Source organism: Tripterygium wilfordii, chromosome 11, assembly GCF_013401445.1.
Source record: "Tripterygium wilfordii isolate XIE 37 chromosome 11, ASM1340144v1, whole genome shotgun sequence".
NCBI classification, from domain to species: Eukaryota; Viridiplantae; Streptophyta; class Magnoliopsida; order Celastrales; family Celastraceae; genus Tripterygium; species Tripterygium wilfordii.
In genome coordinates, this window is record NC_052242.1 from 9,524,153 (window position 1) to 9,596,241 (window position 72,089).

Below are 72,089 nucleotides of genomic sequence, written 5' to 3' on the forward strand. Positions count from 1 at the left end.
ACCACACGGTCACTCTCTCTGTCTATTGCTAGGTCTCTCGGTCTCTCGGTCACTCGCCCATGCACTCACGGTCTCTTGGTCATTCTCTCGTCACCAACATAATCTCAGTATCTCGATCACCCACACACTCTTTTTGGAAAGATAATGTTTTTTTGGTTAATTGCTGCCATCGATTGTGGTAATCTTTGTTTTGGGTATAAATTTTTGGAAGCATACCTAATTGTGGCACCTTTGTTTTCTTTTTTGATGCCTAATTGTGGCACCGTTGTTCTGTTTTTTGCGAACTATTTGTGGCATATTTGTGCTGTTTTTTTGATACCCAATTGTCCTGGTGAAGCTTGTTCTTTTATATGCCAAGAATTACTGTCTCTAGTTACAGTTTACCCAATTCTCATCCTGTATCATATATTGTCAATTTCGTCTTCCTTGCAGCCCCATAAATTGTCATCCTGTATCATATATTTTTGATATCCTGTAGCATATATTGTCAATTAGAAATTATTAAGTGTTGGTTGAATTCAAGAATAGCTTCACACAATTATGGCACCTTTGTTCTATTTTTTGATACCTACTTATTGTCTATAATATTTTGTTGTTTGATGGTTACCGAATATTGCCATAAACTATTAGTCTAATGGATTGAGGTTTTTTTTTTTTTTGGTAAGCATGGATTGAGGTTAGCGAGTAAACAATATTGTTTTCCTATAACTATTGTTCATGCTTGTATGGTTTTCATTATGAAATATTGTTGTTCTTGGGCTGTGATCATTCTTAAATTATAGATGGCTAGTGATCAATCGACCCATCATGGCCACACTACATCTGGTCTACGTCGTGTCCATCACCGAGGTGGACTTAGCAAAGGGGGTGTCCCTCATACCATAGCCTCCTCGCCCTCCTCCGTGAATGCTCTTCAACCCAACATTCTGTCTTATGAAACTTTATCATCTCCCAATAACTTCACCTCTGAAATGTTGACGCGATCTCCACCTCCACCTCCACCTAGCCCCCATATACCACATGCACCCACCCCACATCCACCTAGCCCCCATATACCAAATGCACCTACCCCGCAGAGCTCTCAACCGGACACAAAAGGTGCCAATGGCTCATCATCACAGTATTTTGAGGTTGAGCCTCCTACAAAAGGGCCCATATGGATACGACCTCTTTCAAAATCTCTGTAAGCATAATTTTACTTACTGTTATTTTAGAGTATATATTAATTACTCAAACATTTACTCCACTAAGCCAATGTTCTTATTATTTAATTTATAGTTTTGATCCTTTTGATGTTACTCAAACAATAACCACGATCATTAAGAGCAAGTATGAACGTGCCGCTATAAAATGGAGTGATTTTTCTACTGAAGAAAAGGAAGTTTATTTCAAGGAGTTCAAGGTAAGTATAAAGTATAATTTGATAGTTTTCTCCTTCAAAATATTTTACTAACAAGTGCTGCATATTGCTATTACTTTGTATATATTGCAGAGTAAATTCAAATAGGAACATGCTCATGATGTTACAATAAAGAAACTTTGGAATACGAAGAGTGCAGAATTATTTCGGGGCATGATGCATAGGGTACGAGAAAACCCCACCAAAGCTAAATGGATCCCAATAGACGTCCTTGCTGAACTTGGTCGAATATGGGGTGGACCAGAGTACACAAAGAAAAGAGAACAAGGAAAAAAAAATAGAGCATCCGAAGATAGTTGTTCTCATACTGGTGGCTCTATCCCCCACTCGGAGTACTGTAAGAGAATGGTAAATTTTGAGTAAATTAAACAATTTCAATTTTTAATATAGTTTAAAATCTAAACATCATACATTTGTAATTTTAATTGCAGAGGGTGGAACTTGGCCGGGAACCCACCAAGGCAAAGGTTTTTGTTCGTACTCATCATAAAAAGAGTACGCAACAATTAGTCAATAGCTGAGCATCTACTACATATGTACGTATGTTTTTTCTTTCTATATTGATTAGTTGGAATTGCTTTCTATGCTATTATAGTAAGTGATTTACAATACAACTCTATGGGGGACACTGTTCACATGTTCAGGTATGCTTTGCTTTGCGAATTGGTTTTGTAATTGTGGGCTCCTGTAAATAGTGGTGTCGCCTAGCAGTTTTTGGCTTGTATCTTCGTTTACTCCTGCAACTAAAATAGATTGAAGCCTAGTTAAACATCTTCCAACTATAATATCTCTATTTTCTTATAAAATGTCTTATTTTGTGAATATGAATGTCTCATTTGGTGTGAATGAGGGCTGCTTTAGGAGGAAACCAGTAGAAGTTAGCCAGCTAGCTAAAGGATCATATGTTGAGTTTTCTTACATACTTTGGGTAACTAATGCAACTTAATGGTGTAGTAGTGCATGTGTAAGTTCTTTAACATTGACCTAATTTGGTGTGGCATGTTAATTTCAATGTAGTTGCAAGTAGTCTCTAACTATGTCTGTTTAAAAGAGTTAAATCATTTAAAGAACCGTTAGTTATGTGGAGTAAAAATCTTATAGGAACTTGAATTTGGCAATCAAGAATAAGAAAAAATAAAGAGTAGCATTATTTTGATTTTGTATATGTTGGCTTATCTATGTTTTTTCTTATCAAATGTCTTATTTGTCTTATTAGTACTCATTAGCATTGATATCTTTTTTTACAGGAAAAATTTAACAAGCTGAAGGAGGACATGCTGACACAGCGATCAGCCTCCTCCACTAGTGAGTCACCTCTTGAGCCGTTGGACGAGGATCCTTTATTCCTTACGGCGGCTGGTGGGAAGAATAAGAAAAATCGCGTCTATGGGCTTGGATCTGAGGCAAGCTTTTTGCCTAGTTCTTCATCTTGCTCCAGTGGACATTCCAGATTGTATACTCAGGCAGAGTTGGAGCAAGAGTTAGAGGAGCGCATGGCTCGGATGAACTCTGAGTTATTGGATGAGGTCGGTGACTTACGACAGCGGATGCAGGATCAAGAGCGGATGGTGCAGCAATTATTTTCTCAGATGCAGATGCGATCCCCCAGAAACAACCCTGAAAATGATCGTGCTTCACATGGACACCTTTCTGATGAAGATTAGAGTGTATTTCATAAAAATATTGAAACACTTATGTATAATATTAATTTTTATTATATGCTATTTCTTGAACATTTTGATAAAATATTTTTAATGAAATTATTAAATTGATAATTGTAGTTAAATTATAATAATATCAAAATTTAAAAAATAATTAGCGACGGAATATTCCGTCGTAAATATTTAAAATTTTGTTTTTTACCCATCAATTAGTGACGGAATCTTCCGTCGCTAATTTCGTTGCAAATTAATACCGTTGCTAAAAGTTCGTCACTAGCCCGTCGCTAATTTCCGTTGCAAATAATCCGTCGCACTTTTCCATCGCTAATTTTTGCAACGATTGTTTTTGCAACGGAAAAAATTCCGTTGCAAATTCCGTTGCAAAAAGTATTAGCGACGGAATTTTGATGTTTTGCGACGGAAACGTTCGTCGCAAAAAACCTATTTTCTTGTAGTGATACCCAAGTTCAAGTTTGGAAACCAACTTCTTGGCTTGATAAAAAGTTGCAGGCATCCTATTATCTGCTAGTATCATCTCTTTCATAAGGTGAACGATATCATCGAAATAACCCTATGAAAAATTGTAGTCAGTTTTAATGCTTTGCGCCTTGGAATTAGGTGGTTCTGTTAAAGATATTACCTCAGATTCTGTAAAATAAGGAGATTGAACAGCAAATTGAAACCGATGACTTGAGTCACGAACTAGGTCGCTCTCTTTAAGACGATTCGTGGCTCTGCCTCTTGTGTGCAAGCAATAACTCGGCTATGTCGTCCCCAGGATAAAACAAACCCATAATACTCTCTCTGTTTCAGTGATCTTTGCACACTTAGAACATTGTTCTAATTTTGCAGTGTTTTATATTTGTCTTTCTTTCACAAAAAAAAATATATATATATATAAACCAGAATTTTCTCCATTGTTATATATCCAAAAAAAAAAACTTTGGGATCTTTTTCCAATAAATCAAGGAAACATGATTACGTTCATCATTAAGGAGATAATCAAGGAAAAACATGTTTCAGTTATTGAAAAAATAAAATTAAAAAAAAATTAAGAAAAAAAATAACACAAGTTAGAAGATTATATCAAAGACCCCAAAAGCCCGAAGGCCCAAGACACATCTTTGACCTATGTATTATATATTGTAAGTAGTAGGACTTGAACTTGGGTGGTACTTAAGGTAGTCCAAAACCTTTACCATTCTACTACCCTTCAATCTTTCTACATACAACACATAAAAATTTCTTTTAAATATACTAAGAACATCAACATGTTCCGACACGAATTGTTGGTTGTATTTATCTTGGTGTAGTAGTGATATCTAGGTTGAAAACTTTTTTTATATAAGTGCATCCTCATATCAGCCAATCCCTGATATTTTGTGCATTTGCAGCTAACACATGACACCTTATTGTTTTATGTATTTTGAAATTCTAAACTACTTTCACAAGTATAAGCAATGAATTCCTCAACTCCTTCAAGAACTCTTCAGTAATTCCAACTCGATTGGATCCAACTCTATTGTACATTTACGTACGAGACCCAGGCACTTTCATGATGAAGTAGCAAACCAAATGTGAATGGGAGAAGTAGAAAAGGGTAGCAAAGAAGATGAAGTAGAGAAATGAGAGCATAAACGAGAGAAGGGAGCAAATGTGAATGGAGGTAAGAAGAAAGCTTGATATTATACTAAAAAAATATTCTCAGGTTAATCTAAGTTGATTTACACTCCTAGGCATATTAGTTTTTCACATTCTAAAATGAAGCCTCGAACAAAAATATGTACAAAGAAAGAGATACAATATTCATGAAATAAATTCTTATATAGTTCCAAAAAATCATTTATGGATAAAGTAATTGTACACATATGCAAGCTACAATAGACTGTTTAAACAAGCAACTGACTATTTTTTTGATTGGAAAAATTACAAACAGCTAATCACATTTTTTTTGGCTTGGGAAAATTACAAACAGCTAAAAACATATTGGGTGTCACAGTTTATATTATTATGTCCGTTTGAATTGTTTTTTGTGACTATTGGTCAAAAGGCACATCAAATAAATTTTATTGGTTTTGGCCATGTTGAGGGTATAGTATGGTGAATAAAAAAAGGATTTTAAATAATTTGTCCTTAATTGAATAAATTTTATCCATTTATGTGTCCTATGAGTTAAAAAAAAACTTAGAATAAGATCTATTGAAATAAGAGTTTGATTTGAGGTTTCTACTACTAATTAACCCATAAATATAAATTACTTTTTGAATTAATAATTACCCTCAACAAACCGCACATGTGCTATATGCTCCACCTTATCACTTTCTGACCTCAACAATATATATATATATATATATATATATGTTATTTTATTTATCCACCTCAACAAAATATATATATATATATATATATTTTTTTTATATTGTGGATAAATAAAATAACATATGTTTGTTCAACTTGATAGGTGACATACAGAGGAATGACTTCCCAAAGATAATTTGGAGAGGAGTCAAACTAGGAAGTCAATCCTAGGAAAAGGGGACGTGGAATTCCTAACAGTCATGGAATCCCAACCCAATAACTATGCATGATCTGAGGAAGTAACTACCTACCTAAACTCAACCCAATGAGAGAAGAAAACCTCACATAGAATCCTCCTAGCATCAACCCATGACGATTAAAATTCAAACCAAGGAATTGTCATATCACAACAAATCCCAACAATGATATCGAACCAATATTTTATCTCAACAGACTAATCAATTGAGATATGAAAATCCCAACAACTACGACCCACAACACTATAAAAGGAGAATGGTCAGACTCATTCCAAGTATGCTCTCATCCTACACAATTCGAAATTTACTCTAAGATTATTAGAACTCCCTGAGTTTGACACTGACATGAAAGTCGGAGTGTCCCCAGACCAAAAAGGGTCGCCCTCTCCCTTGTTCTTGCAGGATTATGTGCAACAATCTTACGTACTTGCTTTTCAATCATAGATGCAATGGGTCCACAGCAAATGTGTGATCCCCACTTTTGTTTTGCTTTATTACAACCATTGGATTTCGAGTGGGTAAAATTGATGCGCATGTGAAAATTATTCATATATATATATATATATATATATATATATATATATATATATACACGTTACAAAGGAGTCGACAAATACGGTGATAACAAGTGCCAGTGCCATCATTTGGCAATCCATTGATAAATAAACAAAAGTTACAGATGAGCAAAGGACTTTATACAAACATACATCTATCAATAGTTCCCTAACATATATATATATTTCAGAATATATATATTCCTCATATACTTATATATAATAGTTTCATAAAAGAAACAAAATGATGGTACAGACACTTTCAAACTCCTTGCTTGATCCCTCTCTTGATCCAGCCGGTCTGTCTGCCTTTGCTTTCAGTACAATTCTTGATCATTTTAGCTTCTCTTCTTGCACTTCTCAACTGCTCTTGGAGCTGCAAAAATTACCATAATCAACCATCAATCCTCCTCTAATCTTGATAAGTAATTAGTTTGATTAACATATAATAAACTTAATTGAATTAATTAGTAACTAACCAAGTCCGATTGCCTCAGATCCCTTCATTATTCGAAGGCGCTTGCACGAATCGACAAACATCCTGCCAAAATCAAACAAATTGTCTTGATTTAGGGTTTTTTTTGGGTTCTAAACTTCTACTAATATATATATATATTACTTATAATAGAATTGAAGGAATATGTAGAAAGAAAATTATAAGACTACTTACTCCCATGGTACATCTCCAACAAGCATCCAATCTCCATCTTTGTCCTCATAAGTAGGCACATAGTCAGACCCATTCAACAGATCTATCAATTTGCTCTCATTCAAAAAATCCTTCACTCCTTGTGATCCACAATTACCTTTGAATTTAAATGATCATGTATAAGTATTTTTAATCTGGTCCATTGTAGCAGTTAATTAATTAACAAGTCATGTATGAAATTGAATAGGGTATATATAAGTATATATATCTATTACCAATGGTGAAGGAGGTGAACATTTTGGGTAGGGCAACATATAGGTCTTGGTAGCTCTTGTATGATTTGAGATCCACCTTACGTAGATACGGTGCATCATCCATGCTAACCTTCACAAGTGTTGCTGCCGCTTTCTCACTCTCATCACTGCTGTTCTTTTGGACGGCCATGATGTTCTTCCGGAACGATCGGACGGGTGGCCAACCCACAACTTGTGTCCTGAAAATTCACAATTAATTCTCATTATACTCAATTATTAAATAAATAAATAAATAAAAAGGTTGGGGGAGGGCAAAAAGAAGAAGAAAAAAAAAAGGAGCTTTAATTTTTTAAAAAATTTATATTAATTATTTATTCATATTTGGAAATGTTAGGGACATGTTAGCTGGTGGACATGTTAGGCTTTTGAGAAAAGTATTAAAAGATTCCACATGCTTTGTTTTGTTTTGTTTTTTTTGTCTTTCCCACTAACAACCAAAGCCTCAATAAAACATCTAATAAATAAAGTGAATTTTCTAAGCATATCTCCCAAAAATAATGCACCACACGCATCCTTTCATGAAATATTCCACCATAACTATAATAATAGAGGAGATAGAAAAAAAAACAATTAAATATAAATCAATTAATTAATCAAAAATAATCTAAATTATCCCTAAATTAGTCTCACCTTAAGTAGGAAAAAGGAAACCTAACTTATTAGGATCTAACATATATTGATTCAACTAAATAGATCCGAGTGAATAGAAACACGTACAAAAAATCACAAGACCCATGTACTATTTTTTAGTATGGAATGGGGATAGATCTTACTGAAGATCGAACAATGAGAACCCCCACATGCATACAACTGTGGCCGAGGCTGATAACAAACTGATCAGCTATCCAAGTTTGGTTAATTGGTTCTATCCTAATTGATTAGCACCCAAGACGCATGAGGAGAGATTTTCGTGCATAAAACTAAACTAAACTAAACTTACTTGGCCGGGGGCTTTGCCAGATCATTTGAGCGAGCAGGAACGACATGTTTATCCTTGGATTGCGCAGACGAGGAGAGATTAAGCTTCAAATCGACAGTCTCCGAGAAGCCTCTCTTGCCAAAACCATTACCATTTTTGGTAGCTTCACTAGAATCAACATGATTTCCATTAATCCCACCAGGCAATCCAAGACGGAGCTCTGTGTCCTCAAAATTAATCACCCTATACTTGTCACTCTCTCCTGCGACCTCCATAGATCCCCTTAAAACTAAATTGCTCTCTCACTTCTCAAACCCTAATTAAGAAATCCCGATCTTCTCTGTCTGTGTTTTCTATTGTAGGTTAAGAGAGTGCTTGTTGAGTTGCAAATGCGAGAAAGTGTATTAAGAAGTCCCAAATGTGACGATATATGGGGTTGGCATATGGTTTTTTTGGGCGGTTGAGATGGTGACACGTGGATGATGTTGCTAGATGGATTTCTAGGGGTTGTCGGAGGAGTGATGTCATGGATGATGTCATAGGATGAATGATTGTGGTGAGCAGCAGACAAGTTGCATCTCATGGCCCCACCAATAGCCAGTAATGGCTGGCTGTTTAACCATAAATAATGAAAATATGATTAAGGTGGTTTTTGGTATGTTGTGGTGTTTCGGTTTTGGGTACACAAAACCAATAGTTGCTTAGCTTAATTTTTAATTCTAAAAAGTTCTATTGGGAATCTTGTAAAAAAACTCTTGATTTTGGGTGCTTTCAAATTTTTATTTTTTCACTACACGGAAATTCGTCGTGGTTATTCTTATATGAATTTAAATCAATTTGTGTTTGATCAATTAAGTACGTCCAAAATCTAATTCGAACTAGGGTTCGGACAAGAAATATTTCGTAAATACGTGTTGTTGTCCGACCCAAAATCAATCCTGAAACCGATTTTTTACGACCCCTAAATTCACATACTGGTTCGGTAGAAATTGAGCCCACGACTTCATAAGAGAAAAAAAGACTCCTTAATTCGTAACCGTTAGATTAGGAGTTCATTTTTTTCTCAATTTATGGGTATTATTTCTTGATCCAATAAATTTTTTTTTTTGAGGAAATGATCCAATAAAATATTATTTGAACTAATATTCTAAATTTGACATTAAAGCAATAATATTATACTAAATATAACATTAGCTACACACTTCTAACAATAAATTCACATGTGGACGACCGAAGTTTTTGCAGGAGTGTGTAAACATAACCTTGAAATCTTGGTTTGTTCATGGACCTTAATTTTATTTTATTATTTATAGAGAACGTTATAATTTAGATTAAACAAATTAATGGGAAGTCAAATTGTGTTACACATGATACTGCCTACAAACAATTATATTTTGACTTTCAACAACAATAAATCATATGCGTGTATGCATTGTACCTAACAAAAAAGAAAATATTGGACAGGATAGATGGGGTAGAGTGTAAAGGGATAGTCCATACTTAAATCAAGCCGAGTCGAGTTTAAATTTATTTGTTAATAAATAAATTGAAACAAGTCTTTTATAAATCTTCGGGCTAAACAAACCCCTTTGTTTTACGTTTTCTACTAAACAAATCCTTCGCACTATATTTCGTTATAATGACTCGATCTAATTGGCTTTGGCGTGCCATTAAATATATGACAGATTTTTTAAAATTATTTTCTTGAACTTATCATTTTACTTCACACAAGGGTTCAATTAAGCCCCTATACTTTGAAAAAGTAGGTCAAACGAGTCCCGATTCAAAATAATGGCAAAAAAAAATGCCAATCGAATGACTATTTCATTGGACAGTGCAAATCAGGACTAAATATATAAGAACTGGTATCAAATACTTCCTGTAACAACCAAATGTTCAAAAAAGTTTGAGAAAATGATAGTATCATAGGATCCTCATAGAGAACTTCTCCATATGCTGATGGAATAACACTTGTCTAATACAAATGGTTTAGCTCAGTATACTTTTTAAAAAATAACAATAATAAAGAGTGCACAACCTAATCAATACTCACGAGTCTAAACACCCATTGATAAGTGTGTGTGTATGTATATATGAACTGTTAAAGACGAAGTATTTAACTTGGTAATATAACAGATGTGAAGAGTGCAGCAAAAAATGGAGAATATTGGAGCATATGCACGATCATATAAAGTAGGAGTTCGGGGTACCAACAGTGTTTATTGTAGACAGTGTTTCATCACAACATTCAATCTGTTTTTCAAATTTAAAAAACAATATAGGTCTCACATGATTCAACACCTCAGACGATGATGCTTGAAACTGTAGGGCAATTGTAAATGTCCCGATTAGATAAAGTAGAGGGATTTGTTTTACTCGAAAAATTATACAGGAACTTGTTTGAACTTTTTTTAAAGTATAACAACTTTGTCAATACCAATCCCTAAATTTAATGTCATGTAATATTGTAAAATTTTTGTACCTTAATCAATTCGAGCTTGCAAGAAATCAATCATGATGATGAGTTGATCAACATGGATCTTTGGCGACAATGTCTCCTCCTTCTTGGCCAAGGCTATGCCTTGGCTACAATAATAAAATAGAGACATGTTTATTCTCTTTTATTTAACTTTTTTGAGTGGTTATTTATATTTTTCAACAACGAAAAATAAAACTTGTTACAAATTAATCACTGAAAATTCATTTCTTACAGTATCATCATCCAATATTTCAAAATAAGACAAAGCAATCACCTGAACATATTTCATACAGTTCCGAACAAATTTCACACTGATGCGTCAATAAATCAACAATAAATAGTCAAAATATGCTTCATGTAGATTTTGACAACTAATTGTTGACTATATGCTACATCAGCGAGACTCCTGATCGAAACTGTGTGAAATCTGACCCGATCACTCAGTTGTCTCATCTTGAAACATTGGGAGATGACTCTGTAACAAATGAATTTTTGATGACTAACTCGGAACAAGCCCTATTTTTTAGTGCTGAAAAACAAAATTGACCCTTTTTTTAGATATTAATTTATGTATTTAAGATTTATCTTTTGATCTTATCTCAATTGATTGGACTAAACCCACTATAAATTTTGACTTTGAGTTTAATTTGAAGCTCGCACTCTTAATCTATCCTTAATTGTGGATTGTATTTTTTTTTTGCTCAATTTAATAAAAATTCATTCTCAACCTATGTGTATATACATACATACATGCCATGGCCAGCAAAATGCTGATCCGAATTAAATGAGTTTGGCCGGACATGAAAAGCAACCGGGACAAGGGCTTGGCATCTACCACCAAACAAACAAAAGATAGAAAGGCCCACGCCAGCCAATCCACCACCACTGTCAAATGTCTCCGTGCGGGGCTGGGCCCCAAAACGAAAGCCCACTGTCACCATCACCCAGACACCCGCACTTATTATTGTCAACATTTACAAGACATCACACGTGTGACTTTTACAAGGTCGACAGCGACGGGGTGTTTATCCAACTTTCTGTTTCACATCTCCAACACAGATATGCTCAAATTCCTTTTTCTTTTCAAAAATATTAAGGATACCAATAAATGAGATTTCAATCATCCCAATAATTAATCTTGATCATTGATTGATATAAGTATAGCAATCTACAAAATCTGATGCACATCAATCAAGAGATATGATTATTTATTGGGATGATTGGAATCTCATTTACTGAGATCCCTATCACTTCTGTTTTCTTTTTAGAGCAATCACAGTGGGTTATTTTTAATGGTGCAACAAAAATCAATACTAAGTCCCATATTTATTACATAAAAAGTAAAGTTAAACACGTCTTCCAATGTAGTTAAATCATCAAAACACGCATCTTAATACAATCACATCAATAAAACACAAATTGATATATATTATTCCTTTTCACCCAACATGGAAATCAACAATATTTCATATCTCCATGTTATCCATAATAAAATTACATGAAAAGACAAAATCTCAATACAACTACATCAATAAAGTATGTCTTTCAATTAATCACATCAACAAAATATAAATTTCCATACATTTTTATTGGACAAATAAAAAACACCCAGTTGCTCTTCTGAGCTTTTGTGATTGCGTGAAACATGAGGATTTTTTTCTACCACCCTTTTCCATAGAATTCATAAATAATAAAATAAAGAGCAAAAAAATAAAATAAAACAAAGAGAGGAAATATATATCTATATAATTCTTGACTTAGTAGTTTTCACACTTCTGTTTGAGTTTTCCCTTTTTAAGACGTTAAAAAAATGGGTTAATTATACTTTAGATAAGGTTTGTTATGAATTAGTACAAGATGACTTTTTTCCTACCACCCTTTCTCACACGATTCATAAATAATAAAATAAAGAGAGAATATATAACTTGCGCACTTCTATCTTAATCGTCGGATCTATAGGACGGCTGAGATTAAAAAAATTTTGGGAACCAAAATTTGACCCGTTTTCTTCCCTAACCAGATTCAATCTCACGATCTCAATTCTTCCATCTCACGTCACTCCCGATTTCACCTCCAAACATCAACGAACATCAAGTTTCATCGCTTTCAGGCATACATCTATGAATATATTTAAGCGATTTCAAGCATTCATCTCCCTCCCGTTTCAGCACTTTCGGCCAAACATCAAGAGTTTGAAATCGTCTTCCTTCAAGAACTCTAGCTTCGGGCTCTTTGCCCATGCTCTTGTTTTTTTTTTTTAATTGCGAAAGATTGGTAATCTAGCTAAGAGATGGGGAAATATATACATAAACAATGTAAAGCCATTTGAAAGTCAATTACGTTGATGCAGTATGCTTGACTTGTAGTTTAGTTTGTACTGTGAAGTTATTGAGATACCTTAAAGAAGATGTTTTTAAATTATATTAGTGTTCACCACTTAATCAACAAAGTCTTTGTTATTATGTTGAATATCTGTGAAACAATTGGGTTCATCTTCTTATGGTTCGATCTCCGTATTCAATTGTAGTTGTTATTTTTGGAGTCATTTAGGCACTGTTCACAAGTGATTTTGCTTTTCCAGTTATGGATGGCATAAGTGCAAGATATAATTCATCATCTGAAGTAGATATGGGTTCTTCTTCTTTCAGCAATATAAGTTACATTCCACCAGTTATCTGATGAGGAAGAAGCAAATCAGAGAAGATGTAAAATTGTGTGGAAGAAGATGTGAGATCGTGGGACTGAATCGGGTTAGGGTAGAAAACGGGTTAAATTTTGGGAACCAAAATTTTTTTAATCTCAGCCATTCACTATTGATTTAAAACATGCAGGACCCAAAATAGTGGGTCCCATTAATCATTACACTTAAATCAATGGTTAAAAAGTTGTACTTATTTTATGTCCTTACTTTGTATACTTATAGGAGAATTCTTGATATATATAATTCTTGACTTAGTAGTTTTCACCCGACTTTTCTACTTCTATTTGAGTTTTCCCAACTTTTAAGACATATATAAAAAAAATGGGTTGATTATACTTTAGGTAAGGTTTGTTATGAATTAGTTATTGAAAGAAATTTTTGATAGAGTCACCATCAATTGTTTAAAAAATGTAGATTTTTTTTATTCAAAGTTGTAAAATCAAAATTCTATTAGGTTTTTGAGTTAGAATCCAAAACGAATTTGGATTTCCTTCTCTTCTTCGCCCGAGGATATAGGCAAGTTGTGCCGAACCTCATTAAATCTTGTGTCTTCTTTCTCTATTTTGTTTCCGCATATGTTTTCTATATTTAAAATTTTGTCGTCGAATTTACATCAAATTGGTATTGGAGTAAGGTTCAATGGCTCTTGCAAAATTCGAGATAGAAAATTTTAATGGAGATAATAGTTTCAATTTGTGGTGTATCAAGATACATGTACTTTTGCCACAACAAGGTTTGGTGAAGATTTTGAATGTAGAAGATGCAGCCAAATTACCCTAAAAAAGGAAACAAAGGTGGAAGAGAATGCGCATCTCTTGTGAATGCAGGTCTTTTGAGCCATTCACCCTTAATGGTTCCACCAACAGCGAGGTCTGTGCCTCTTGGAGAGTATCTAGAGGTGAAGAGGAGGTTTGGTGATGCGATGTTCTATGCTGGATGATGAAGATGAATGAGTGTCATATAAGCAGTTGTATAAGCATTTGTTGATCAGAATTTGTTGACTTAATGTCAAATAAGCAAGACGCTTGACCAAGACGGTATGAAATCTGTACATGGTGAGTGTTTTGTCTCATTTTGAAATATTGGATGATGACTCTATAACAAAATTTCTTTCAAAAATTAATTCATAACAAACACAATCTTTTGATGTTGTAAAGTATAATTAAAAAAAAAAACTGACAGCATTAAAACAATAAAAAAAAGGTATTGAAGCTAATTAAATTATTATCTAATGATTAGAGTATACTCAATTAATCTTTTTGGGAACCAATCCAATCTCACTTTGTTTCAATAATAATAATTGAACCAAATCTAATTAGGTGAGTGTTCAAATCCCATAAATTAGGGTGTTTGATTTTTTTTTTCTTTCTTTTTCTTTGGGGGTGTTAGGTTTAACAGGGAAAGACATGTACACAATGACATGATATGATAAGTTCGACATTACATTTATGAGTGTAGTACAATGTGTATATGATGAGAATCCCATAGATTCTCATCAGTATACCACAACATTATAATTAATTAACCTCGTTAACATCAATTTCCCTCTTAACATATGTTTTCTTGTCTTAGTCCTGTCATAATAAAACTTGCCAATCAAAACCCAAACGTAACTTTGTAACTAAAACAAATACTTTGATTTCAATTGCTATCCTTAGTTCCCTAGGCTCGGCCTAGGTTTGGTCCCACCACTAAATGACCTTTCATTACCTTGTAATTTAGGGTTTGTAATCCCTCGTTGTGCATATTAAATCACCATCATAACAATTTTTAGAAAGTGTTATTTATTATCAATCTCTTTGGGTCTAGGCTCATTACTTTGGACCTTTCGGCCCATGGACCCCAATCAGGATTGTGACCACATGAGTCTAAATACCTATTCTAGGACTAGGTCTCTATCATAAAAAACCCATTTACAAGCCCATTGCCAGTGATGAAACAAGTATTAAATTTTCATACTATGTCGTGATGACGGTTGAAATTCTCTTAAAAGAGCCATGCATCATAGTTTCTGATGGAGTTCGTTTGAGAAACACGGATGGACAATTATCTCACATAGGTTGTGAAATTTTATACACTTACTATGATAGATTCTTTAGTCAAGGCAGTAGGTTATTGGAACTGTACACTCTAATCTATTCTACTAGGTCTAATCAAAACTTAGATAAGCATAACTTGCGAAATCCGTGACAGTCCAGCATAAGATCACAAAAGAACCATTAGAATGACTGAATAGTTGAGATTGTGATTATACTCGATTACTAGTAGTTTGATTGAAAATGTATTTATTTTATTAAAATAATTACATTAGATTTGAGCATGCATTTGATGGACTATTACATCATGTTGTTGCATGTGTATTATTCTTGGATTATCATATTTGTTACGTTCTTGTTGTCATTGGATTCTTATTATTTTCTTTCCGACACATGTCAGTAGTTTTCTATACCTTACTTGGCGTTCGTCCACTTTTTCTCTTTTCTTGTTTATGCTTTATCTTTGTTTCAAGTGAGCAATTTGACGAGTAGCTATCAAACAAGTGATGCGGGCGTAGTCCATTTGTTTGCACTCTGATATACTAGTAGTTTGCACCAGGGACGTAGCTAGGATTTGGGGTGAGGAGGGGTACCACGGGGGTTCGGGGGTAGTGTCCCCGAAATTTTTTTTAGGTTATTTATATGTCTTTTGTTAAAATTTAGTCAAGTAAATATAATTTGATATGCAATAGTAAAATCTATACACATTTTATATTCCAAAATGACCCATTCATAAACTTACATAATCTAGGTGGCAAACCAATAGACATGTCACATACATTAAAAAAACAAACAAACTTTATTAAAGAAGCCACATAGGCATGTCATATGTTTATGAATGTGTAGTGCTTCCGTTTTATATTATTACGAGAACAAGCAAAATTAAAAAATATATATATTTTATAATCACTAGTTTTAATGATCTTGAGTTACCATAGTTCACTCAACATAGAACAATTAATTCAGTCATCCTTTCAAGAGAATATATTATAAACAGAAAACTATTAGAAATATGACTCTCAAACTTCAACTATATAAACATCCCAAAGTCCAAACCTATATACTCCATTTTGTTTATTCTATTCAATTCAAATTCAGTTCTTTTTTTTTATTAATTTAAAATGTATTTCTATTTTAGAATATTAGTATTCTATAAGTAAGTTATATAAGATATAATAAATGAAAAATCAAATTTTATTACCCACTTAAAAAAATTTTTGTGGATAAAGAGATAATGATTTAAAATACAAAATAATTTTAAAAAGAAAGAGAACGGGGCTGCAAACCAGTTTGGAACTCATGTATAATAAAGAGAGAATTATTTAAAATAAAGAAAAATAGAGACTAATGAGGTTGCAGCTCATGAGTTTCGAGCTTGGGCACTATGGTGAAAGCTTAGACACCATTTCCACCAGACGAACAGGAATTTAGTACTAAACTTACACAAATATATATACATAGTAAAAAAAATTTGAAAATCCAGGGGGGCACATGCCCCCCTGGGAACCTTGGTAGCTCCGTCCCTAGCTTGCACTATAAGAAAATGAGCCTTTACCTGCGGAACTATACCTGTGTTTTGGACAAGCACAGGTATCAATCTATTTTGCTTGCGGTTTTGTAAATGGTTAGTGTACTACTTAGTTAAAGCTGTGGTTTTACAAGACCGCAGCTATAATATTTAATTTAGTTTATTTATGTTGTTGTACCTATTCTGAATAGGTAGTAATGTATTAGCTTTAATAGAATATTACGGATTGCATTTTTCGTTTGGGTGCTTAGTCAAAGTTGTGATGTTTATGCATTTTGACATCCAGTTGTAAGGATTATACATGTTGTCTTGTTTCAAAATCTTATACGCTTTGGAGAAATTTTATGTACCGCTTTTTTGGCACTTTTTCATGTTCTCTTTAGAACTTTTGTGTTTGGAGATTTGTTTGACAGGTTGGCCATTGCTATGCAATGTTGTACCACGTCCTTCGTTTAATTCTGATGTATTTCTATCATTTCTTTGTGTCCGTTATCCCTATAAAAATTAGGGCGTGACATAGCTTGTGTTAGTGTCGATGCAATTTTTACACTGAAGGAAAAAGCAATGTAGAAAGAAAGAAAAAATAAGAAAGACACAAGAATATACGTGGTTTGACAACTTGCCTAGTCCACGGACGTCTGATCTTTTATTAAAGAAATGAGTGTGTGTCAAATTTCTGAATGATACATATATTTATAATGCTCCGGAGGTTATATGTGGTTAGGCAAGTTAGGTGCGGTTGATTTGCCTCTCATGATAACCTCCTGCAATAACTTATGTTGTCTGAACCGCTACTTCCTTCACAAATGGACCAGAGCAGTTGGAAACTTGAAACTGTAGAACTGTCTTATCCGTTTAACTCATATGAAAAAATAACCTCCTATATGTATCTTCAATGTGTACATATCTTAAATATTTTCCTCCATAAATACCCCTATCCTTTTAATTTACCCTAAGAATATTAGGATAAATCTAAAGGCTTTCTATTCTCAAAAAAACATTCTCATGGTAGCACCCCTTTCGGGGTCGCACCTCCTTCGGGGAATTTATCCTAAGAATATTACAATAAATCTAAAGGCCTTTATTATCAAAAAAATTCTCCTGGTAGCACCCATTTCGATGCCGCACCCCCTTTGGGGAATTTACCCTAAGAATATTAGGATAAATCTAAAGCATTTTTTTAAAAATTTTTTTGAAAAGAATTTGCAGTTGCATCATGCAGCCTAGGGGCAGCATATGCAGCCCCCCATCAAGAGCTGCTCCCCTTTGGGGGAAAGCAGCCCCCTCAGAAGCTACACCCCTTTCGGGGGCAAATAGCCTCCTTTGGGGGCGTGTACCCCCCTTCGGACCTTGGCCCTCACCCCCTCGGGCATTCCCCTTTCGAACGTAGCAGCCCATTCAGAAGATCATAGTCCCCTTTGCCAAGCATCAGGTTGTAGGCCTAGGAGACCACCGTTAGTTTCCCTTTCGTAGCTTCTTTGAAATATTTCTGAATTTTCCATCGGTGCTCGAAGGAACACCTCTAACCCTTATAGAGTTTGACTTGTACCTTTTTTGATTCGCAGGTTTTGCTATGGGAAAGCCTAAGGAGTTGATTTCTTCTTCTGAAAATTTAGTAGCCTATAAGAAAATTTATGATATTTATCCCTACTCTCTATATATTGGTCATTCCCCGGTTGCCATTGAGAAGCTTTGCTCCACTACTTCCGATAAGGATAGAGTATTTTTCATGAGACTTACCAGAGGAGACGATTTTGGCTTACATATACTTCACAGGGTATCTCTTATGCTTCTTGGGATATCTCTAACTTGAAGCTTCAACTCTTCGAGCCAAGGAAAGAGCTAGCAGACTTGAAGACTAAGCAAGTTGATTCTGAGAAGATAATGGAGGAGAAAACCATTCTAGAAGGGAAACTTGTTAAAGCCAACAAAGAGATGGAAAAGGCTTGACTTGAAATCTCCTGTGCCAACAAGGAGAATGAGAAGGTTCGAAATGAGCTTTCCAAAGTGCAGAGTCAAATGTTCAGAGCTGAGGAAGAGAAGATGAAGGCCATCGAGGCAAGCATAGTAGAATGTTGTGAAAAAAATACTGAGACTCTTACCATCCAATCCAACCAACACTTTGGACTTGGGTGGGGTTATACCCTTATGACTCTCGAGATTCCTTCGGAACATGTTGCTTGATCGGAGGATTTTTTCCAATGGCCTTTGCCTGTTTATCCTCGCCCGAATCCAAGAACTATATGCGAAGAGACTGACGGCCGAAATTCCCCAACTCTAGGCGATACTTCGGCCGAGGACCCCCTAGTCAGTACGGGTTTGCTTTCTTTTCAAGTAGTTTTTCCTGTCTTCATATAATATTTGTAGGATTTAGCCTCTTCGACATTTTGTACTAGTCTCTTTAACTAGTAGCAAAATTTAGCCTCTTCGACATTTTGTACTAGTCTCTTGAACTAGTGGTAGAACTTAGCCTTTGTGGCTAAGAACTAAGGCTCACTCAATCTTTTTCCTTCACTAAAATATTTTATTAATAAACTAAAGCCTCTTTGGCAATCAAAGAAAGACTAACATAGTCATACGACGGAAAAATTTATTATTTTATTGAAAATAAGTAACCCATAGGCATCATATTGCCATAGTAGGCATTACACATAAAATTTCCTCAGATTGGAGATATTCCAAGTTCTATGGACATTTTTACCATTCTACCTCCCTTGGATCCTTAGTCTAGGACAAGACTTTCCATAGAAAAAAGTTTCCAACCTCAAGACTTCTTGCTTTGACACTCTTATTTATGATCGTGATAGCACTTTGGTAGGGGGCTAAGCACACTATAGCATGATCCCTTCTGGATGATCGGTTTGGAACTTGGCTTGACATTCAACTTATGGATGGCTAGTTCTGGGTCTACTCCCGACATCGCATAGGGGGTCCATGCAAATACTCCCGCATTCAGCTTCCCAATTAGGGATTCCTTCTCTGGTATGGGAAGCCTAATCCTAAAAAAATAAATGTCTAGACATTCAGGTGCTACTTGCACTTTCTCTATATCTTCCACCGACTAGGTAGCAGGCTCCTTCCCTACCTCCTCCACAACTGGAGCCTCTTCTTACATCAACAAAACTCTATCTACCGACTTGGATTTTACCATGAAGCACTCCTTCGAGGCGGCTTGGTCTCTCCTTATCTCCATCACCTTGTTTTCATAAGGGAACTTTAGCATTTGGTGGTAAGAGAAAGGTACAACCTCTAGCAAATGACTGCTGCGAGGAAGACCGCATAACGCGTATGGATTATATATATTGGATAACTGTATTTAACTATATTTTGGATACTATGCTGCTATTTCTCACAAGTTACTACTAATCAAAATGCTACTAATCCAAAATATAGTTAAATACAACCATCCAATATATATAATCCATACACATGCATTTGCAATTGAAGAAATCAACTTATTGTACTGGTATACATTACCTGTGTCAATGGTGGATTTTAGCAGCTTCTTTTATTATGCCCTTCAACTCCACAATAAGTGCATTTGACCTACGGATACCTTTTGGGCAACCTTGTACTGGATCTAGGTTAATCATGCTCGTGTCTTCTTTTCTTCTTTGGTCTTCTAGCAAAAACAACTTGATTTGGTGGAGGAATGACTTTGTCAGCTCCTGTGGATAGCCATAAATTTTGTCCGCTAGTTGGCTGCACATTGTGCTGGTAAATCTGTATGAAAGTTTCCCTTGTATAAGTTACATGAACGAAATTAGTTGGATCCTTGTGAAGCCAACCAATAGTTGCCATAGCATGTGTACATGGAATCCCTGATAGGTCCCATGCCCTACATACGCAAGAGGTTGCATCCACATTAACAATATATTGATGTGGCCTCTTTGAAACCTGTTGCATAAACAGAGTGTTGATCATCTCTTAATATTAAATGCATACATAAACTAAATCATATAAACAACATTGCTACTTGAAAAACAAAGTGTTGATTATCTCCTCTCCATTTTGCTGTCCATGTCCTACTTTTCTCAAACTCTTGATTTATCCTGTCATATACTTTTGGTACAAGTAAACTTTGTTTACTTGCCATCTTAATTTGAAACATAACATGCCTATTCACTGATTATGCTCTAATCCATTCTAGCATTGTAATGATTGGCTTGTCTCTTACGCTTAATATCTTTGAATTGAAGCTCTCACTCATATTGTTGACAATGTTGTCATTCTTGCTGTAAGTAGAGAAAGTTGCCCTAGTCCATAGACAGGGTTGAATGTCGTTCAAGTACTTCCAAGGATCCTCATCTAGCTCCCTAATATTCTGCATTTGTCTCTCAAAGTCTAGTATTATGGTTGATTTTGCACAATCGTAGACTAGTTTCCTGAATCTGACTCCTGACCATCTTTTGGTAAAATTGACATAAATATGCCTCACAGAATAGATGCTCAATTGATTGCTGGCCTACAATAGATAGTCTTTCAATGGCCTGCACTAAACCCTTCTATCTATCAGAAACAAAGCACCAACTCCTTGATTCAAAACCTCTAATATCCATCAACAACTTCCTTATGAACCAATCCCAAGAATCTCCATTCTTCCTTTCAACCACTGCCCATGCAGTAGGAAAGATGCCATTAGCCCCATCTTATTAAACTGTAGTTAATAACTAGCCACCATGCCATGTTTTCAAGAAACAACCATCCAATCCAATCAGAGGCCTACACCCTACAAGAAATCCATCACTCAAACCTGCCAGGCACACATAAACCCTTTTGAAGACAACGGGATCTTCAGGTCTATCCCTATCAACAACTATATTGCATGCGTTGCTTGGGTTAGTCTTGAGTTACTCTAGGTCTATCCCTATCAACACCTATATTGCATGCGTTGCTTGGGTTAGTCTTGAGTTACTCTACCAAGGAAGTTCTTAACTGACCATACTGCTCTGAATGATTGCCATCTATTATTTTCAGTGCCTTCTTCGCTCTATAAGCATGAGTTCTTGATATGTCCAGTGAAAGATTTTCTTTGACATGGGTTACCAGATTTGCAGCACTAAAGTTTTTGCTCAGATCTCAACTTATCCACCAACTTCCTACCAAGCCATGTACTATTTGTTTTTTTATTGTCCAGTGTTCTATTGTACATATGCTTGCTGACATAAGTCTTGATCCGATAGGTTGCCTCTCTAGTTATTTTAGAGCATCAGATCACCCATGTGCAGCCTAAATCAAACTTAGCTTGTACTTTGAACTTCTAATTCCTTTAAAATATTGTTGGATAACCTCCCTCAATTGCGTAACTCGTAATAGCATCATCCTTGAACTCCTTAAGAGTAGAGAAATCTATCCCAAGCTCAAACACATACTCCTTACTATTTTCTCCCTACATAAATTTGGGATTTTCATTAACCCGCATTGTTATTTCCCCATCACTATGATTATCAAACAATAAAATGCCCTCATTATTAGATTTATAAACATCTCTGATAGTTGAATCCTCATTATCATCACCCCTACCAGCGTTGTTATCCTCACCAACATTGTTACCCTCCCCATAATTGTTACTCTCACTAGTTTGTCACCCTCATCAGCGTTACCCCCACCAGTAGTCTTACTCTCTCTACCAGTAGCATGCCCACCTCTAGTTCTAACACCACCACCTCTAGTTCTAACATTTTCAACAACTTGTTCAACTCTACCAATAGATTGTTCACCTGTACTAGAAACAACGCCACCTCCCATAGTAGAATGATCACATGTACCAACAATAACAAGAACAACATCACCACTTCTACCAACAAAACCTTGTACACTACCTTCCAAACTGGCCATGAAATTGTCTAGAACTTCATCATCACTGGAATCCAGATTCGTTATCCCACTAAAGTCCAGATTTTGGACTGTCTTCTTCAGCCTGTTACTAGACCTTGTCATAGGTCTTCTCAGAACAAGCTTCATTGCCTGGAAAACAAACCCTAATAATATCATAAATGACAAACAAAACAGGCATTAGGGTTTGATGATTGCATAATCGAACAAAACAGAGCATCACAAATATTCAATCCAAATGATGAACTATCGAAACCCTAAACCTACTTGCATTTCACACAATCAAAACAAGCAACATGTCGTGAAACTATGCTATAATAAGTGGAAACAGCTACGATCCTACAACCCATATACACAAAGGTATAAACGACATGAACCCGCTCTGATTTTATAACGCTAGGTCTGAAATCGCACAATAACCATGAATCAAGTGAGTAAGACACATAATCTGTACTCCAACTTACCAAAAATGATGAAGAAACAAGCTTGTAAGGTTGCACCCAATTGAGAGGAACTACAACTAGGGTTTTGATGTAGAGGTGATTTTGAAACAAAATGCCTTTTCATGTTCCAGGTCTTCTAGGTGTAAGATATTTAGCGCGTAAATGTCTCCACGTCACCACTGTTAACACTGTTTCTCATTTTGTTGAACATGTCATCACGACGTTAATGGTCAACGTGCCAAATGAGCAGTTTGACTGCCCCAAAGTGGGAAAATATACCCGAGAGACCAAGTTGAAATAATTTTATCATTGGTTGACCAAATTGAAACATTTTAAACAACAGTATATAAATTAAAACACTAACTATCTTTCGGTGTGCAAAAGTGGTATTAACCCCCACTTTTTGTAAGAAATAAATTATGTTAAGAGGAGTTGTATAATTCAAGGGCAATAACAAGATGTCTAATTTGTCTCTTGAATACCTTATTAGTGTTTTGGATGCTAGATTGGATGGACTAGACAACAATGGATAAAATTAGATTGGGTTAAAAAGAACTACATTGGATTATATTATGGTGGATTAAAAATTATCTTTTGTTTGGTATTATGAGATAAAATGTAGTTTTATAACAAATCAGTTCATTGTTATACTGGGAGAATCATTAGTTGTAAAGCAAGATGCACAAAAATACTATCTTCAGCTAAATAATATCATCTCTGATTGATTTGTGGAGATGCAATGAAATTTGTTCTCAACTGATACAAGTTAGAAGAATATGGACAATATTTTTGGCCACCTCTCACAAGTCACATCTGGGAGTGGATTGTCTTATAAGGTGGGCCTTCACCTACGCACAACAGTTTGTCCTCTCTGAACTCATTGTAATTGGGCCCTCACGGATTTATTCTCACTAGATTAGGCCAGGGAGGCCCAGTCCAACCGGCGTCAATGGTTTATTTGAAAAATCAATTGTTATGTGTTAAGATGTGTGGGTCTCCTTATATGTTGGATCACTATCCCACAAACTACCGATGTAGTAGTTTTAACAGATTTGCTAACAGAATCAAAAAAACCCCGAAGGAAATACTCACAGATTTCAAACTTCCGACCTTAACGTCATTCACATTAAACCCATAGATATAATCAACTGAGCTATTATGTCATGGTTGTCTCACATCCAAATGTTGATAGAGATTAGGAGAAAAGAACGTTGCACATAAGTTTGTATATTTTTCTTTGATGATATTGATCTAATTCAAGTTGCACATAAGTTTCTCCTATAAATTTCCATGCACACAACCAAATTGTCCCACATCCCTCCATCCAGAAACAAAGAAAAGAAATTCCTCCTACATTTTGGTCATCCACTTGTATCAGAAGACAACAACTAATACACATTTGAAAATATCCCAAAGAATAGGAATACATGTATATCAGTCGTTACTTGACAAAAGTGGAGAAGTAATGTAACGACCCAAATTTTAGGAGAAGGATATGGAAATCTCACAACATTTTTAACCTTGATTAATCCTAAAAAGTCATCTTACAGGTGCATTATTCAATCCTACACTCTTGCTTACACTAATGGAGTGTTGAATTCAGGCTTGGCTATTGACTGATGCTAGATCTGGCAGGCGAGTCCGGAACATTGCAGAGGCAAGTGATATCGGCACGATGCACAAAGCCTTGGTCTGAAGGAAATGCATGGCAGCTCCAATGTCTTCTTCCACCAACTTTGCCACTTCTTGTTCAGTGACATCATTTGACCACTTCTCCCAAGCTTCCTGATTGGTTCCGCCTTCAAGGCTCTCTTCCTAAATGACGTAAAATCATAGCTTTCAACATAGTAAGAAAAGTGGGAAGCTACAGAATTGCAGACAAAGCATTTCAGCATTGTATATATGTTATTCCATGCATTCACAGATGTGCTTAATCCACACTTTGAGTGCTTAAACCAGGGAAAAAAAAGTTATTCTGAAATTACATTCTCATGATTTTCAATACCTCAACTGATGAAAGGGGTAAATCAGCTGCAAGCAGACCACCTGTTCCTGTCGCACCCAGTCGACTCATGCTTAAAACCTGTTTAATTATTCACAAGTTTTAAAAACTAATCAGATTGTAGAAAAACAATGATTTCGGTTCAAAAAATGTTAAAGTCACACCCCTTTCTGTTAAATAGAGTCCAGAATTCCAGTCAGGAGATTCCAGCAATTCAGGCATAGGACACTGTGACTTGTGCAAAGGAAAACCTAAAAATATTACATGATTGCTAATACACTCAACATGATTGGGCTACCATGATATGTGGAATGCCTAAAACACTTCGGAATACTTTTTTCAGGCAAGTAATGGGCCTTTTGTACAACTTCAGTCTTCAACAATTACTGATGAGTTCATTTGATATTCTATTATGATACGTACAAAAGAAAACACTTTTAAGTCTTTAAGTTTTCTTCAACAATTTTCACATTAAACTATATAATTAGCAGCAGGAGAGAAAAACAAGCAAGCTTCACTAGCTCATGAAATTCAGGTATTTTCAGTGGCCCATACCTTTACTTGGAGCCTTAGAAACTTCACATAATCCAAAATCTCATCAAGCATTGCGGCCTTATCCGACTGTAGAAGAATTTTATGATATTTAGCAAACCACCCAACAGTATAATTTTAATGAAGTAATACATAATCCTTATACTAAAAAAAAGAGAAAAAAAAATGGAACAAGAAAATATCTTTACGGCTTGCCCTGTGATTACATGACTATGGTAAACAGTAACTGTGCGGAGGGCCCTCAATTGCAACAAAAAAATCAAACAACAACGAAAATAAACAAGATTTCCTATGAACTATCCTGATTATAAAAAAAACCTAGCCTACTGGCTCGGAATGTTGTCCTGATCCTCAATGACCTTATGAACTGCTTAACTGCTTATCTTTTGGCTTCCAGTGTCTCACTGTCAAACTCTAGTTGGAAGTTTAAGTATTTTCAAGGCACTCCATATTTCCACTAGAGCTTTACAAGGAACGGAACATGGAAACAGTTCACGATATGATAGTATTTCTGATAAATTTTCCACAGTTACACCACAACCATTCGACTTGAAACTGCAAAGATAACATAGCAATCCATCATAGAGGCTTATGAGTAATTTCAATCATCATTATCCCCCAGAATCCAGTGAATGCTCCATCAATCTCTTTTACTTCGACTGTCATTCCTATCACTAGATCTAATTTCTACCGGTTAATATGAGAGAGTATTATCTTCTTTTCTGAGATTCTGCAATAAAAGAGCATCAGTTGCCCGACACCTTTGTACTAGGTATGATATTCGATAGGTATATCCATGATTTCCAAATCAGACAGCGAAAAACCCATATATGTAGAGCGAGCATTAAATCAGAACATATGATTGCAAAAAAAGGTAAAAAGGTTCCAGTCAATGTTATTCACTCTATGAATGAACAGAAAAGACACCAACCTTGTTGGAAGTAGGAACCAACTCCTGCAGAGCCTTCATTCTCTCAGATATTCTTTCCCTACGTAACTGCACTCAAAATCAAAATCATATTCTGCTAAGCAATAATGGTGCCAAAATAGCTACAGATTACTAGAAATGCAGAACAACATTAGCTATTTATAGAGTTACTATTACTCAACAGTATCTCTTGATACTTTTAGGTATCATAGTAATCAATAGTAAATCTGATAGGTTCTCTTGCAACTAACAGTAGATGTTCATTGCAGATAATGGACATGTGCTCATTGAGAACTGTATCTGCAATCTTTCACTTGATGATTTTATAAATACTCCTCTCTCAAAGAGAAAGGGATTACCCTTTGAATCCCAAATATCCAAAGAAAGCAATGAGTCATTCAGGGCTGTATCTTTGCCAACAGTGAAACCGAGTTTGCATAACAGAGAAAACAATGAGTGATTGTAAAACATTCTAAACTTAAAGTTCTTAATTTCCCTTCAACAAAAGCACCACAATTATTTTAAATGTCTCATAAGCATCATGTCATCAAAGAACGAAATCAGTGCACTGCCAGAAGGACTTTGTCACATAAAGCATCCTACACTGCTTAGTTTTGGGTATCCAAGGAAAATATAAGCAAGTATACCCGCTCAGCTATACTGTGGGGATCTGTAGCTTGCCCTCTTCTTGCTCGTGCCCTTGGGCGAACGACAGGTGGCTGTGGTGCAGCAGAAACTGTTCCAGATGTTGGTTGGCTCTGAAAAGGCTGCATCAGGATTCAGTATTTTGTGTTCAAAAAATATAAATTTACAGATTTTGCAAAAATGTAGGAATTATCAGCTAAACAATGCCTGCAACTCGGGAGAGAGAGAGAGAGAGAGAGAGAGAGAGATCCTGCAAACTTATCTAAGCAGAATGACCAGAGTAACCATCACTTTCTCAAGAAAGAAATTTCATGGAAGTTTTAAGAAATACACACAACAGGAGAGATAAGTGTATTCACTTTGTGACCTTTTTCTGTTGTTAATTAGAGTATGTAAACATACAAGGATCAATTGATTCAGAGTGAAAAAAATGTTTCCACCCATCATATTCCCGAGGCTTCCAAATCGATCTTCAATTATGTAATTATCTTTTCGATAAAGAGATGCATGATGCTTGGACTATATTTATTCCAATTAGACCATATCAGCAAAAGTAAAACATTGAACCTAGCAGGTGACTAAAGTCACCCTATGCATACGCAACCAAGTAACATTCATTTCTTGAAACCCTTTACCATTTAAAGAACAGGAGGTGAAAAATTAAAGGGCACTTGAACACATTTGAAAAGTTAATCACACTTGCGTTGAGGAAGATATTATATTTCTATGTTTAACAAATCCTAGAGAAGTTAAAGGGTTATGCCAATACTTTATCCAAATTCACTGACGATGGTAGATACTTGGATGCTTCACTAATTTTTAAACCTTTTGACTACCCGAGGCTGCTAATAAAGTATATTAACTTGGACATCCAGATTTAAGGGCCCAAAATCATGCATGAATTTCTCAGACAAACAAAAAGAAAGAAAGTAGTTTCACCCAAGTCAACACAAAGGTACAATTTTGATATGGAGAGCTTCCTGAGTAAGAGTTAAACTGATAAATTTAACCACGACAAGAGACACACACAGTATTCTAGACATCAATTTGAACTTCTGGATTATTGATGCATTGATTCCCTCACAGTACACGAATTTTCCAAACCCTAAACTGTAAAACCAAAAAAATAATAAGTCATTTTCTAGCTATTCAAAGAGAGAAAAATACAACTTTCTTTCTAACCTGTTGGAGCTGCAATGGACCAGGAGGTGGAGGATGGACTGACTGTCCAAACACTGGAAAAAAATTTGCTATATGTAGCGAATCTTTGTCCTGCCACAGCAGCAAACAAAGTTGGGATTAACATGATCTTGCAACATAGCCCTCAAATTACCCTTCACCAATTTATAACCTAAAGAAATACATACTACTTCATTAAAGGTCTTCAAATTTCCAAACCCAACAAAAGTGCCAAAATGTATTTAGAAAAAGAAAATTGCTCTTATTGATAGATAGCAGCACTTGAAGAATCTTAGACATAAAGTAGCAGGTAAAGCACAAGAGATAGAAAAACAGGAGAAGAAACATAATTAAGAAAGACAGACAGAACAATCATTCTAGAGAAGCACTTACAGTGATTCCAGAAGTTGTAGAAGCAGCACAGTTACTAATGTTGGTGATGTTAGTATTGCCACCCACATAAGTATACTCTTCATTTGGCCTCAAAAACCCATCCACAAAATTCAACCCCAAAGGCATGGTCACCATACTCCTTCCCAACATCTGCTCAAAGAGATCATCACCCACCAAGCCCTGTTGGGGATTGGCCCCCATCCCCATCTCATATAAACCTGAAGTGCGCATTTTGGTACCTGTATATCTGGTCAACAAGCAAAGAATACGCTAAAGAAAACAGAGTTAACAGGGATTGCAAATGATTCAACCTTTTCCGGAGAACAATAGAGGTGGGTGTGCTTGTGGATGAATTAGGTGGCAGCTTCAGAAGGAAAAGGAAAACTGAGGTTCTCAAGAATATTGAAGGGTACGGTGAGGGAGATCAGAACAGATATGTATATAAGAAGAGAATCTGAAAATGGTCTCTCCGTGTTCCACGGCTTAAAGGGCGAGCTAGAGAGACGGTCAATGGAAAAGCCTGGTTTTTTCAACGCGAAAGTCCGGTTTTTCAACGCGTTTATCGCGTAGCACTGACTCATAGTCCACTACCAACCACACTAGACTTATGGTGTATTAGAAAAGACAAGATTTTTTCTCTCTGTATCTGATGACTGATATGGACTGTCATTTGTGTATTGAAACAAGCAAGAGTTTTCATATAAAGAAGAAAGTTGAAGCAGTAATTAAAATCAGTTTAATATTACCTCAGAATTCTTCAAACCAAAAAAAATGAAACCACAAGTTTGAGAAGAAAGGAAATCTACACACAAGTTTGGCACATATTTAAGATTGATGGGATGAGTTAGGAACTAAGTCGTTTTCTTTAAGACCATTTTCTAGACCAAAGGTTAACCGAGCAAGAATGAGTTGGAGGGGAGGGACTCAATTAAGATTAAGATTCTTGTCAAAAGGAGAAAAAAAATATGAAGAAAAGTAATTTAGTTCAAGCCACTATTACTTTTTCTATTTTTTTAAGTAAGTCATCATCACTTGTACCTGAGCAGATATTGATAGTGAAAAAGGGCTTAGTCAAAGACACATTGTATACAAATGATCAGAAACCTAACTTAGTGAAATGGTTCACTAGTGGGATCAATGTCAATTTTCTTTGTATGGGCGCCATGAGAGAATGGTTGACAAAGAATTAGTGGCTCAAATATTTTATGCCAACAATTATTTACTAAAAATTTTTGACTTCATTTGGTAAACCACATCACCATTCAAAACTTAAGAGTTATGAGCCTCAAATACCAAGTTGATTGGCTGGGGAAAACAATGCCACCCACAAGGATTCCAAAGAAGATCACCATTTTCTGTTAGAGAAACACTGTTGCGACAACTCAACTCTACCCCAAAAGATGCAAAAACTACAGAATTCCTCCATTGATCGGAGCCGGGAGAGCGGCAGAATTCATATCTTTTAAACTCTCAAAAAGGCTGTATAATACAGAGGCAAGATAAGCTTGCTATTCCACAACATGAGTTCTCATGTGCTGACATACATTGAAATTGATCTACTAGTTCTAATCTTTGGTACAATGGATATGATTTGAGATGAGATGCCAACAAAATTATATTTCTACGAAATTGTAGAATCTACTTGGAGCTCGGAACTTGTGTGCCTTCTCTATTCTCTTCACTGATTGCTGTAGGTTTCTCTTCAGCAGATTCCATTGCAGAATCAGGATCCTTCTTAAGTTCTGTCTCAAACTCTTTTGCAGCCTGCAAAGTTCACAGATCAGTTACATTTAATTCTCTATGCCACGGAAAAGGATGGCAGGTCATGAAAATTTGAACTTCTTTTCAAATGTCATAGCATTAGCCAGTTCCATACACATCAGGGTTTAACCAAAAATGGAGAACCTCCACCACCAAATTATCTTCAGACAGAAATTAAACTCTCAAAGACAACTTATCTAAAGAATGGTGATACATCATTTGCAGGTTGATAGGTCCATAATAGATGTCTACAATCTTTGTTTTAAGTTTTTTCCAACATCACTTGGTGGAGTTTCATTGATTTCTTTTATGAATTCATGTAGCCGACCCCAAACAATTTGGAACGAGGCTAGGACGATGATGATGATTTTTCTAAGATTAGAAAATTTACATCTAAAAGGATCATGACTCACCTCACCTCCTAAAAGAACAGAAGATGAGGGTCTAAAATAGAGTCTAACAATGTTTCAATGTTATTAAGTTTAGAAATGGCCAAAAGACGCCCATATACTCATATACAGCTTTAGTGGATCCAACATTCCAACTAGTACGTTTGTTGAGTTGCGAGAACCGGAGCAATACCTAAAGGGTAATCAGACAGATAATACTGTGTAAAGAAATATAAGGAACAAATTCAGAATCAAACAGTTCAAACACCTAATAGTTAGCAACAAGAGAGCCATCACGAGGATGACTTTTAAAAGTGTATGAAAGGTGGTATAAATTTGAATTTTATAACTAAAGACTGGCTTAGCTAATCATAGACAAAGTATTAATTAGTAAGTTGATAACATTCGGGAAACACTACAATAAAGTCATTTCAAGGGCATATGAGCCTCTGATTCCCAATTTTAAGGATCGAAAAACAAGGATGCCTAAAGAAGTGAAAATCTTATTTTGGTTGGCACTGTCCCCTGTAAAACCATTTTATCAACCTGACAAGGCAATCTTAAATGAAAAAGTAGCACTCATTCGGCAAACAAAAAAAAAAAAAAAAGAAGCAGCAGCATTACCTTTCACTGGGTACTAAGGAGTAGAAACTCTATACTGATTACGTAACAAAAATTTCCATCCAAATTTCAATTACTAAAACAACAATTATCGCACATGACACCATTTGAAAACTATATATATTCAATTAACAGAACAGGTGAGTCCAGAGGGCGCAACATTAAGCAATGATTACCCACCTCACCAAAGTAACTCTAATATGATTTTACTAAAGTTTGATCAAATTTCTTGACAACATTTGGTCTAAGCTTTTCTCTACAATAAGGTTCATAACTGTCTAATAAGCCATCATGAAACATACAAAAACCAAGTAGCACGAAGAATTGCATCCCTATAAACAAAAACTCTTTGAAAAGGAAGTGACATGAAGAAAGAAATCAGTGTGTTTTACGAGTCCGTCTTTCATGAATCCAAGATGTGGAGCCATCTCACCTCTTTTAAAGTGGACAGGGGTGACAAAATTAGCTTCTGGCATGATATCTGGGCAGGGAACACAACTCTAAAGATCAATTTCCAGACTTTTTTTTGTTAGCTATTAACAAGGAAGCCTCGGTTAATGACCATCTTCACAGATCTGGTCCTGAAAGCTCTTGGAATGTCGATTTTTGTAGGAATGCACAACATTAGGGGATAGACCTCTTTATTAGATTCTGGAAAAGAATCTATGGGCAGCAGCCTGGTAGTGAAGAGGAGGATGAAATCTGGTGGAATCTTTCAAGTGACGATGTCTTCAATGCGCATTTCTTATCACATTGAACTACAGAGACACCACACTGTTCGTAGAAATAATGGTTTCCCCTCGCAATGGATTTGGAAAGCTAAATTTCCTCAAAAGATCCTTTTATTCTTTTGGGAAGCTATCTGGAACAAAATCCTTACCATAGATAATTTGAAAAAGAGAGGAATTCAGCTCATGAACAGATGTAGTCTATGTAAGGAGGAGGAAAATCCCCCAATTATATTTTCCTACATTGCTCTTTGACAAGAAGAGTGTGGTCCACAATCTGCAACCTAATGGCATCAATTGGGCTGTCAGAAATGATCTAGGCATCTAGCTTCAGAATTTATCACATGGAGTTTTGTTGGTAGAGGCAAGACTCAACAGGAGGTCCTTCAGAGTTTCCTAATTGTCACAAGTTGGCTAATTTGGTTGGAAAGGAACAAACAAACTTTTAATGAGAAGGAAACTGATGTAGACTTTTTCATAGATAATCTGCTCTCTACTAGCAGGTATCTGCTTTCTAGAATCTGTATCAACTTCAGACACAATTCACCTGGTTTGCACTTAATTTTTTTTTGGCAGGCTTTGTAATTTCTCTCTTTCTTTCTCTTTGGGTTTCACCTCCTTGGTGGCCCTCAATAAAATTTCTTCAGCATTCAAAAAGAAATAACTAAAACTAATACTAATACTAAAAAGTGGATAACTCAAACATCACGCCAATACTCCATTAAGTAGTTGCACACCACATAGAGGAACAAAACCAGGGAATAAAGAAAAGAAAGTTTTAAGCCCTAGAATTATCTATCATATGAGACCCAACAAATCAAAAGGTTCCACTCAAATAATCCCTCACAAAACACGGATTCTTAGAACTTCTCCTAATCATGACTTCCATAGCAGTAGCAAGCTTGAAAACTTAATTTCTTCCACTTAGCTATCTTTTCTCCCCTGAAGAGGACCACAATACAAGCATCTGCCTCATTCAGCCGAAAACAATTAAGGGTATCTATACGGGATTGAAGCAGTGAAACAAGAATTCCCAAATTTTATTTCGGTTTCATACTTATTCTTCAACAACCAAACGAAGTAGAAGACAAATTAACAAACTGAACTTTTATTGCTTTGACCTCATTCCAGAATCCCAAGCAGTGAACGAAATTTGAAATTTAACAGATTTTTTCAATAATCTTTCATTCAAACTGAAAAATTAGAAAGACCCAGATGAAAAGGCAAACCTGTTGAAAGCTCTTGACAGTCTTTCCAATAGACCTCCCAACTTCAGGCAATTTCTTGGGTCCAAAGACCAGAGCAGCCACTCCAGCAATGACAACTAGCTCTGGCACTCCAAGACCAAACAAAGCATTACAAGTAAAACCCTTCTTCTTGATGGCTATTCCAGGTCTGCCTCTGTTTGATAAGGCCAAAGAATTACGGGTTCTGAAGTTGACGGAGAGGTTATTGTGGAGGAAAGTGGAGTGGGAAGAAGAGAAGAAGGGGAGAGAAGGTGGAGGTCTTGAGAGTGAGAGATTTACGATATCCATGACTTCTCTCACACTTTCTGGGTTCCGGATTTTGTTGGATGGCTGTGAGTCTCTGTACCGAATTTGGATTGTCCATTGCTGGCACGAGCCTTCGGTCTCTTCTATATTTATTTTTTTATTTTTCTTTTTAAGAAAATTATTGAAATGTTTTACAATAAACATTTTTTTTAAGAAAGTTATAATATAATCCTTTGTTTTTTAAACCAAAATGATATATGTCTAACTTTTCCGTCTATAAATTTACATAATCTATCGGCTTATACAACTCACCATGTCACATACATATCCAATTAAATAACCAAAATGTCAATTAAATAAAAGGAAAAATCGATATTGGATTTTTTGCTTCTCTCTCATCAAGGTTTTTTTGGCATTTTCTCATCTTTTGCTTCTCTCTGTCACAATGTTTGCGGTTAGCTCATCTGTAGCTCCAGAAACAATCAATGGCGGATTGTCTTTCTGAACGGGTTTGATCTACGAGTTTCTACTAGTTTTCAAGCGTCCTTTTTTTGTTATGTTTGGTTGTAGAATAAACAAATGTAAATACTAGATGGTATAATTACCGAAATAATCGTGACATATCCAATCATTTTTTTGCGAGATTTCATTTTTGTGCGAAATTTTTTGTTCTTCTTTATTGTATCCAATAGATTGTCGATGGTGGCCTTTGACCAATTGTATTGCTTCACATTGTTAAGGTTTTCAATGTAGTTGATGAATGCCCAAGGAATGTGATTAGCTCTTGTCGAAAAATAGCACGAGACATGTGTACAACATGATCAATCTTGCTACATCATCGACACCATCAGCTGTCTCCCCCCTCAATGCTTGATGGATTACATTTTTATTTATATTGAATTCTATAGAAGAAGAGAAGAAGAAGAAGAAGATGCAAAGGAAAATATATTATGTATTTTCGTATTGAACTCTCGGTTACAAACATAACATATATAGCTACATATTGACATTGATCATCTCCACAATTATAGAACTAAAATATTCTCTTGCCTTACACAACAGGTATTGACCCTATAATTAAGTCTAAAGATATATACAAATCATGTAAACACCATAATTGACGTAATCACTACTAATTCGTCAATACTCTCCCTCAAGCTGGGTCAAGAAGATTAATTGAACCAAGCTTGAAAAGAATGCGATGAAACTGGTCCGAAGGCAAAGCCTTGATAAATATGTCCGCGAGTTGATCATGACTGCAAGTGTACTGAGTAGCAATGACCTGAGATTGAACATGTTCTCGAATATAATGACAGTCAACTTCGATGTGTTTAATGCGTTCAAGAAAAAACCGGATCAGAAGCAATAAACATGGCTGCTTGATTGTCAAAGCAAAAAGTCATAGATTGAGCATGAGAGATACCTAAGTCGGCTAGCAATGCTTTTAACCATATGAGTTCAGAAGCAGTAGAGGCCATGGCACAATATTCTGCTTCTGCGCTAGAATGAGCAACAACCATTTGCGTTTTGCTTTTCCACGAGACCAAGTTACCACCATCAAATACACAATATCCTGTCATTGATTTTCGATCAAGAGTATTCCCGGCCCAGTCCGCATCTGTATAACCAAGAATCTGAGAATGACCATTATTCTTCATAAGAATACCACGACCAATGGACCATTTGAGATAACAAAGAATTCGTTTGACAAGATTCATGTGAGCCACGATAGGAGAGTGCATAAATTGACTGACAATACTGACTGCATGGCTAATGTATGGGCGAGTTATTGTAAGATAGATAAGCTTCTCTACCAATCTTTGATAAACGTGAAAAGACCCCAGAGATTCGCCATCCATAGTAAGTTGAAGTTTACTATCCAGAGGAGTTCTAGCCGATTTAGAATGAAGCATATCAGCCTCCTGTAACAAATCCATCACATATTTATGCTAATTCAAGAAAATGCCTTTGTGTGATGTGGCCATTTCGATTCCAAGAAAATATTTAAGGATGTCGAGATCCATAATAGCAAATCGGCGATGAAGAATGTGTTTAAGCCTATTAACAGCTACATCATGGTCACCAGTGATAATAAAATCATCAACATAAATCAAAAACAACCAACCTTTCACCAGATGTGATACGAACAAATAAAGAGTGATAAACATTGCTCCTTTTGAAGCCAATTTCTTCAAGCACAGAACTCAACTTAGCATACCACGCACGAGGGGATTGTTTCAATCCATAAATAGATTTATGTAATCTGCAAACCATTGTCGGATCATGGCTTTAAGGATGACCTGGTGGGAGTTTCATATATATTTCTTCTTCAAGTTCACCATGCAAAAAAGCATTTTTAACGTCCATCTGAGAGAGAGACCATCCATGATTCACAGCAACTGAAAGTAAAGTGCGTACAATAATCATTTTTGTCACAGGTGCGAAAGTTTCTTTGTAATCAACTCCATACGTTTGAGTGAATCCTTGTGCTACCAACCAGGCTATATGTCTCTCGATGGAACCATCAGACTTGAACTTGATCTTGTACGCCCACTGACTACGGACTGCCTTTTTTACCCTATGGCAATGGAACAACACTCCAAGTGTGATTTTCATGAAGAGCTTGAAGCTCGTCACGCATCGCAAGCTGCCAAACCGCTTGTTGGTGGGCTTCATGAAATTTTTATGGTTCAGATTTGCTTGAAATGTTGCAAAGATTGGCTGCATGAGCATAAGACAATTTATGATATCCAAGAGCTTTGTCGACAGGATAACGTACCAAATAAGCCACATAATCCCGAAGTTTGGATGAAGGTCGTCTATCACGAGAGGGATTACGCCGAGGAGGTTTCGTCGGCTGTTTCGATACTTCACTACCAAAAGCTTCGTCTATAATGGATGCAAGTGTAGGGATCACAATACTACTAGGTTCAAGTGCAGTAGGCATGGAACTGCCAGAAACTCTAGAAATGAATTGTCCACATTAACCCAGCCAGATAATAAGGACTCAGATGCTGGAATTGGCAAAGGAAACGGATCACACTCCTCCTGATTGTGTACTTCAACTGAATGAATGAAATATGGAGCACTTTCATCAAATCGAACATCCCGGGTCACAATAAGTTTTTTAGAAATACGATTATAGCATTTATAACCCTTCTTTGTTAGAGAATAACCCAAAAAATACACTTGACTACTCTTGGATCTAGCCTGTCATGCTAGACCTTAAGATGTGTACATAACAAGTGCAGCCAAAGACCTTAAGATGTGATAATCCTGGTGTTTTTCCTGTTAACAGCTCAAAAGGAGAAGTAAAATGCAAAACTCGACTAGGAATTGATAAGATAAGCAGCCGTAAAAACTCCTTGAGACTAGAAAATTTTGGGAACACTCATATGCAAGATCAATGCCCTTGTTTTTTCAAGTAAGTAATAATTTTTTCTCTCTGCTATGCCATTTTGTTGTGGAGTGCCAAAACAACTAGTTTGATGAATGATTCCATGCATGCTCAAGTATTATGTCATAAATTCGATACCATTATTTGACCGTAGAACTTTAATTTTTGTAGGGAATTGATTTATGACAAGATTGTGAAAGTCTTGAAACACATGAGCGACCTCAGCTTTTGATTTGAGAAGATAAAGCCATGTAAAACGAGAATAATCGTCAACTAAGGTAACAAAATATTTGTAGCCATCAAATGACTCAAGGACTAGACCCCAAACATATGAGTGTACCAAATCAAAAATTTTATTTGATTGAGAAAGAGAAGACGAAAAAGGTAACCGAGTATATTTTGATAAATGGCATACATCACAACTTAATGAATGTTTATTCAAATTCGAAAAAACTTTTGACAAAATAGGCTCTGAAGGATGAGCTAAGCGTTAATGCCACAAATATTGATTTGAAGGAAGACAAGCATTTGCTTCATACCCCTTGGACACTTAAACATCCTTGGGAAGATAGTAAAGTCCTTGATAAAAGAAACCCTCACCAATCATCTTCTTGGTGATTAGATCCTAAAACACAACATTGTGAGGATAGAAAATGACACGGCAATTTAAAGATCTTGCTAATCTGCCAACAGAAAGCAATTGAAACGAAAAAGAAGGTACATAAAAGACAAGAGATGCAATAGTCTTAGAGAGAAAATTGAGTTCCCACGCCCAACAATTCTTACCATTGGGCACTGTTATGGTGGATGGAAGAGGCAATGTCTTAAAATCAGATAAAATATTGGCCCGATTAGTTACATGATCAGAGGCACCCGAATCTATAACCCAACAATCATGCATGTTACCAATATTGAGAGCTATGGAAAATGCATTCAAAATACCTAGCATGTCTTCAGTGGATACACTTTTACTATCAGCAAGAAACCCCTAAAATTGATCGAGCAAGGCAGATGAATTTTTGCTTTCAGCCTTATCAGTTAAACCATGCTTAGCCTGAAGATAAGAAGCAAATTCATTTATGATAGTAATTAGACTCGAATTAAACCTTGCTGGTTCGTCTGTAGATGATGCAATCACTTGATTCGCCTTGTATCCTGATGCCTGGAAATGTTTTTGGCATCCCTTGTTATCATTTGCAAATTTTGGTTTCAGTTCGGGATGAAGGATCCACCATCTATCAGTTATATGCCCAATATTACTGCAATGATTGCACTTCAATTCGAGTCTTCTATCCTTAAAACCTTTCTCACCAAAACATCTTTGATTAGATAAGTAAGCTCGAACTTCAGACACATCAGGTTTAAGGCTCACGGTCATAACCTTTTTTTGAGTTTCTTCTCGTTGAATGGTTGCACAGACACTTGCAAAAGACAGTAACTTAGAGTTCATAAGTACATGACTTTGAAGGTCTTCATACTCAGGAACCAAATTAGCCAGCAACTGAAAAATCTTATCCTCTTCAGCCTGTTTTATCAAGATAGCAAAATCAGTGGTGTGAGGTCGAAAACCGCTAATTCATTCCACATGCTTTTCGTTTGTCCAAGAAATTGAACAAAGGGTTTATCTTCTTGTTGTAAGTATGCAATATCCTTCTTGAGCTGAAACATACGAGCAACATTATTCTGGTTCTCATACATCTCTTTGACAATATCCCATAGATCCACAGCGAATTCAGAATAGCTAAAAATTTCAGCAATTTGGTGCTCCATAGAATAAAGAAGCCAAGACTGAAACATCTGGCCATTGGCGAACCAAGATTTGTACTAGGCAGATTTTGTATCAGAAATAACATTACTGTTGTCAATAAACTCAATCTTTGATCTTCCACCAAGTGCTAATGACACAACCCTTGGACAAGGAAGATAATTGAAACCATTCAGTGGAACCGAACATAAGCGTTGGTTCAAACTGACTTCAGAAGTATTTAAGGATAGAAGGATAGTAGAACTTCCAGCCTCCTCTAAAATAGATGACACCTTTTCAGCCATTTAGGCAAAAAATGAACGAGACAGGTAAATATGTACCTGCTCCGATACCATGTAGAAAAAGAGAATAAGAAGAAGATGCAAAGCAAAAGATATTCTGTATTTCGTATTGAACTCTCGGTTACAAGCATAACATATATAGCTACATATTGACATTGATCATCTCCACAATTATAGAACTAAAATATTCTCTTGCCTTACACAATAGGTATTGACCCTATAATTAAGTCTAAAGATATATACAAATCATGTAAATACCATAATTGACGTAATCACTACTAATTCATCAATAACTTCGTTTTATCCACTTCATCGAATCTTCTTTCCTCAAATTTTGATTCAACTGGCTTTGACATTCTCCCAATCTTCATTTTTCGTTGTCCTAAAACTACTTCGAATATCAATTTTATGTCATTCTTAGTTAGTTGGACACTCTTTTTTCCTAGTACAAAAGCTCCCTTTTTGTCATCATATGTACTCTTAATATCACATATTATTTACTCTTAATATCACATATTATTTTCTCTTGCTTCTTTGGGTCAACTTCCATCTCATCCCTCTTGAGTAATTTTTTGTACATAAGCTAGAACGGTGTCTTACGAAGACACCTTTTATGCCTTTTCTGCAAAGATATAGTCCTTAGAAGGGAAGTTATATCTAACAGATTCGACCGATATTGTAATGCGCTTGCCTTGCGTTTCTCTTTTGGTTTAGGCTTCTGTTTTGGCTTATGCTTTTTCTATTGCCATAGTCTGTATTGCTCTTATTTTTGCCATCCTGAAAAGAAAAATAGCACAACATTAGAAACACAATGTAGTTGATAGCAATAAGCATTTCCGAAATATTCAAAATACAATACGCCCAAATAGGACACAGTGCTACATGTTATAGTGTATATAAAGTTGCATCTACAATGAGTTTCTTCATCAAGTTGTTTCCATAAACCTATGCAACCAATTGTCATAATATGCTATTTTAACAAGTCTCTACCTAGGATTTGGACAATGGAATCAGTTAATGAGCGGAACTGCCAAGGTTTTTTCAACATAATAAATTAAATTGCAATAAAGTCTCATAACTATTTACATTACCCGTGAATGTAATACTGAATCGAAAATATTTCAAAAAATTACCCATTTGAGCTAAATTTGGGCAAATGAATTTATCAAAATTGTTTCTGATTACACTATCCCAAAGGATATCATTGAAATCATCAACAAATACTTGGAAGAAAAACGTGATTGAAACACTTACTTCTTTTGTTCGGAGTTGTTGTCTTGCAAGCACAAAAGTAATATCAAATCCTCTTCAAAGTCGCAGGGATTGGAAGCTTGATCACATGAGAAACGGGATTTTGGATCATTGAGATCGATTTCGATCTTTGTATTGTTGTTCAACTGCAGAAATGGTTCCGAAATTTGGAGAGGGAGAAGGCCTTATTGTTTCTTCTAGAAATTTCAGACAGAAGTTTTTTTTTCAACGCTAGGATTTTTTGTTTCTCGTTTTTGTTTATGGTCTAATGGTCTTTTTATTATTTTAAAAAAAAAATTCAAATTGTCATGCTGGAAAGCCTACTTGGCATGCCACATATTTATGTAAGTTTATGGATGGTTATATTACGCATGTGTAGTGCTTTCATTTTTTAAAACATTACATCCTAAGACCATTTGCAATGGTTCCTTTTTGTTGGGGCATGGGTATTGTTTTTGTTAAATTTGTTGGGTCATTGATCAAAATGTGGGCATGCAAGCAAGCATGGACTTTGGTTTGCTCATATGCTTGCTTGGCTGATGGATTTATATCATGTATGGACCCACTTTTGAAGGAAAATTTTATCATACTCTTGACAATCCATGCAAGTAAAAATACATCATTACGTGTTCTTCATATTCCTTCCTATGTCATGTTGCCAAAACACACTTTCTCATAATCCCAATGGCCCAATACAATAATACCATTGCACTTGCTCTTATTGTTCATGTGTTTTTTTATGACGTGAACTTAGGGGTAGTGACTAGCTAAACTCATGGGTTCAGACAATAATTCACAAATCACGCATGTCAGCCAAATACATGATAAGAATCAAACCCACAACCAACAAAGAGAGAAAACTCCCTCCATATCATCCAAAAATTGTTGCAAACTTTTCTTTCCAAAATCGAAACCATGACAAACTTTAATTTCCAAGATCGCTTTTGAATCCAAGTCCGTCTAGAATTGTGGCACACTTTTAGCTTCAGAATTGCTTTTCATTCTAGGTGCACATTTGATTCCTTGATTGGTTTAAATCGTAGTCCCTTCAAAACCCATGACCAAATTTATTTATTTATTTTTGGAATGACTAAACTTGGATTAAAAAATCGACTTCTAAAATAATTTTATTTAGTTTAAGAGTCGGGCACTCAAGGAAAGTCCCCTCAAAAGTTAAAACTAAACCCATTTTATATGGATTTAGTCATAAAATCCTAATTTCTAAGCTCAAATGCCCCAAAAAAATTTGAGGGCGCTGCCCCCAAACCCCCGTCAAACTTTCTCTATATCATATTAATTCCTCACTCTACCACTAACAAATCCCCCCCCCAAAATCTATTTTCTTGATTTGTCATTGAATGTGTGATATTTTTTTTGAATGATTGTTTTGTATGTTTTGTAGAAAATGAGTTGTTTGGAACTATTACTAATAATGTAATAGCATGTTCTCAAAACATGAATACTCGTGGAGAACAATTATTATAAATTACTATATATTTTCTTATTGGTTTGAAGTATTATTGATGAGTGGTTCTTTTTGTGATGGTCTGCACTCGTGAATCCATGACATAAAAATAAAAAAAAAATAATTTCAAGGGCACTCCCCTCAGAACCTGACACCACTTTTATGTGCCCCTAATCTCAATTGTTGGGTCCATCACTACTCATAATATGTTCTATTCTTAAAAAATAATATTATTTCTCTTTTTAGAACTAGCTAGGCATAGAAGGCAGTATTGCTAACACATGACCAAGACTAGTATTGCTTCAGAATTAATTTATGAGTTAGATATAAAGTCAGCTAAACAAGTATCATACACATTTTGTTGTGAGTTTCTGATGAAGGTCTTTATATCTTTCGACAAGTTGGTTTGGACTCTGAATAGATTCGACGTAGTCTCTGTCAAAATGTGACCTTACACCATGCCCAACACTACTCTATACTTTATTACCATGCACTCTATCTCACCCCAATATTACCATTGCAACTTTTCTCTACTTCATTTCTCTATATATATGTTCAAACCAATGTATTGTTGACTTTAACTTGAATGAGAATTACTTCTACTTCTCTATACTTCTCTCTCCTGCTCTCTTACTCCTTTCTATAATTATCTCTCCCTCAATTGATCTCGACAAGACATACTTCCAATTTATATCATGGTATCAGAGTCAGGTTGATTCTTGACCCTTAAAACAAATCTTAGTCCCGCTGCTGCTGTTGCCGTTCTCTGTTTTGAGGGTGGCGGCAACACCCATAAAAACATTAGTTCAATTTGCCTCTCAATTGTGTTTCTACGACATATTCCATGACGAAATTACTACCTTTGGCTTCTCCATCGGCGTTATCTCCTAAAGCGTATGGGTCATTTTTGGTAAGCTGCAGCGTGCATGCTCCATCGTCTCCACCCATTTATCTCTGTAAAGGGTTTCAAGAGTAAGCTCAATCACCTGCCCTCTACTTGTGTAGGAGACATGGCGATGGCCACTATCAAGAAAGCAAAATCGGATACGTGGAAGAAGTCCATGCCTATTGTTATTGTCAGGAAGCGCAAGCTAGGGTTGGCACTGGGTACGTTTTACCTGCCATTACTGGTCAATCGACCCATTATCGAGCGACCGATGATCAACCATCAACCGATCCATATAGTCGGGTCAATAATATCAACTAACCCATGTATTGAAGAGTCAGTTGATGGTTTTTAAAATACCTTAAAGTCGGTTGACCACTCAATTAGTATGAAATATAAATGTATAATAGTTTTTTTTTAGGAGATAAATGTATACAAAAGTTAATTGTTAATGAGTTCATCTAAGTGCACCTCCTTTTTTACTCTATACACCCACCTCCCTTTTTTTTTTTACTCTATACACCCCACCCCATGTCCCACCATTAAACCCACTTCTTTATATTTTTATAATTTTTAATTTATTTGATTCAAAAAACAATATTATTAAAAAATAATACTATTAAAAAATAATATTATTAATTTTATTTTAATATTTTGTACTAATATTTTGTTGTATGTTTCTAACTATATCAATTATAAATTTTATGGTGTGAATTTTTTTTGTAAGTTGGATGAATATGTATAATATGGGACACCTTATCGCATCAAGGTACAATATCGTCTTGCGTCTCATAAGCGATGTACAATCTTTGATTTTTTTACCATTGCGATCCATCTCACCTCCACATACAGAACGTATGGTCATCACTATTGAATATGTGAATGATAATCACTTTGTTCAGGTATTTATGAGTGAGAATTATCTGATACCCCTATTATGATTTAGTGGTTTTCATACAAGTATGATTGTGCAACAAAATGGGTGACACCATATAAGAAACAACTCCATGATTATGAGAAGATTGTTTATTCGATAAATGTATCTCAACCTATTGTAGACATAACCTCTCATTAATATGTTTGTATTGATAACAATATTGTTTTTTAATAATATTGTTTTTTTACAAAATAAATTAAAAATTATAAGCAAGTAAATTAGAAATTATAAAAATATAAATTATAAAATATAAAAATATAAAATATAAAAATATAAATTATAAATTATAAATTATTAAAATATAGAATATAAATTATAAATTATAAATTATACAAATATAAAAATATAAATTATAAATATAAAAGAGGTGGGGTTGGGGGTATATATATAGAGAAAAAAAATTTGAGGGGGTGTATAGAGTAAAAATATGGGTGTATTTAGACTTTGGCATTGTTAATATGTTATTGTTATTTAGTTATTTACTATTTAGTTTCTAATTATGTATAATTGCTATTGTTGCAAACTTATCCAATCGTAGTCCCATTCTCAATCAGCCCTAGCCCCTCGATAGATCATCGTCAATCAAGTTACAACCCAGAACCAGAAGCTCTCCATCTCCATCTCAGCTCGTCTCTCTCCGTCTCAGATTGCCTCTCTCAGTCTTAGATCATTTCTCTCAGCCCAGTCCAGAAAGTGTCGTGAATCGTCTCTCTTAGATCTTCTTCTTGATTCTTTTTGAATATTCTTTTCATTCTTTATGTTCTCTTTCTGATTATAATGGATGAATATTCTTTGATAATTTTGCAACTGATTTGGCATCCATGATTTGTCTACTGAAGTAGTAAAGTGCAGGTTCTTAACTGCATTAGACATTAGACAATCATATTTTTGATACTTTTTAATATTTTTTAATATTATTTTGTGGTTGATGAAAGTTGGTTGTTACCAACACCCAACCCATTGAACAACTGAATTTATCGATTGTCAACCATTATCCAACCCACAAAGGTCGGGTGGATAATGATTTTCAATATTGTGCATAGTCGATTGGTTGGATTATCGATCGATAATCAACCGACTCAACCCAGTCCCACCCCTAACGCAAGCCATGGCGCAGAAACGACGGAGTCTTTATCTATTTTTGAATGTAGTGCAGGTGTCATGATGTTGTTGTCAGACTTGGTATATGTGATCAATTAGGAGTGAAAGACAGATGTGCATGTGGATCGAACAAAAGTTGGAGTTTTAATTAATTTGTCTGGTGTGGGGGAGTGGTTCAAATTGGTGTTGTACGTGTGATAATCAATCGGTAAACCCTATCGGATATTTTATTCGTTAGATCATATTTCCTTTATATCAAACCCAAGTTGGTGTAGTTTGAGGGACAATGTCAAAAAAAGTATGGTCCCTACACCATGTCCAACACTACTCTATACTTTATTATTGTTGCACTCTTTCTCACCCCAATATTACCGTTGCAAATTGTCTCTACTTTATTTCTCTCTATATATATGTTGTAACCAATGTATTGTTGACTTTAACTTGAATGAGAATTACTTCTACTTCTCTATACTTCTCTCATGTTCTCCTACTATTCTCCGCATCTCTCCCTCAATTAATCTCAACAAGACATACTTCCAATTTATATCAGCCTTTGAGCCCAACAATAATATTATATTGTCCACTTTGAGTCGACACCCTCGTGGATTTGTTCTTCCATACCTAACATTCTCGCTTAGGTCCAAAAAAATCGATCATATTGTGTTAGGTTGTGGGAACTCTTTATCTACTAGTCGCTCCTTCCTTTCTTAATCGACATGGCTTGTAAATTACGTTGAATCTATCCATAGTCTAATCCAACTTGTCGGTCGATATAAAGAACTTCATCAGTTTCTTCTAACAAACATTGGGTCCATTTGGTGGACAATTTTGACAATAGCATATATTGTGGCATATATTACAAATGTTAAATGGTTGTAATAAGTGGTTCCTGAAATGCTGGTAGATGTTTGATGTATCTTTTGTTTGTAGCATATATGGTGTTATAATTGTGCAAATTACGTCCAGTGGTAGTATGCATTTAAGTGGTAACAGATTTAAATTAATAGCAAATTTAATTGTAAATACATTATAAAACTAATTATAGCATTATTAAGTAAATAAAAAATAATTATATATTTTTTAATGAACAAATAATTTCACATGTATTTATTAAAACATAAATTGACATATTTTTTTAATGCATAAATTAAGACAATTTTTTAGTGGTTGTCATTCACGTGTCAGGTGTGAATGACTGCAATGTCAAAAGGACTCTGGCATACTAGTAATTTAGGGCGATTTTGAGGGTAAAATAGTAACTGAGTTAGGAAATAGTCGAAAAATGGTTGAATTAAGGACAATTGCAAATTGTGTAATATATTGTCAAGAAAATGCTTTGGGAACCGAGTCAATGTATTGCTCTTTGGTTCATGAGTATCATATATGGTACTACAACCATAAATTGTTGCCATATAATGTGTGCCAAACGGACACATTATTTAGACATGTGAATTAAAAGACTAAATTATTATGCCACTCATTTTGTATCGGTCATTGGATAAGCAACGGTGTCAAAGTTGAATTGATGTATGTCGTACAGCATCACCATTATACAAACCTCTCCCTTCCAGTGTCGGCAAATAATGTACAATTACCAACATATAATTACCAACATATCATGAGGGACTTCATCAAATATTCATGATCACAAAATCGCCACAAAGTACAAACCATATTCATGCCTGACCTTAAATAATAACATTGATCAAGTAATAATCAACGGAAATTTCTTAAAATCAACAAAAATCGACAATTTATTAAGTTATTAGCAAGCTGTTCTATACCACAAATGTATGTGATGGGTTGAATAACACCACCAGTAGTTTCATTCACCTAAAGAATGTCCATGAAACACATACAATTCGGCCAAAAATAGTAACAATATATAATCTTTCTTCCAAGAGGTCTTTCTAATAAAACCCTAATACTTGACCATTCCTTTATCGCTGCGGTTCTCCATGGGATTGGGTTCCACAAGGACTTACATCCCCACGGATACGCTTCTGCAGATGCTCCAAACTAGCCACACGGTGCAACGAAGCAGTTCGTTCCATCTTGTTCCCTGCTACTCTTGCTGTTGTCGAATTTGGCTGAACATTTTCAACAGAAATGATGTCTGTAACACCGCTGTTTACTGCATGGAATTTAGTTATAGACTTACTTGATGCCTGCTGATAAAATCGATGCTTTGGGTCATCTTGCACGGGTACAGCAGCATACACAGATGAGTCAGTAGGGTTTCCATCAAATGACGGCACACCCATTGCAGATATATCAGGCATTGCACCACGGAATGGGGGGTTCAACCCGGTCAGTCGTTTTACAGTCTCCTCAGCCATCTTCACCTGGATGCGTTGATAAGCAAAAAAAATAATAAGTATTAGCTTTCCGGCTTTCCTTATTTGCAACAAAATTTCTTATTTATATTGTTGAAGAAAAGTGGTAAGGAGAAGGATGCCAGGGAGTGAGAAAAGACCGGTGAGGGCCCCCTCATCATCAGATTTTAATCCTCAGCAAGCCAAAACCTGCGAAGATGATTGCTTGGCAAGGTATAGGTACCATAAAGGGGGTAATAGGGCCACAGTAACTTTAAGAACAACATCAATGATAAATGAATGGCTTACCTTTGCTCTCATTGTTTCCACATCAGCTTTTAGAACTCTGTTGTCAACAGATGCATCATTATACTTCTGGCTTATGTCGGTTAGACGCTTCAACAGAGAAGAATTTTCTACTCTCAGTTGAGCAACCTATTGAAGAGCAATTTTTAGAACTATCCATGAATAAGAGGAAAAAAGAAAAAGAAAAAGCAATGGCATTAGGCAGGACAAGTAGCCAAACCTGTGTCTCAAGCTCAGTCAAATGGGTCTGCTTTCTTCTTCTTGAGCGTCTAGCGGACTCTCTATTTGAAAGCATTCTGGAGAACATCACCAAATGGGTTTCAACAGAAGCATATGATGCGTGAAATTTATCCATCAAGGACAAATGAAACCTACAACCCAAATAGCCAAAACTCATAACAACAGAGATTATAGATACCTCCTCACACGTTTCACATCGGCAGGGTCCATATTCTCTGTCATTGCAGTTTCCCATTCGTTTTTGTCATCTTCTGATAGCTCTCTTGATGATCCACTGGTGGTTGACTTTACGGGAGCGCCTGATTTCTTTTGGGAGACAGGTAGGGCAGGAACCCCTAAGGGTCCATTAGCATCCTTATCTTGTCCCCTGGATAAATCATGTCCAGTACCTACATGGGATAAATAAGAAAAATAATTACTCAAAGTGAATCCTATGTTTTCTATGCTTTTTTTTGAAAGAAAAAATTTATTAACAGCACCAAGGGGGTGCAACCCACAGAACAAACAGATCAAGGATTAAGGTTCGCAAAAATATTAGAACAAGAACCACTCAGACAAAGCTTGCAAAGCAATGTACATTGTAGTTTCATTCCCCTGTTGTGTTGACATCTACAAAGTCCATACTAAAGTAAATATTAAGTAAAGCCACTATTTTCAAACCTGTCTGGAGGTTACACCTTTTGTCAGATAAGCTGGGATCACTATTCTTTTCTAAGGCTAGCGAGATGGGATCACTTACCAATTTCTATTGTAGTACGAAGCATGTCTGGTAGTTAAACGGACATTGTTCATCTACTTCGAAATCGGAGGCTGATCTTGCTCATTAGTATTCTTCCATTCTAATTTTCACAGAATTGTCTTTCAGGAATTTTTTTTCCTTTATTATTATTTTGAAAGGTTTCATACTTCCAAAACTCAGTGGAAGAAAACATAGTTATAAACAGTTGGACATACACAAATAACACTTCTATCTCCATATACAAAACAAACATGCTCTTTAATGGAGCGATGCAAACCTTTAGGAGCATGGGATCCCAATTGTGAAGTATTTGGAGCCCTATATGCATTGTCAGCTCTAGCAGAAGAATCTTGGGCTTTGACCAAAGATGCCTAATCACATTGATGGAAAATATCAAGTCAACCAATGGCTGGATATCTTTCCAACTTAAAGAGAAGTAATCTCAAAAAAAAATTACGCAATAATTTATATGCAATATGAATAATACAAAAACTAACTGAATTTGCAATCATTAAATTTTTCACTCTAATAATGTGCTATAAAACGAATGACAAAATTCTGAAAACATAAAGAGTTTATATATACACACAAATCAAATCATCAGAAGCTTGATAGATGATAAATCATAGCAAATATGAGATAAAAGCACCATGATTTTTTTTTCTTGGCTTTCAGTATCAAATATATTTGTTTCTCTCCTCTTTTGTAATTGTTTTTGAATGATTAACAAATTTGTTTGTTTCCTCTTTGTACGTTACCGAGTTATTTTTGGAAATTTAATCTTTACAAATTTAGCACATTCCCTTTCATGGAAAACTTTTTTTTTCTTCACATATATCAAATTTTTATGTCCATATGAAAAATCTTATAGGCAATACCACTACCATCCTTTAAATCATCAACAAAAAATTTGAAAAACACTAAAAATAAAAAAAAAATAAAAAAGACAAGTCACACAACAATCAACAAATAAGTGAAGAGAACAAAACAAATCTCTCACTCATATCACAAATTTGGCACAAAAATATCACTATTCAACAAATTCTCCATCTCAGAAGATTCAGTCACCAATATCATCACCTAATTGAGCTCAAAAGAGCTTATAATAATCAACAAACAAGACTGAAATTCATAATTTTTCCATTTCATAACTACAATACAAGCACAAATATACATATACAAAACTCACCCGTGTCAAGGCAACAGCGGCGCAAGCAAGGTTGAGTTTACTTTTGAGGATGGCCTGGTACTCCTCTGAATCGGGCGGAACATTGGGAGCTGGACCATTAAACGACGCAGCCGTTTTAGTATCGTTGAGAATACTGTCATTCCCCGTCTGTATCTGTTGTTGTTGATGATGATCTCTGATCGTCATGACGGCGTCGTTCGGCTCTGAAGATGATTTGGGAGAGGAGTCGTCGTCGGCGGCGGAGGCCTCTTGGAGAAAGCGTTGGAAGGCCCACTCCGATAAACTACGATTCATCACGGAAGGTTCATCTCGTGATTGCGGCGGAGACCAGAACTGGTGGTCGGAGATTTCGTCGTCGGAGAATACCCTATCCATATTGGTCTCCCTAGTTCCCTCTGGTTCTTGTGTTGTGTTGGTTCTTGTTCCAATCTGATCTGAAATTTCGCTTTTATCTGACGTGGATCCAATGTGTGCCCCAGTAGGGGTATTTCGGTCATGTTGTTGGATATACATTGGATTTTAATGGTAGGTTCAGGTTGATTCATTCTCATGTAGGGACCACCCAATTGTGGAGATAAAAATCCTATGCACCAATGCTCATTGCAAGTTGCACCAACGAACCTTACAAAACAACAAATTTAAAATTGCAAATTGCAATGCATTTGATAGATACGTGACCAAGAAAATTGTTTTATAGATAAAATTTTCTTTTTAATCATACAGTTTTTTTTAAAAAAATTGATATATATAAATAGATTTAATTATATTGAGAATTTAAATCATTCGATAACACTTTAAAATTTGTAAAAGTTTTATGCATAATCATTCAATTATTTAAGAATTCTGAAATTTTATTATCATATTAATTATATACCAATAAAATAAGAATACAAATAGTTAAAACATCAAAACACAATGTATCACATCCATGCACCCGAGACACTAGTTGGAGTGATAAAGATAGTGTATCGTCCTAATAACTAGAATTCAAATCTCCTATCTCTCGTTTTTGTAAAAAAATATCATATCCATAATATCCAATAAAACATCACATGACACAGTCGCATTGGCCAATATTTTGTTTTATATATATGTTATATGATATAGATTAGAAAAATCGGACATAATAGTCCTGCCAACTCATCTACTCCTAGAGCTCGACATCGGGTCGGGCAGGGTTAGGTCCACCTTTTTCAGGCCCAAGCCCCGCCTGGCCCTGGCCCGGGCCCAATATTGATTATCGGGCTTTAGGCTGAGCTTGACTGGGGAAATGCAGCCTAGGCCCAACCCGGACCCATAAAGCTCGTGCTTTGGGCTCGGACCTTGACTTTTTGTTTGAAATACATATTACAATTGAATAATTGTACTAAAATTTTAATACAATTGAATAATATTGAGTAATATTTTATAGAGGGTGAACATTCCATCATATATACTACATATACATCCCAGGCTAAAATATTAAATATGTCCTTAGACTATCACATTTTTCTCTATTATGTCCTTAAACTATTTTTTTTCTTCATTCTATCCTTAAACTATTATTTTCTACATGGTTTCTCTCCTCAGTCAACTTTCCGGTGTTGACTCCGATGAAAATGCTGACGTGTCATCTGAACTCCGACGAGTTTTTTTTTTTATTTTATAATCACATGGATGCCACGTCAGCATTTTCGTCGTAGTCAACACCGGAATACTGACTCAGGATAGAAACCATGTGGAAAACAATAGTTTGAGGATAGAATAAAGAAAAAAAATAGTTTAAGGACATAATCGAGAAAACTGCTATAGTCTAAGCACATATATAATATTTTAGCCTATACATCCCACTAGGTTGACACCTATATACAATACACTGTCAATCATTTGCATCACTCTCATCTCTTTGACTATAAATACATAATTATTAAGCTACAGTTTATTATTTATGACTATTCTCCAATCTTCAGTAGCATCGGTAGAACTATCTTCAATCCATTCTGGTCTTGACAACTTTAAGTTGTTCATTACTTCAGTAAGTTCAGCTTCGCGTATATGTTCTTTCAATCTTTGATTTGCCAAACTCCAATCTTTAAGGCAGACTAATGCTTCTACAGTTGCTAGACCAAGGCTACTCTGAGTTGTAGACACAACTCTCCCACCTGCACTAAAAGTTGCTTCTGACGCTACGGTTGAAACTGGAACGGTTAGTATATCACGGCCAACCCACTGCCCAGTAGCCCAACCCACAGCACAGAGATTCTAAGAGTGATTGAGTGAGAGTGTAAGTCAGTGTAAGGCAATAACTCAGTAAGAGAGAATCGAGATGAGACTTGAGATGCTAGTAATAATGAAGAGAACGAGATAAATTTAGATCTGAGAGAGTGAGAGACTTGAGATGAGAGAAGAGAACGAGTGAGACTATGAGAGTTTTTGTGAGGCCAGATCAAGCAATTCGAGAGAGTTTTTGTTATAGAGAGAAGTCGAGACTCAGAGAGTGAGAGTTGAGAAGATATTCGATTTGTGAAGATTGAAACTGGAAAGGGGTATTTGTAGGTTGATGAAGCAGCTGGAACGGTCGGATTTCAGAGGCAAACGGTCGGATTTCACTTCAGAGGCAAAGTCGTAGAGAGCGAGAGAGAGAGCAGATTGTAGAGAGAAAAGCAATCAAGCTTCAAACGGTCGGATTTCAGAGAAGTAAAGGTAAAGGCTGAGTTGCTGAAGGAAAGTAAAGGTAAAGGCTGAACTCACTGACACTGAGTAGAGGCGTAGAGCTGTAGCTTATAGATTGTAGTATGTTGACTGTTACGTCTGTGGTCTGTAGAGGAATAGTCGAGTAAAGGACTAAAGGTGCAGCCGTGCAGGTTGTTGAGTGTTGTCCAGTTGTGAATTGTGATAAAGCCTTATAGAGTGCTAGCGGAAGTGGTGAAGGCTCAAAGAAAGAGTCAGAGTCTTAGAGATTCAGATGAAAGAGACAAAGTTGTGTTATTTCGGGCTTTGGGCTCGGGCCAACCCATTTTTGGCCCAAATTTTCGGCCTTCGGGCCGAGCCAGACCCAAGAAATTGAGTCCAAGCCCACCCGTGTATATAGGGTCGAGCTGTCTAGGCCCGTGTAACTTCGGGCCGGGCTTTGGCTCGAGGGCCAGGGCCGGGCCTAGCCTAGTGAGCCAAATGGTGATCCCTATCTACTGCTACATATTTATCCCAATATAGATATTAGTATAGTGACTTAGCACTCGCATCAGTGTCTCTTAACAAATTCTTTGTTTTACCTCCTCAAACACTAATTTTTGACAATTTACAATATCTCTATTTAACAACAACTGAATAGTATTTCTATTTGAATCTCTATTAGTATTAAAATATTAATTTCTTAATCATTTTTTATATTATTAAAATGTTTCAACCCTGATTGACTTCTTTCCTATTGTTGGGTGCCGTCTTTGGGTTGGGAATCGGATAGGTGCCGAATGATGGATGAACCAGGGCAGAACTCAAGGGTGGTGCCGTCGATCGTACATCTGGTTTGAATATTTTATTATTTTGTGGAGTTCAGATCTACTTTTTAGTGCAATAGTCCTGGCGCACGGCGAGAGAGCATCGAAATAATTCAGACTCACTCCAAGATGCTCATGCTGTCATGCACGAGTCAATTTCCCACAATCTGTACAGGTGTGTGTTTTTTTTTTTTTTTTTTTGTTTGAAGTGCCAAAATACATACAGATCATGTTTTATCGCAACTGATGCAAATAATGGATATGGTATAAAATTTAATTGCTATATATGCCTCAAAATTTAATTGTGATATATGGTTGGTTGACAATCGATTGAGTTAGGTATATGTATGCTCAAAGTTAGATTTCAATGAAAAGCATATTTAAAAAAAAAAACAAAATAATCAAAATCATGTGATTTCAATATATTATAGAGTTTATTATTCGTACACACTAGATACACTATAAAATATCTCGTGGAAGAGTCGTTATTAACGTTGGATAGGAAGAGACGACCTTTCAAAACACTCGTGGCCGCCATTGGATGTCTTCCCTTGGGAAGCGGCGGCTTAAACGTAAACGGAATGGATATTGGATTCCGGGCCCACACAAAAAGGGTGGGCGCAGGGGTATCTTTTGGCCCCAAACTTTTTGCATTAAAAGCCACGTAAGGTTAATATATATTATAATAATATATGCCATTTGTAGCATAAAATCTTGTTAGTAAAAGAACAAGTTGGACTTTATAAAAGGTCAATCCGGATAGCCTTTTCATGTAGTATAGCCAACAATTGCAATTTTAGGATAGAATGGTGAGGTTGATTTTCAATGAAAAAATTATAAAAAAAGAAGAAGAAAACTTTGAGTATAAAGCTGTGTAAAATATTATAAAATGTTTGGTGAACTAAAAACTGACGTTGGAAAAAATGTTGAATTAAAATATTATATTAAATTTTATAATATTATATTTTAAGATTTTTATAATAAATTTTTATATTATAAAATAATTTTTAATCTTAAATTTAATTTAACAAATATAATTTATAATTAAAATTAATTTAAGTATAAATTATAAATGTGTTAGAAATATTTTATATTTATATATTATTACTGAATTAGTAATAATATAAAATGTTAAATGTAAACTTATTACATTTATTATATTTTTTAATTTACTATTATGTGTTAAAAGTAAACATTACGGATAAAATTAAAAGTAATAAATATAAATATTTTATATATGTTAAATTAAAAGTATTAAAAGAAGGAAACAAAAGTGGGGCCACGTTGTAAACTTTTAATCATCACGTGGGCCAATGTTTATAAATAAATAAATATATATATTTGTAGTGTTTTCACTGTACAGGGAATCCGTTTGGCTCCATTACACCAAACACGTACTTAGAAATAAAAAATGGTTGGGAGGGATATTATAGCATTTTCACCCTCCGTTGATGGTGAATAAAGTGTTATTTACTCATCTTTAAATGATAAGACAATCAAATTGTATCGTTAAATTACTGAGTGAGAGAATCGCTCGAGATTGAAGATAAAATTTTCTAGTAAAAATAACTAGGTTTGACTCTCTATATTGACATCCTACAATTTATCATAGGGGTTGGAAAGAGTTGATCTATCTAAATAGGAGAATATATTAAAATTATGTGGAGTCAAAAACACATAGTTACTTCACGAGGGACTTCAGCATTGATGTCAAACAATTTAGTAATTAGCATATGAATTTGTTTGTTTAATCTTATTGTTTTAGGGTCCAATTGGTTACTATTGTATTATAATAGTACTTGTATCCGCATTACATGACAATTGATAATCTAATTAAGCGTAATGACTTGTATCCAAAAAAATTCATTTTGGTGTCAAAAAAAGTATTTATATAAGTGCCCTTTGAGTGGCCCATTAACTTTAACTACTCTTTTTAGGAGAAATTAGAGAAGAGGACAAAATGTAACATTTTATATTCCAATAAAGACAATCCGAGAAAATTTTTAGAAAAAATTATTAATGTTATTAATTGACTAAAATACCCCTAAAAATTAATAACATATATCATCAATAATTCAGAATTTTAAAAAAAGGTGTTATCTCTCATAATTAAAAATTATCTGACCATGAATACAATCATAAAATCTAAAAAAAATATCATAATAAATAAGATGACTGCATTACATGTCTTCCTATTGTGATTTCCTAATTTTTCATATCTACCACACCTAATTTTCTTTCTACACTGTAAAAATAAGATATCTACAAGAAACATATATTATGTATTAGAAACAAATAACAAATAACAAACAGCTATTGTAAAACAGATAAAATATCATCAGGTTGAAACATATAACATATTAGCATATCTCACGGGCATAGTAGACCACTGTCGCCTAGCCACCGATCAAGGTCGTCGACCCACCAATGAGAAGCGTCAAAGCACAATGACCAACCCCCAGCAATCATTTGCCGCCGTCAATGGCTGGTTCTACCATAATTTGACCCTGAAGCTGTGGCTACCAATGAAGAAAATTGTTTGATCCAACCGTCGGACTTAGGTGCACCATCCCCACCCATTAGCTGGCCGAAATAGCCACCAGAGGAGGAAGATCCGATTTGGGTGTCAAATGAGGAAAATGAAGGTATTTCTGTCAATAAAACAAATGTTTATAACTATTGTCCTTTGTGAAATATTGTTTTAATCTTTATGAATGACGTGGAAGTCGTTGCGAATGAGTTTTTGGTTTGTTTGGAGCATCGAAAGTTTAAGAAACGAAGTTCGGTTTAGCAGTTTAACGGTAAATCCAAAAGTGTCTGTAACTTTTGATCCGCTTGGAGTTATGAGGCCCATAAATCTAAAAGTGTCCGATTGAAGAGTTCTAATCAAGGTCGGAAAGTGACGTTTTCCCTGTTTACAGAGGTGTTTTAGTTTCTTTTGAATTTCTTTATTTGTTTCCAAGTAGTATTCGATTTTCTAGACTTATTGGGGTTTCTTATTCATATATATATGTCGTTAGGAGGGTTTTGTAGACAAAGTTTTTACTTTGCCTTTAATAAGAATCTTGATTCTTTTCCAAAACTCTTTGAATTTTTAACTTCCGGTTGCGTCAAGTGGTATCAGAGGGGGTTTTCCCTAACCTGATGGCACAGGACAACACTGGTCGTAATGCAAGCATTGTCGAAGTACAACAATTGCGGATTGAAGTAGCAACGTTGACTGCTCGCTTCGATGAACTTGTAGGTTTGCTATGAGATGTTGTAAGAAGAAGTGATGAGGGAGTTGCCCGTAATCCGCCCCAGAATCGTGCAGCAGGTGGTGGTGTCCCAGTTCAACGACATAGACAAACCAATCGATGCCTCAATCGAGACAATGATTCATCTAGGGATGACGATGTTGAGGATTTTGAATTGGGAGATATAGGCGTTGGACAACAACAACAGAACTATGGCCCTCAGTCTGATTTTCGCATGAAGGCTGATATTCCTTATTTTGATGGTTATGTGAACATAGAAGGGTTCCTTGATTGGTTGGCTGAGGTCGAGAGGTATTTTGATTTTGCATCTGTTCCTGAAGAAAAGAAGGTAAAATATGTTGCTATTCGGCTGAAAAAGGGAGCTTCGGCTTGGTGGGATAGGTTGCAGGAGTCACGACTTCGTGAGGGTAAAGATAAGATCCGAACTTGGAGTATAATGAAAAAGATGCTTACGATTGAATTTTTTCCTTATCATTGGCAAGATATTTGATTGGAATTAGATTGGCAAATGGATTTATATGTTCAAGGTTTTTCTTTTGAAAATCGCAATCCATTGCCAATATATTGCGGAAAGGTTGAGGAATGTGAGAGATTGTGTCAAAAAAACTCAGAAACTTTCCAAGTGGTCGAAAGCATTGATGTTGATCGTGCAGCCGTGGATTGTGGTGACGTTACCTTGCTGGGACCAGACTAGGACATTAACCTTGAGCATATCACTATGTTGCAAATAAATGATGTTAATTGTGCTTCATTGGAGGACTCAATCATTGAGCACAAACCGGGATTAGTCAACATTTTGACTTCTGAAGGGGATTCTCGGAATACTCACGAATTACTTGAGAGGCCTATGAAGAACGTGGAGTCCGGTAGGGAGCAATTGCCTTGTGTGGCTTCTCCCAAGAAGGGTTATCTATCAAGAAATTCAAGCACTCACAAGCAATTCAAAGTTTGTCATCATGAGATACAAAGTGTTGATTTTATTGGGATTGAGGATTCTAATTTCAGTATTAGTTCCTTAATATTGACGATTATCAAAGAGTTGATGTTAAGAACTAATAATTTGGACTGTCTGACTTTTATGGGATTCGTTGAGTTCATGAGTATGTTGAACAAATTGTGTTATTCGAAATACTTGTTTCTTTGGGATGGAAGAATACAAATTCAATCAATGGACTCAAAGACTTCAAAGGATTGACTCTCTTTGAGTATTATGGTGAAGACAACTTTTTTTAGTCAAATCATAACTCGAGGGCGAGTTATTTTTCAAGTGGAGCAGATTGATGGTCAAACGGAGGTAGTGAACAGGACATTAGGGGACATTGTGCAGAGTATTTGTGGTTCATGTCCTACGCATTGGGATTTCGCTTTGGCGCAAGCAGAATTTGCTTACAGGAAGGTTCCTAATCGTACCCTTGATTTGGTTCAGCTTCCTAGTGCCGAGGTTCATCACAGGCTTACTGAAGGTGGGCAAAAGTACAAATCCTAAGCTGATAAATTACACAAGTTTCAGTCATTCAATGTAGGCGACGATGTTATGGTTTTCTTGTGCAAGGAGCGGTTTCCAACGGGTAAACATGGCAAGCTGCAACAGCGGAAAATTGGTCCCTACAAGATTTTGAAGAAGATTGGTGATAATGCTTATGTGGTTGATCTTCCTGCCAACATGAATGTCTCTTCCACGTTCAATGTTGTTGATTTATCTCTTTACCATCCGGAGGAGCCTCTGTATCCGGGTTCTCAAGATTCGTCGGAGTCGGATTCTTTTGAAGTGGAGGTGAATGATGTGGACGTCGTTGTGAATGAGTTTTTGGATTGTTTGGAGCGTCGAAAGTTTAAGAAACGAAGTTCATTTTAGCAGTTTAACGGTAAATCTAAAAGTGGCCGTAACTTTTGATCCGCTTGGAGTTATGAGGCCCATAATATCTTTTTAAGGACTGAATTGAAATCCAGCTAGAGCTTTAATGGTGAAACCCAATTGAAGAGTTCTAATCAAGGCCGGAAAGTGATGTTTTCCATGTTTACAGAGGTGTTTTAGTTTATTTTGAATTTTTTTATTTGTTTCCAAGTAGTATTCGGTTTTCTAAACTTGTTAGTGTTTCTTATTTATATATATATGTCGTTAGGAGGGTTTTGTAGACACAGTTTTTACTTTGCCTTTAATAAGAATCTTGATTCTTTTCCAAAACTTTTTGAATTTTCAACTTCCGGTTGCGTCAATGAATCTTATGGAACAAAACTTATTTGAGTGTCATTATTGGAATAAAATTTTTAATTGAGAGAATTATCTCTAATTTTCCCTTCTTGTCACATGTCTAAAATTTTAAATTCTTTTTTGAAGCTCAAGTCACTCGTACATTAAGAGTGTGTTTGGATTGAGGGATTTGAGGGGAAGAGAAGGGAAGAGAAGAGGAGGGGAGAGAAGGGGAGAAAAAGGAAAGGAATAATACTTTCTCTCTCCCATGTTTGGATAGATATAAAAAGAATGTGAAGAAAATTAGTTTAATTTATAACTAATTTATCCTTATTTTTATGTTAAAGTGTTATTTACAAGGGCTAAAATAAAGTTTTAACTTATAAATAACTTAAATAATCATCCCTTCCCTCCAAATGACTCCATTTTTTGGAGGAAAAATTTTGACAAAAATTTAATGAAATCTTCCTCCCAAATCCCCTCAAATCCCTCCCTTAAATTTTTATAAACTATCTAAACAAGGGAATTGGAAGAAAACCACATTTCCCTTCCCTTCCCTTCCCCTCAAATCTCTTAATCCAAACACACTCTAAACAAATTAGGACGCATATTCCTTTTGTGTAATTTCGTACACTAATGTAGAGAGTTGCATGAAAAATATATGTGTTTTTATAAATAATATACCCAATCTACTCTTTCATATAATTAAATATACAGCTTGAATTAGTATTGTACATACATGACAATCAAATCAATTTAAGTTTAGTCACTTGACACCATAGGAAAAAAAGAAGTATAGTCACCTTATAATTATGGCTATTTAAAGATAAATATTTTATTTGGTCACTCAAGTGAAAGTATCTTTAATAAAGAACATTGAACCTTAATTTTCCCTTCATCAAATAGTAATTAAAACTTAAGGCCTCAAGACCTGTAAAAGATGTGCTTGTTATTTAGGAATTAAGTAATAAACAATCAAGAAAAGAGACTTATTCCCGGAAACGGTTTAGCTTCCACCCACTTGGTAAAATCGTCTTTCGCGGTATTAAGTCGCTTCATGTTTTCTGGATCCCTTAGCAAGTGACCCACAAGGTCAAGACTGTTGGACCTATGATCCTACATGTTTAATTTTGATGATATTAAATCATTTGTAAATGATATTGAAACATTAAAGTAATATTTGATTTATGTGAATTGAATTTGAATGGATAGATCTTATTGATTAAGTGAGGCTTTTGCCTAATTCTATGTGAATTTGACATGTATACATGCTTGAATATATGTTGGAAATTCAGTTTTGCAAATGAACTAGAATGTACTAAGTTAAAGCATCAATTTTCCAAGTATCATATTTTAACCAACTTAGGTCCAAATGACTTGAAACTTAAATCACATGCACACGAGGGTCTAATATATGTTCTAGGACTATAATCATAAGAAATTAATTGCATCACATATATATTTGGTCATATGTTTAAATTCTGTCAAAACTAGGTTTTACCTAATTTTGTGTATATGTGTTCTTTGTGAACGTGGTGAACCAAATGAACTTCGATTTAAATGAAATTTTGTGTGCACCTTATTTTCATCACTATGAACATATTTGGATAATGAAAGTTCAAGAGAAAATGTCATTTACGCTGAGTTTGTAAAATGGTAATAAGGTTACACTTAGAATTTATCGGTTTTCACAATAAATGACCTACTTGCTTGGTTGAGTGACCAAACGATTTTCGATTGTTATGAAATTTCATATGGACATTCTAATATATAAAAAATGATTTATCATGCAGTAATTTAAATTTCTGGGTTATTTTTCAAATATAATTAACCTATGCGCTCTATATGAAGCTCTTTGAGCTTACATGTAATTGGGGAGTCCTACCTCCTATATCTTTGTAGGTTAATCACCATGAGGATGTTATATCACTCAGAATTCAGTTTGAGTCTGAGAGATTGAGACTAGCTAGGACGTAGAAGAGGGCAAAAACTGGGATGGGCCAAATGGGTCCGCCCTTGTGTACGAGTTATTTAACGTGATCGTGTTTTGAATGAGTTTCTTCTTATAATAGAAAAGCGTCGATTGAATTACACAGAGCTAACTAAGACATGCAGTTACCTCGATCATGGGACGATCACATGGGCTCGCTCTTCGTCCTGTTTATGAATTATGGGTGACATGTTCAAAATGTTGCTTTTAATACATACAGACATAACAAACAACCCATTAAATTTGTCAAATTTAGTCGGATGGTAAATGCACCAGATCTTGGATTCCATTTTTTTACCAAGCTGAGTTGAGTACTATAATTTATCTGTGGAAAAGAGTTTACTATTACGTACGATCCAACATCTCTCAGATGTTGAAATTTAGTACAAACTTCTTAACTAGTAACAACCAATCTTCATTGGTCTAAATTGGTATGGATTGGTTGCTGGATTTTAGAGAACAAGGCAGTGCAGATTTTGTCTTAAAATGGATAAATTGTTACTAGTGTGGAGGGAGCGGAGATTTGTTCCATCTGTGTGTAGGATACACAGCAACCTACATCTCCATAGCAAACATTGCAAAAAAAAACTTGTATCTCCACAATACATTGTATGTCTAAAATGTGAACAACTACTACTTTGTAACAGAGGGTCTTGCTATGGACCACTTTGTTGGACCTATGGTCCTACATGTCTAATTTTGATGATATTAAATCATTTGTAAATGATACTGAAACATTAAAGCAATATTTGATTTATGTAAATTGAATTTAAATGAATATATCTTATTGATTACCTTACATGAATATATCATTGAAGTCAGGCTTTTGCCTAATACTATGTGAATTTGACATTTACTCATGCTTGATATGTTGCTGGAAATTCAGAATTGCAAATGAATTAGAATGGACTAAGTTAGAGTATTAATTTTCCAATTATCATATCTTAACCAACTTAGGTCCAAATGACTTGAAACTTGAACCACATGCACATGAAGGTCTAATATATGTTCTAGAACTATAATCATGAGAAATTAAGTGCATCACATACATATTTGATTATATGCTTAAATTCCGCCAAAACTAGGTTTTACCTAATTTTGTGCATATGTGTTCTTTGTGAACATGGTGAACCAAATGAACTCCGATTTAAATGAAATTTCGTTTACACCTTCGTTTCATCACTATGAACATATTTGACATAGTAAAGTTCAAGAGAAAAGGTCATTTACACTGAGTTTACAAAATGACATTGAATTTACACTTAGAATTTATCGGTTTCACTATTAGTGACCTATTTGCTTGGTTGAGTGACCAAACGATTTCCGATTGTTATGAAATTTTATATGGACTTCTAATACATATAAAATGATTTATCATGCAGTAATATGAATTTTCTGGGTTGTTTTTCTAATATAATTAACCTATGCGCTTTATATGAAGCTCTTTGAGCTTATATGCAATTGGGGAGTTCTACCTCCTATTTCCTTATAGGTTAATCATCATTGTGGTCTCATATGACTTAGAATTCAGTATGTTAAAGAGTTTCAAAGTCCGGTTTCTAAGAATGAGCTTGGAGCTCTAGGAAACTATGAAAAATCCTATTTTCACAAACTTTCCACTAAGGCATTTGATCAAGTTGAATGAATCCAGCATTGACGTTATTGGTTATGGTCTTCATGGAGATACAACTAATATTTATCAAGTGAAGAGTGCAGCTGTGTTAAGTGTGTGACAAATTGGACCCAATCATGTGAAGCATGCAGATTTGTCCAACAAGACTTTTACCAAAAATATACAAACATGTGGGACTAGCCTTGTACTCTCTATTAGAAGTGGTATACTCTTTGTTTGGCTTGTTCACTCAAGACTTGTGCTACCAAGAAGATTAGTTTGGTGCAACCAAACATGGCCCTTGCCTAGGGTTTGCTTTTGAAGTTTTGGAGCCAAAATGAAAGGACAAGATTGGTTAGTACATTTTCATCCTATGGCTGAGGTTTACTTATTGTACTACACAACTTTGAAGAGAAAAGATGGAGACCAAGAAAGAGAATCAATGGCTGTGGTTATGACAACCATTTTGCTTGCAAATATAGCCTTACTTGAGACATGTGCAACGGCTCTATAAGGAAGGGTTGAGATTTGACTTGTTTGAGTTATCAATGGCCAAGATTAGGAGCTGCAATGAATGGTAAAAATAAACTCTTGAAGTTTGATCTAATGGCTGCAAGCATAGGAGAACATTGACACAAAAGAGGGCTCTTCTCTTTCATTCAACTTGGAGAAGCAAATTGAAAATTATCCTTGAGAGAAACTTCTTGCTATCAAGTTCATCAATCACCAAGCTTTCTCGCTATTTGCTACAACAATCTTCTCCAATACAAGCCTCTACAATCAAGGACTTCTCACTACTCTTGCTTTTGCAAAAGGAAAGTTCCTATATCCTTTAGGCTTTGTTTACTTACAATCTAAACCTCGCTTGTTCTTAAAATTCTACCTTTGAGAGTGTTGTTGTAATCTTGAGAGTTCCACACCAAATACGTTTGAGGTAACTTGTGAGAACCTTGACTGAAAACCCCATTGAGCAAGTCCCTTTGTTAGGGCAAATTGTAAACATTGAAGTTTGAGGGAGTTCTTAGAAACCCTTGGTGTAAGGAGTTTTGTGGGTCTCTTAAAACCACACCTTAGTGGAGTTGGGAAAATCCTAGGTTGGTGAATCTAGGTAGTAGACGTAGGAGAAGGGTCTCCGAACTACTATAAATCGCTGTGTTGATTTCCTTGTTTACTTGCTTCTATTTACTACTTGTTTCAAACTGCAGGATTTTCAAAACCCTAATCTGTCCGAGATTAGCAGGCTGCCTTAAACTTTGAATTTTGATATGAAATTTTGATATAGTGTTTATTAAGATGTTGTGACATTGCATATAAAATTTCGTTACATTTCGACATCATTTGATAGGTGAAATCTGAGTTGAAAAATCTGTGCGCAGTGTGTTGTTTGAAAATCTGTTTTGTGCAATTCTTGATTATTTGATATTTGATCATTCACTATATTGTATCACATCTTGCATTGGATTGAATACTGATTAGGATAATCATTAGAGTCCAAATTTGTGTGCTACTTGTTAATTGCCATTAATTTGTTTAAATTGAAAAAGAGATTCCAATTGGAATTTGGGGACACAATTCACCCCCCCCCTCTTGTGTTAAACTCGATCCTTCACACTTTACCTTCGGAAGTGTATTGACTGCTTGTGATGGACTAAGGGCCTTGGAAGTAGGGAAGCAAATTCGTGCATTTATGATTAGGGTCATGCCATAGGTTGAGATGGTGTCTGACGGGTCACTGATTCATGCAATGCTGGGTGGTTGTCAAACTATGATATTCTATTGTAGGCAGATTTCAGTTTGTAAGTTGGTGTGACGTCTGTTGTGGGTAGTAGGTATGACATAAACTGTCACGACATCTAACGAGTGTCAGATGGTATGATGCATGACTTGGGCAGTTAGTGGGTCGTGGCCCCTAATCTTAATGGACCTGCAAAAATAAACAAAGGCATTGGGTTTGAGCCCATGTTAATGGGCTTGCTTCGTTAGCTTCAAATTTATTGGGCTTGGGCTCATGATTTTGGAGGTTTAGTGGGCCCAATCTATTTCCGATCAATACACGATCACTCAAGTCTGTTGTTCAAATCCGATATATGCACAGCTGCGCATACTCAAGTTTGGGGTGGGATGTGAAAATTAAAAACAAAAAATCAAAGCTAAATTAACCAAAGATAAAGTGTATTTGAAAAATAATGGGGTGCAAATAAAACTCATCATTGTGAAAGCCGAAGAGCCCAATTCGGTGAGCTGGGCTTGGTGAGTTCTTGGCACCGTATCCTCAAAAAGCCCACCAGTTAAACGGACACAGAGATAGGGGCATAAGTAACTTGACACATGCTCTGCTGAGGAAAAACAAAAAGGAAGGTTATATGATAATGGAAGTGTGTAAATTTAATCACCCGGTTATATATGTTGTAAATCCACATCTTTATACACACCAACAATATTGCCAGAGTGCTACAATGTTTGGTGCGTAGTAGTAGGGCATCATAACATTACCAAGGAAAACTTGTACCAATTATAAATCTTAAAAAATATCTCAACAAATGACATGAGGTCCAAAAGATCTCAATGGTTAAGACAACAAAGCCATGAGCCTACTATTTCTAGTGACAAACAGAAGAAACCAAATATGCATGTTTTCTTATATAATGCTAATTACTTACATATTTTTGTTTAAACTAATAAAGTATTTTTATTAATGTAGGCCCATCTTGCTAAGGATGTCAAACGTGTTATTGTCAATATGGGGTTTAGGAGAATTTGATATGGTAATGTTAAGAATGTTGAACGTTTTATTGTCAAAATGTTGTTTTGGAGGGTTTGATATGGTTTGATGTTAAGGTATGTTATGGAATATTTTTTAGCTGGAAATATTTTGGATGTTTTAGATATGATAATCTGATATATGTATGGTATGTTATTTTGAAGGGTTTGATATATGATGTCAATTTGGATGATTTTATTTTTTGGAGGATTAAATTTATGATATTTGAGTTTGAAACAATCAACAGGTTTATGTGGTTTGTTATGCAGGCAGTAAATCACCAAATCAAATTGGTATGAGAATGGGCAATACTATAGCTGCGGTATCGATGGGCAATACCTGCGATTTTATAACCTATACCTGCGGTTTTGCAGAGGCAAATGCTCACCTTACTTGTGGTTTTCCTATATTATAGCCGCGCTTTAAAAGCGCAGGTAAAAGATAGCTGCGGTTAACAAACCGCAACCATAAACTCTCATACCTCTATGCTCGTATTTTCTATACCCGCGGTTTAAAACCTCAGGTATAGACTTTACGACGCTCACTTAACCCGCGGTTCCTCAACCGCAGGTATAAAATACCTATGATTTTTTATACTTTTACCTACGGTTTTAGCCGCAGGTATAAGCAAATTTTGTTTTGGTGTGAATTGAAGTCTGGTTTTCAAGTATGGGCTCGGAGCTCTAGGAAACCAAGAAAACCCTATGTTCTCATCGACCTTCCACTAAGGTATTTTGATTGATGATTAGAACTAGCCTTAGGGCTGCATATTATGAATATATTGGTGCTGCAAATTCAGATTGAAAAGTAAGAAATCAGACCTCAATTTATTTGTGCAAGCTGGTACCCGTATGTGTGACACATTGTGCTACATTGTTCAACAATGACATCCTATGCATGGAGCCAATATGGAGGAGGTTATGCTGCTGGAATTTATGTGTTTTTTGGACATCATGAAGCTACAATTTATCTGTCAAAGTGAAGAATTTATCTGAGTCATGTTGATTCCATATCTGACCCGATTTGAATCAAAGAACAAAAATTGAAGCTGCATGTAGTGGTGAAGAGCTGACAGAGTATACCATGCATTCTCTTGGTCTTGAAATAATTTTAAAGGGTTCTAAAAGGCTTGTCTCACATGGAGGGAGTCTCTCTTATGTTTGAATTCAAGAGAAAGTTTGTAGAGCCAAATTATTAGGCCATGGTGCTGCCAGCACATCACTTACCCAAAAGGTACCATCATTTAGTGTTGTAAAGGAGAAGCCATCACCTCTCTCTATCATATATGGACTATGGTATGTTTGGCTCGCTTTAGGAGATATTTGAGCTCATTTGAAGACCTTGGTTACTGCTCCAAACAAGGCTTAGCACCATGAACTATTGTCTGCTTATATCAAAGGCAACGGCTCTTATTTGAAAGGGTGAGATTTGTTAGGTGGGTCATCAAACGGCTGAGATATTCTAAGTGTCCTAGAGATATTTCAAGGGCTAAGATGGAAGTCATAAAACAAGATCAAATGGTCATGCTTTTGACAACATACTTGCTTGCAATTTTGGACGCAACGGTTACAACATGGACAACTGAGATTCAATTTTCATGTTTTCATCAACGGTTCAAATTGAAACTACAATGAAGACTCCAGATTTGACATGAGAGAAGATCCAAGGGTTGAGAAAGCAAGAGCTTGGTAAATCAAAAAAAGGGGTTCTTCCTCATTCCAACGGGGAGAAGCTTTGTGCAAGAAAGAACCTACCTTTGCTTTCAACTACAATCAAGCTTTCATCTTTACTACTCCAAATTGCTTCTACCCGAGCCATACAATCTCAAGGCTTCCTCATCTACTTGCCTTTGCAAAGAGGGAGTGTTTATCATTTTAGAGCTCAAATCTTGATTTTCGAAATACCTCACTTGACCTTACATTCTACACTACCCGTGAGATATTTGTTGTACTTCTTGAGTGTTCCTCACCATATTAGCTTAGAGCTATCCTTGTGAGAACCTATTCTTCAACATTTGTAAAAACCCCTTTTGTTAGGGCAACTACCTTTGAGAGGTTGAGTTTGAGGGAGTGCTTTGAAACTCTTGTGTAAAAGTTTTGTGGAGCTCTTGGAAAATCGCACCTTAGTGGAGGTTCAAAAATCCTAGGTTGGTGAACCTAGGTAGTAGACGTAGGAGAATGGTCTCCGAACTACTATAAATCGTTGTGTCGATTTTCTTGATTGCATTGCTGGCTTGTTGATTGACTAAGTGTTTAATTACTTTCTAAACCATTTTGGTCATTGCAAGTCCTTGCATTAAGACTGATTTTCTGCCATTGTGTGTTGATCATTTGCTTGAGGTTGTTAATTGCATTAGTAGAGGTTTCTCTAAACCATTAGGTCAAAAGTGTTTTGATTGCAGAATTTTCTGGACCACTAATTTGTCCGTGCACTGTTCACATAGTTAGACTTTGAATTTTGATATGAAATTTTGATATAGTGTTTATCAAGGTGTTGTGACATTGCATATAAAATTTTGTTGCATTTAGACATCATTTGATAGTTTGAAAAATCTGTTTTGTGCAATTCTTGATTATTTGATATTTGATCATTCACCATATTGTATCACATCTTGCATTGGATTGAATACTGATTAGGATAACTATTAGAGTCCAAAGTTGTGTGCTATTTGTTAAATTGACATTGATTTGTTTGAATTTGTTAAAAGGGATTCCAATTGAAATTTGAGAACACAATTCACCCCCCTCTTGTGTTAAGCACGATCCATCAAAGACCTCGTTGAGTGAATGGCCATGAGTTAGGGTGAGGATTCATATCCCCTGCTGGCTAATATGGAATGTAAGTAAAATCTTAGGCATTTCTCACATTTGATTACATACTGCTGCATATAAGGTCACCAATGCCCCTATGAAATTGCTCTTATTGGTATACTCATTCCTCCAATATGCAAGCCACACTCCTTCGTGAATTTCATAGAGAAGGTCTTCTATTTTGCTAGGACATCGGATCGTAAACATGCTAAGATATCGGATTGCAAGATTATCGATGAATGTTTAGAATACAATACATCGAATTTTATGAATTAATGTTCCCAACGGCTTGGCTTAGTTGTCAATCTAGTTTCACACTTCAAATCTCTTAATCATAACATTAACATGCTCGTTTATAACTACCCAATCAAAATTAGCAGTCAATCACATAAAAGCATCACAAGTTTAGAACCACAAACCACACCTTGAACAATTCAACTTTGCACCTACCATTTGGAGATTAGAGACTAGATAAAGAGATTAGTCACTCATGATTTTGTGATAAACAATAAATTTATTGATTAAAATCAATGCTTACAAAAGAATCAATGAGAAGAAACCAGAAAAATGTATGAAAGCTTGAGAGAAAACTGTGTTACGATTGTAGGTGATTAACATTATTTGCACCCCAAAAATAACTAAGTACACCCTATTCTTAGTAGACCCTGGTTAAAAATATAACATTAGCAAGTATACCCTTTTTTGTGTTATTTCAAAAAAAAAACCCAATGTACACCCTCTCTTCATCATCTGCTAGGGTTTCATTTGCTGGGTATTGCATCAAAAATTTAACCACCTTGATAGATACACCAAATTCTAAGCCCCTACTGCAGAGATGGGGATGCAACAATTGGGGTCTTGGGGAATGCAATTCTTCAAAGAAATGATGGGCTAGAGCTCTGTAGACCTGCATATATGCTCAATGGAGATGGTGAAGCCGGGATGACGAAATGATGGGCTAGGTTGTGCTCCAACTCACTCAAGCATGGGATGGAGATGACGAAGTCAGAGAACAACGGAGGCAATGCAGTCAGCTAATTCATTACTTTTGTTTGGCAAAAGTCTCCTTGGTTGGGCAACGGAGTTAGAGACAGAGATGAAGAAGCTATGGATTTTTAGGGTTGAAGAAGAAGAAGAAGATGGATGAGCTGCTCACCTTCGCGCTTCTTCTTGGTAGGGACAAACGGGGTGTTATAAGATTTGGCTTTTTGGCGAGAAATTGAGGTGCGCTTAGTAAGTCGTGGGGTGCAAATAATCCTACTCATTGTAGGTCTAACTACGAAAGTAACAAAGCAAGTCAAAAAGTAGAGAGAATAACCCATGAACTAGGGTTATAAACTCTCTCCTAACTCTAAAAAGTCTCATCTAATATTACAAAAATGAGCACCAAAGGTTACATATTTTATTTCTCAAATTTCCTTTTAAAACACTATTCATGGGTCTGCTATTCGCGAGACCCCTTCTGGGAGGACTTTGAAGGCCGTCTACTTGTGTGTTCGAACGAATATGTTGGACATCCATACGACCTCTTCGTCCGTCTTGATTCTGAACTTGTTAAGATGTCTGGATGAGTTATGTTGGCGTCCGGATAGCTTATCTATGGCAGTTGTAAGATGTGTTCCAAAAATGGTTATTTTACTCCCGTTTCCTACAAAACCAATGGGAAATGCTTGTAAGAGTAAAATTAAACTAAAACACACACAAATGTATTCACTAACTACTAGAACACCCTATTTAAAGGACATTGGGATCTCAATTTAGAGATCCAATCTAGAACCCACACTGGGTGCATTTGGGATGCGGGTGCAGCAATTCCACACCCTTTTTTTAAAAAAATTTCGTTTTTGGATATGGCTCATATATGTTGGGGTATGGCTGAGATTCATCTGGGCTTATATATCTTTTTTGTGAAAAATATGAGTCATATTTGAGCTCAAGCCCAGAAAAAGAAATCCAACAAATTAAAGCAGAGTAAAATAAACCCATATTTGTGCCCTAGCCTATCTTCTTCTTCTTCCATCTCTTATTGATTGCACATGTTCTTCTCTTTGATTGCGTCTTTCTTGTCCTAGATCGTAACTAGACCCCAATTTTTATATTTTGAAATTTTATATAAATATATAAAATGTGTGAGGTGTATTATATGCAAAAAATACATGTTCGATCAATGTAGTAATAAAAAAGGTGATAGACAAACGATTACTTATGTTGATTTAGAAAACTAGCTAGGTTATTCTTAAACTATAAAAACAAGGTGTAAAAATTTAAGTGAATTCATTTAACAATTTGCCAATAAGTCTTTAAATTTGAATCCCTCCATGCATAAAGTGCATGCGGGCAATACCAAGCCCCACACTTTGCCTACAAGCTTATAGCTTATCCTTAGGCAGGATCTTTGTGAGCATATCTGAACCATTCTCACTGACAGCAACTTTCTCCAAGTAAAACTTTTTACTCTCAAGCATATCATGAATTCAATGATAATAATTGAACACAAATATGCTAGGATCTTGAATGAAATGTTGAATTCTTGGAGAGATGAATTACACTATGATTCTTACAATAAACAATATATTTTATTTGTTGTAGGGCCTAATTCTTGTAGAAATCTATTCATCCACAAATCTTCTTTGCACGCTTTAGTCACTATAAGGTATTCAGCTTCTACGGTGGATAGAGCAACACACTTTTGTAAGTTGGACTGCCAAGAAACTGCTCCACCTGCAAAGTCATCAAGAATCCCAAAGTGGACTTCCTTGTATCAATATTTTCTGTCATATCTTCATCTGTATAACAACTCAATACAAGTTCACCATTGTCAAAGCAAAAACATACTCTAGAAGTACCAGGATTGAATAGGAATATGTTGACAACCTCAACCGCATGAGCAATGTCCGGCCTCGTACAGACCATAGCATCCATCAAACTACCAAGTATAGAAAAATAATGGAACTTACTCTTTTTCTCTCTCTTTCTCAATTGTAGGACATTGCTGTAAAGTGAGCTTAAAATGACTAGCAAGTGGATATGACAATGCTTTGGCTTTATTCATATTGAATCTTTCAAGAACTGTCTCAATGTAACTTTTTTGAGATAACCAGAACTTTCCATTCTTTCTATCACGGAAGATTTTCATCCTAATAATATGCTTTGTCGATTCCAAGTCTTTCATGGCAAAAGACTTACCAAATTCTTTCTTCAACCTTTCAAGTCTAATTGCATCATGACCAACAATCAACATATCATCAACATAAAGCAAAAGAATAATAAAATCATCACTAGAGTAATGCTTTGTAAACACATAATGATGTTGCATCATTTACTCGGTCAAACTCGTCAACCTATTCAAGCTTAAGAATCTTGTTAAAGTCAAGTCCTAATCAAGTAAATAAATTGGCAAAATGGGCCAACTTATTTGATTTAATAAGAAATGGGCTCAAAATCTATTTAAGAGGTCCAACCCAATTATGGTGGGTCCAACTCTCACGGTCGACTCTGATTAAAAATGGTCAAGTAGACCATTTCACTTACATGATGGGCCAAGTCAAACTTTTGCCTAAATTGACCACTTGGGCCAATAGCTATCATGGCCCACTATATCACACACATTAAGCCCATTAAACATTGGTTTCATCTTTATTCAAGTGCGCCACAGAAGCCCATATTCAATATATAAAGAGCCCAACAACCTAGCACAGCAGAGAAAACCCACTTCCATATTTATTTAATTTAATTAATTCCTCTAAATATAAATACAAATAAACAAAATAAAAAGATTCCGGGTCAACAGGGTCGGGTTACGGGCCAAAATTGGGTCTTACTCTTTCAATAGTTTGTTTCGGGCGGCCAAGGGGGTGGGGGTGGTGCACCTTAGTCTGGGGAACCTTTCTGGACTGATTGCAACATGCGGTGGATCCGGCTCCTAAAGGCACGATTTATCCGCAATTTTAAAGCACAATTTCGATAGATCCTAGGTGGCTATTATCGGTTAATGAGGGCTTGGATGAGTTTGTGGTAGACTAGTGGTTCTTCTAGAGGTGATGTCAGCACAAACAGCCTTCAAACGACGATGATAAGTGGTGGCTGGTTGTGCGGTGCGGGATGGGATGGGAGAGAGAAGAGAGAAGGAAAAAGAATTTTTTGCGAATCCCGAGGTTGGAGAGTGTATTATATTAGGTTTAATTTAAACTTTTATTTATTTCGACTTTTAACCCCACGTTCCCATAAATCACACTTTGATCCCATAAACTTTCGTATTTTTTCAATTACGCTCTTAGTTTTAATTTTTATTTTACTCCCAAATTTTAAAATTTGTTCAATACACCCCTCCAAACC

At 35.6% G+C, this 72,089-nt stretch overlaps 4 protein-coding genes and 1 pseudogene across 5 annotated transcripts; all 5 read right to left on the reverse strand.

Annotated features, from left to right (window-relative positions):
* Positions 1-6,250: 6,250 nt before the first annotated feature.
* On the reverse strand, positions 6,251-8,476 carry LOC120008613 (auxin-responsive protein IAA16-like). The gene is made up of 5 exons (XM_038858987.1): positions 8,094-8,476; positions 7,115-7,332; positions 6,861-6,996; positions 6,670-6,731; positions 6,251-6,566 (listed from the first exon to the last, which is right to left on the reverse strand). Exons 1-5 carry the CDS (start codon positions 8,345-8,347, stop codon positions 6,529-6,531), a joined length of 708 nt encoding a protein of 235 aa, XP_038714915.1. The 5' UTR covers positions 8,348-8,476; the 3' UTR covers positions 6,251-6,528.
* Positions 8,477-24,417: 15,941 nt separating this feature from the next.
* LOC120009435 lies at positions 24,418-29,257 on the reverse strand (annotated as a pseudogene).
* Positions 29,258-30,194: 937 nt separating this feature from the next.
* LOC120008975 (sec-independent protein translocase protein TATA, chloroplastic-like) lies at positions 30,195-33,910 on the reverse strand. Its single transcript, XM_038859385.1, has 2 exons — positions 33,522-33,910; positions 30,195-30,557 (listed from the first exon to the last, which is right to left on the reverse strand). The coding sequence occupies exons 1-2, from the start codon at positions 33,825-33,827 to the stop codon at positions 30,432-30,434; spliced, it is 432 nt and encodes a 143-aa protein (XP_038715313.1). The 5' UTR covers positions 33,828-33,910; the 3' UTR covers positions 30,195-30,431.
* A 1,028-nt stretch (positions 33,911-34,938) lies between these two features.
* Positions 34,939-35,722, reverse strand: LOC120008762 (secreted RxLR effector protein 161-like). The gene is made up of 2 exons (XM_038859137.1): positions 35,138-35,722; positions 34,939-35,067 (listed from the first exon to the last, which is right to left on the reverse strand). Exons 1-2 carry the CDS (start codon positions 35,720-35,722, stop codon positions 34,939-34,941), a joined length of 714 nt encoding a protein of 237 aa, XP_038715065.1.
* A 10,856-nt stretch (positions 35,723-46,578) lies between these two features.
* On the reverse strand, positions 46,579-50,087 carry LOC120008545 (light-inducible protein CPRF2-like). Of its 2 annotated transcripts, XM_038858919.1 has the most exons (7): positions 49,658-50,087; positions 48,746-48,839; positions 47,908-48,118; positions 47,710-47,785; positions 47,493-47,618; positions 47,030-47,213; positions 46,579-46,958 (listed from the first exon to the last, which is right to left on the reverse strand). In XM_038858919.1, the coding sequence occupies exons 1-7, from the start codon at positions 50,030-50,032 to the stop codon at positions 46,888-46,890; spliced, it is 1,137 nt and encodes a 378-aa protein (XP_038714847.1). In that variant the 5' UTR covers positions 50,033-50,087; the 3' UTR covers positions 46,579-46,887. The 2 variants fall into 2 exon arrangements, with proteins under 2 accessions (XP_038714847.1, XP_038714846.1); XM_038858918.1 differs by having other exon boundaries at positions 46,579-47,213; positions 49,658-50,085.
* Positions 50,088-72,089: the final 22,002 nt, after the last annotated feature.

Excerpts from the sequence above, each read along its gene's own strand:
- LOC120008613 (XM_038858987.1), bottom strand. The coding sequence starts at position 8,347 with ATGGAGGTCGCAGGAGAGAGTGACAAGTATAGGGTGATTAATTTTGAG. Across the intron at positions 6,997-7,114 it reads GTTCACCTCCTTCACCATTG|GTAATTGTGGATCACAAGGA; the intron begins GTAATAGATATA and ends TTAAATTCAAAG. Across the intron at positions 6,732-6,860 it reads GTTGGAGATGTACCATGGGA|GATGTTTGTCGATTCGTGCA; the intron begins GTAAGTAGTCTT and ends TGATTTTGGCAG.
- LOC120008975 (XM_038859385.1), bottom strand. The coding sequence starts at position 33,827 with ATGGATATCGTAAATCTCTCACTCTCAAGACCTCCACCTTCTCTCCCC. Across the intron at positions 30,558-33,521 it reads CTGTCAAGAGCTTTCAACAG|GCTGCAAAAGAGTTTGAGAC; the intron begins GTTTGCCTTTTC and ends TGAACTTTGCAG.
- LOC120008762 (XM_038859137.1), bottom strand. The coding sequence starts at position 35,722 with ATGGATTTGTTACAGGAGGCTGATATGCTTCATTCTAAATCGGCTAGA. Across the intron at positions 35,068-35,137 it reads TGTTTATTGCTTCTGATCCG|GTCATTGCTACTCAGTACAC; the intron begins GTTTTTTCTTGA and ends GTTCAATCTCAG.
- LOC120008545 (XM_038858918.1), bottom strand. The coding sequence starts at position 50,032 with ATGGATAGGGTATTCTCCGACGACGAAATCTCCGACCACCAGTTCTGG. Across the intron at positions 48,840-49,657 it reads CCGCTGTTGCCTTGACACGG|GCATCTTTGGTCAAAGCCCA; the intron begins GTGAGTTTTGTA and ends CAATGTGATTAG. Across the intron at positions 47,214-47,492 it reads TGGAAACAATGAGAGCAAAG|GTGAAGATGGCTGAGGAGAC; the intron begins GTAAGCCATTCA and ends CAACGCATCCAG.